This window comes from Neolamprologus brichardi, chromosome 16 (genome assembly GCF_056152115.1).
Source record: "Neolamprologus brichardi isolate AB-2024 chromosome 16, ASM5615211v1, whole genome shotgun sequence".
Classification (NCBI taxonomy): Eukaryota; Metazoa; Chordata; class Actinopteri; order Cichliformes; family Cichlidae; genus Neolamprologus; species Neolamprologus brichardi.
In genome coordinates, this window is record NC_142119.1 from 233,412 (window position 1) to 305,500 (window position 72,089).

Below are 72,089 nucleotides of genomic sequence, written 5' to 3' on the forward strand. Positions count from 1 at the left end.
TGCAGCTGATAACTACGTTCTTGAACCCTCAGAGCCTTCTCAGTGCTAACCCTGATAAAAAAAACAAGAACCCAGCATATGGTTTCTCAAAGATCAGCTTGGAGCATACTTCATGTGTTTAAGCGTGCATTAGATTCACAATCACTAACAACTATGATGCATCGGCAGAACTTGCACTCCCCCACACTGCATACTCCAGACATATGGTCCAGTACGTGTTTGTGCAGATATGTGTCTGTGCTGGTGTGGGCCGGCACCAGGAGGCTGTTGTCCACTATGCAATCAGTGACTGACTGAGAAAAGCTGCCCAAACATGAAGACAAATGGGGTGCAATAGGAAGGGGGCTGGCAGGCTGCACCGACGGCCGGGGCGCTCGATAAAATGAAAGATGAGGAGACGGCGTTCAATAAAGCCACTGCGCCTTGCCAGGCTACGATCTGCCCGCAGGGACTGCCAGAGATGAACAGAGGGAGAAAGAGAGAGAGAGCTGGGAGGTAGAGAGGTGTGAGGGGAAAGAAGGGGAGTGATCGCGAGGAGAAAACGGCTAGAGACACAGGCAGCTCAGGTAGAGAGATGGTGGTGATACCGACAACTATGACAGATTAAGTTCTTCCAGTTTCATTTTACATCTGTATGTGAGACCTGGAGGAAGGGGTTTGGTTGTGGTCGTCAGTAGCTCAAACAGAGATGATGCTAACACAAGGCTCCGTCCCCTGAGCTGTCAAACTCTGCAGTTCTGTTTTGCCCACGTAAACCTGTTATTAAATTTCGGTGGTAAGCATAAAGTTGTTTTCTTCTTCATGGTGCTTGTCAGACTCCAGGGACAGGAAATAAAAATGAAGGTGAAATAGAAGCTTCCAGGGGATTGAATGGGACTCTCCGTCGGCCGAAGGGCTCTCCTTATAAATGCTCTGTTTTGGCTCTGGTTAGCCAGGTGTAATTAGGGTTAAATCCCAAGCTGTCAGTCAGCTTGTCATTTACAGCCACTAAAGGGGCCATCTCCGGTGCCGAGGAGCGCAGGTCTGCCACTCCAATCAGCTTTACGATGCTGGGGCCTGTCAGATAAGCAGGGGCCAGGCAGAGAGAGGATGATCTCTTCTTTCAATGAGCCAATCAATGAAGGATGGAGGATGCAGTGTCGCACAGCTATGAAAACACTCAGCATTGTTAAGGGACAGAATTGACAGAGGATTTAATCCAATGTGATGGTTAATCCCTGGAATTACACATGCCAATATGAATTGGCTGTTTTTGTAGGAAGCACTTAAAATTAATTCTAGAGTCAAACTTGAAGAAATTACTTCCCTTCTACAATGACAAAATTCTTTTACTAAATTCACCCTGTATGTCTTATATCTATGTATGTCTTAAGTATGCTAGATAATCAGAGCATCAAACCAACTGTAACAAAATTCATTTTGAATATTGATACCTTCCATCATTGACGTGGTCACCCTGACGTCACCCATCCGTGATGTGAGCATTTGTGCTGCCAACAATTTGTTGTTTTGAAAGTTCAATTCAATTCAATTTTATTTATATAGCGCCAAATCACAACAAAAGTCGCCTCAAGGCGCTTCATAGATACAGAGAAAAACCCAACAATCATATGACCCCCTATGAGCAGCACTTTGGCGACAGTGGGAAGGAAAAACTCCCTTTTAACAGGAAGAAACCTCCAGCAGAACCAGGCTCAGGGAGGGGCGGCCATCTGCTGTGATTGGTTGGGGTGAGAGAAGGAAGACAGGATAAAGACATGCTGTGGAAGAGAGACAGAGGTTTCGTGACAATGTATCAAGTCGATCATTTAACAGAAATGAGCTTTATTGGTCACAATCATACAGAGTACAACATGCAGTGAAACGTGTCTTGTCCGAGCTGCGGACAGGCTGCAGACGTAGCCGCGCCATTCCAGGGCTTGGTGTTTTTGGCATAGGGGGCCTAGCCAGGACCCTTACTGGACACTGGGAGGGAATCGAACTTGCGACTTCCGCTCCAAAGGTACATTTAGTGTACATTGACCCAAATTTTCCTTTTTTGCTTAAAAATCTTTATGATGTCACACCTGCAACTTGTCGATCCTGTTGCTCATGTCTACACACTGGATATAGAGCTGAAATTAGTGACTGAGGCCATAAAGTTACAATAAAGTTAAGGTGAGAGAAGGAAGACAGGATAAAGTAAATCTTAGATTAAGAAACTGAGGTACACTGTATGATTATAAGCTAGCTACTTATCATTCACACTGTAAAGCATGCATCCTGCTTTTTTACTTTATTGGCACCTGTAATGTTCATCATCCAGAAGGATATCTGTTTTTCTTAAGAATCAAAATGATGTTGCCTTATTTTTCCCCTAATGGTTTGCACTTTATATCCATTGGTGAACAGGATCCTGACCTCTCTGAACTCTGAATGGAGGAGCTTTCAAACACAGTCACAGACATAAACAGCTGAAATAAGGTTCATCCATTCGGGCTGTCTCTGCTGGGCCTTAGAGATAGAGTGAGCACCTCAGAGTAGGTCAAAGTAGAGTTGTTGCTCCGCCGCGTCAAATTATTTAGTTCAAGAATCCTCCTACTCGTCTCCCTTTGGAGGTTTTAAACTCACGCCCAGCTAGAAGGAGACCCTACAGTACACCCAAACATCATTTGAGAGATTACAGGTCTCATGTTCACTAAGACGGTGTTAGAATCCCCCAGGAGGAACTGGAAAGGATATTTGAAATACCCACTATGACCCAACTTTTGATTAGCAGGTGGAAATGGATGGCTGGATTTGTCAATATGATGCAAAATGTCCAATTTTGCTCTATTTTGCAAAAGTAAAGAATTATTTAAAACATTCCTGGATAAAGCTTGACTCCAAAAGTAAATCACATCTATGCTAAGCCACGAATAAAATTTATAAACAAATTCAATCGTAATTTTGTAATAATGCATGTTCAGACAGCAGTGACTTGATCATTTGAAATGATCATCACATTTCATTCAGTTAGCGACTGAGACCATAAACTCATCAGGGAAGCAGTTACTGAGCTTAGAGTTCAGGTGAGTAGGAGGCTCATTTTCTAACATACTTCTATGCAATCAGACTTCTTTTCACAGCCAGAGGAGTTTCCCCTACTGGTCACTCATTGGCTTCACTTTTTTGATGTGGAACATACTTTCAAGTTTGATTTTTTTTTAAGTCGTTACTTTTATGGAATTTTTGATGCATTCCGTTCGAGGCTACACTTAAATTTCACAGCCAGCCAGTGACATTTTGATTCAAATCTTTCACTTATTGATCCCCACAGTCTGAACCAAGAGAGACACAGAACTGCAAAGAAATGTATTCTTTTCACCTGTTTTTGCCTGGTTTAACTCAGCTCTTAAGCCAAAGCAGAGGCTTTGCCCTAAGAGCTCCTCATCTCTGCACAGGTGACATAGCCCTGTCTGCCCACTTCAACAGGGGAAAAACACAGCAACCTGATAATCTTCTTCTGCCCTCGTTCTGAACCTTGTCAGATGTTCTGGCACAAGATTCAGTGCTAAAAGAACAGAGAGCAGATAAAAAAATGAGTCATAATATGACAGGCTGAGGGGAAACTAGCCAGCAGCTTCTCCTTTTAATGATGGTTTAGCAGCTGAAACATCTTCAGCGGGTCCTCGCCGTGATGGTAGAAGTCCAACTCGTCACCAGCAGCACAAGTTAATTAGGCAAATGTCATATGTTCCTCTCTTCCTGCAGACACCAGCCTGGCCCAACCATTGCAAAATAATACTGTTAACCAACCAAAATGGCTGACCTCATTAATTCTTCTAGACGTCTCCTGTCGTCGGCTCCAGGTTCTCCTTTTACTTTTTTTTTTTGCCTAATAAGGTTCAGAGGTAAAAGCAGAAAAAACATCCAGAAACTTGTGAGATGGAGCCTCTCGGTGTCACATCTAACGAAGCCCCGCTACTTTTACCCCGTCGTGACTCACCGCCTGCCAATGCGACATTTGCTGTTGTAGGTAGGTATGCACTGTCTGTGGACTATAATTAAACAATGGTAATGTGACTAAGAGTTTAACCAAGATAAAGTTTCTCCAGTCAAATTAAGGCAGACAAGAAACTACAAGATTACAAACAAGTCATCGTGTGAACTAGACTCTGGTCTCTGCATGCAGCTGGCTGTGACGCGAGTACTCAGGGTATGCAAACACCCAAACACCATAATGCATATTTAGTAATACACTAAATCTCATACTATAGTTTACTATCCAAACAATAGTATCCGCCCATTGTACACATTTTATTGAAGGACATCTAATGGAATCACTTTCTTAAATTTGGTTACAGAACTTTTAGACACATAATTATTCCTCCCAAACTGTGTGTAGTCCACCATGGATGGGTCAGATGTTATAATCAAATAGTCAGATATAAAATTGGTGCACTTTATTGATAATAAACTGATATTTATGCTCTAAGTTGGTTTGAGAAACAATCGTGCTGAAGAAAACAATGAGTTTGCCTTTTGATTGTGACATCTGGGATGGGTGTAAAATGAATATGCTTGCAGCTTTTAAACAGAGGTCAGATGTGTTCTTCCGACCTGGATGAGTTTATCACCTCTACTTATGAAGTTATGAGGGCTCGGCAATGTTAAAACACAAACAAAAGACCCTGGGTCGGATGACAACTGTCAAATCTGATTGATTTTGGAGTGAACATGTGGAACTTCCAGTGATCAACTAATTGATGCATTTTGTTTCTTTGTAATTGATTTGTTAACATTTCTTTCCTCTCTTTCATTGGTCTGATTAGACAGTTTTTAATTGTCTGTTGTGCTCTTTGTCAAAGCAAAGTTTGGTGGGGTTTTCTATGAGATCAAGCCTGTTTGTTTGATCGCTTTCTTTGAGATTTATTTTTTGACCCTTTAAATTAAAAAAACCCGTAAATTGAGTTTTGTATTTTCTGGAATAAAATAAAACCTGATAGTTTCAAAACTTAACCTGTGTTTCTCACGTCTCAGTCAGTCCCTCACAAGCACACACAGATTAATATTACTTTTTATATAAATCTATGGTTTCATTCATAGATTGCACAGAAACACAGCCTATAATACTAGTCTCTTTAGTTATTAAATGCTCCTGTATTTTTACAAGCTGTTTATTTACTTTGGTGCAGATTTATTAATTTATTGATAAGAAAAGTAAATTCCTGGAGACTGCAGAGATCTTATTTTCTGTGGGTTTGTCCCTTTTAAATCAGGGTGATTTAACTCAAACAGAAGAGATAACTACTGAGCGATGGACTTAAGAAGACTCGTGATCAGATTCTTGCCCCCCCCCCCCCCCCCCCCCCCCCCCCAAATTACTGGCTGAGATAGTCTGGCATTAAGCAGACTGTTAAATTGGCTGGACAATCACAAGGATGATTCAAGCACCTGTTTTCACACCATAGGACTGATCGTGGATGCAAGCTGCAGCAGAAATCTGAGCAGTCTGCTGATCGAGGGCTTAAGGAATCACTGAGGTGTGTAAAACTCACATTGCATAGCATCTGTCTCAATGTACAGGGCAGAGCTCATAAAGTGGATCTTGTGTCTGCCTCCCCAATGAAAAGGGCGCTGCCGTGTAAACGAGTAATGTAATTCAATCTGGACGACACAGCAGCTTTCATGTCTGGAAGTGGACAGCGACCACATCTGCAGGTTCCATCTCCGTGTAGCCTAGCCTAATTTGTTTATCATTACTGGGTTGCTTTCATCTGTGGGTTCGGAACAAGTGTTTCTGGCAGCCTCAACCTCCACAGTAATGACCTACTCAATCTTCCTCCAGACGCCGTGGGATCCAGTGACCTCCCTGTCCGGCATATGACTGTCCCCTCTGAAATCACTCTGAGACAACACACACAATGACGTTCTATGGTTTAAAACAAATAGAGACACCTTTTTGTTCAAGTCAGGGTTTTGTCAGAAAAGGAAGGTCGACTTTAGAAATGCAAGACTTGAGATTTGAATAACATCAATGAAATGTCAGTCATTTAACTAAGAAATACAGTGCAAACACATCAGAGGATTTTAGCTGTTGAAGTGTCCTCTTCTGCTAAGGCAAATGCTAAAAACCAAAGTAAAACATATCTAGAACCTGTTCACCTGCTCATCAATACAAATATCCAATCTGCCAATCACATGGCAGCAACTCATTGGGCATGTATCATTCAATCAATCTTTTATTTGTATAGCACATTTAAAAAGGACAGTGTCCATCAAAGTGCTTCACACAAGGTAGCAAAGGAGATTACAACAAAGGCAACAAAAATAGTTAAAGGCAATTAACAACAGTTATAGTTACAGTTACAAGCACAACTGCAGACCGGGTGGAAGTCCAAACTAATTTGCTTCAAAAGCTAGATGGAACAGGTGACTTTTTAAGCGTGATTTAAACGATTGAATGGAATGCGGATAGGAAGATTATTCCAGAGTTTGGGAGCGGCAATTGCAAAAGCTCGGTCCCCTCTAGTCTTTCGTCGGGGCCTTTGTTGCACTAAGAGCAGGTGGTTAGAGCAGCGGTCCCCAACCTTTTTTGCGCCACGGACCGGTTTATGCCCGACAATATTTTCATGGACCGGCCTTTAAGGTGTCGCGATAAATACAACAAAATAAAACTAGTACCGGTACCGTAAAAAAGAAAATTTATTCATAACACACGTGAAAAGACCCAGGAAAGCCGAGTAAACGATAAAAACGATAACAAAATAACGCTGAAAACTGATAAAAACCCTGAAAACTATACATTTCACACCTGAGCCTCAACTCTCGCGGCCCGGTACCAAACGACTCAAGTATACAAAAGGATTTTAAAAACAATATGGTATTTATCAGGGAGCCAGTGTAGATTGGCTAGAACTGGGATGATGTGATCATGCCTTCTGGTGCCAGTTAAACGGCGTGCTGCAGCATTTTGAACTAATTGCAAACGCTGGAGGAGAGAGAATTGGAGGCCCATGTACAGAGAATTGCAATAGTCTAGTCTTGAAGTAATTAAGGTATGGATAAGCTTTTCAAGGTCTTTATGTGGAATACAGGGCTTTGCCTTGGAGACTTGACGTAGCTGGTAAAAACTCATTTTCACAACTGAGGCAACATGTTTGTCTAACTTGAGCGAGCTGTCCAGGACCACTCCAAGATTTCTAACGGTATAAGAGAGATAGCTGGCATAGGACCCCAGTGTATTAGTTAGCTGGTCCAGGGGAGTGGGACTGTCAAAAACAATAATTTCCGTTTTATTTCCATTTAGAGTTAGAGAGTTTTGTAATAGCCAATCTTTAACTTCCCGCAGACAGTTGAACAAAGGCACTTGTGAGGACTGGACATCCTGATTCAGGGGAAAGTAGATTTGGATGTCGTCGGCATAGCAGTGAAACGAGATATTATGCTTTTTGAAAATGAGTCCCAAGGGCAGCATGTACAAAGAAAATAACGTAGGACTTAGCACTGAGCCCTGGGGCACACCGCAACGGAAAGGGGCAGAAGAGGAGTATTTCCCCATTGCTACAGAGAAAGACCTTGTAGATAAGTGTGATTTAAACCGTGAAAGGACATTACCTTTAAGTCCAACTACATGTTCCTGCCTTGCCAAGAGAATATTGTGATCAACCGTATCGAAAGCTGACGTTAAGTCTAATACAACTAGGACCACTGAGCGCCCTGAATCAGCAGGTAAAAGGAGGTGATGAAAAACTCTTAATTGTGCTGTCTCAGTACTGTGGCGTGGTTTAAACCCAGACTGGAATTTCTCACTGATTCCATTAGTCTCTAAATAGGTCAGCAATTGATGAAGGATTATTTTTCCAAGATTTTGGCCATAAAAGGAAGTTTAGAGATGGGCCTATAGTTTGAAAGAACATTAGGATCAAGGTTACTTTTCTTGATAACAGGTTGCACAACAGCATGTTTGAATGCAGCCTGATAACAGTGATGAGTTCATTAGGAGTAGGATACAGGTCCAATGATGTTCAGAGTATCCTTAATAATATGGGAAGGAAGAATGTCATGGTGGGAGTTAGAACTTTGTTTATTATTTCCTAGAAAATAGAAAACAAAGGTGGTTTAAGTGACTTTGAGTGTGGAATGGTTGTTGGTGCCAGATGGGCCAGACTGAATGTTTTACAAATCTGAGCTGCTCAGATTTTCTCATACAGCTATCTCTAGAGTTTACAGAGAATTGTATGAAAAAGAACGTGACCAGTGACCAGAGATGGGCATAACGCGTTACTGTAATCTGATTACTTTTTTCAAGTAACTTGACCAACACTGCCAGTAACCAGCAGCCTGTGGGTGAAAATGCCTTGTTCATGTCAGAGTCCAGAAGAAAATGCACAGACTGATTTGAGCCAATAAGAAGGCAACAGTAACTCATATAACCACTCATTACAACCAACCTCAAAGCAAATGGACTACAGCAGCAGAAGACCGTGCCAGGTGACACTCCTGTCAGCTAAGAACAGGAAACTGAGACTTCATATTCAAACAGTTTCACAGCTACCTTGTTGCTGACCATCTCCATCCCATTATGAACACACTGCACCCATCTTCTGATGGCTGCTTTTAGCAGGATAATGTGAGTCTCATCTTGGATGTGCAGACAACAAATCTGCAGCAACTGTTTGATACTATCATGCCAATATGGACCAAAATCTTTGAGGAACGTTTCCAGCACCTTGTTGAATCTATGCCATGAAGAATTAAAGCAGCTCTAAAGGCAAAATGGCGTTCAACCCAGCACTAGCAAGGTGTAGCTAATGAATTGGCTGGTGAGTGTAGTTCTGTCTTGCAATTTTGAATCATTTTATATGTATTTTGACTTACAAAGTCTGCCAACTTTGCATGCAAAATGTTGATTGTACTTTTGAGCTATGGTTATTATTTCTGACCCCAGGAGATTTTTAAATTTGAAAAACCTGCTGCACTCTGCTACCTTAGATTGTAATTCCCATTCCATAAAAACAAGGAAAGTGATATTAGTCTGCACATCTTCCCTGTTGGCAAGTAAAAAAAAGAGAGGCAAAATGCTCATGGACAATGTCAACTAAATGCATCGAGAAAGGAGCAGAGAATACAGCAGACGCTCATTTGGAAGTTGTTTAAGAGTCACAAATGCTGTAAGAATGAAAAAAGAATGACTAAAACCAAATGCCATACAGACCATTTTCTCCCAGGAGGAGTCCAAAGGCCCCCTGAGACTGAATCAAAAACGGTTTTAGAAATGTGAAAGACTGGAAATATTAGATGCTCTCAAGCTGGCAGGAAACAATCCATTCTGAAAGTCAACCAACGGTCACGAGCCTGGTCATGGAGAAAGTGACAACCTGCCTGCCCAGTAAGCCCAGGAGTCTGTATATTGACAGATGCAGCCACAGCAGCCAGTGTTTGAACTCATGTTTAAGAACCGTGTTTACTTAATATAGATAAAAAAGGCAAGGGGAATTATATGATGGTGGCAGATGCTAATCTGTGAAATTACTGTTCATCCCCATGCTAAGGTGATTGATCTTGATCCTGAATAAGTATAAAGTGCGTGTATCAATTAATAAGGTCCACAATAACTGAAGGACATCTCAGTGGTTTCACAAGGATAGTCAAATGCTTGTTTGTGGGAAATATGATGTGTGTGTGTCTATGGTTGTGTGTGGGTTTTATTCTCAGCTATTCAGCTGATATCTGTTGACTCATGTCTACTAACTACTCTAAGCCTCCTCATTGCTCTGTCAGTGGTATGGTTTGCATTACCTCCCTTTCACACAATAAGCAGATTCTACTTTCAACTTGCGTTCTGCATGTCTTAGATTTTTAGAAATATTATCTTCCTTCCCCTCCTTTGTGTCTAGCCAGCCCTCATTAGTTTCGGCTGCTGTGGATCACCTGTATCACATCACTAATCACGCTTGTGTGTATAGTCCACTCTTTCTATGTTTCTTTGCCAGTTTGTCTGTTTGTGGTCTGTGAGTTTTCCTGGGGTTTGCGGTTTCCTGTTTTTGGATTCCTGTGCTACTTTTTGAATTTGGTGTTGGTTGGTCTTTGCATTAATCCTTTTTTTCATTTAGACTACTTCCACATCCTGTGTTTGAAAAATCTGGAAAAGCAGACGTCTTCCATGCAGAAAGCATGGGAGCTGACATTTCTTTATTGTATTTATATATTTTTTTGTGTTTTAAGTTCCTTTTCTTACTATGCACAAATGTCTGTCCATCTGGGTATCTGATGCACTTTTCCATTTTAGTTTGTACACACATAAGCTGGTCATGAATTGGCAGGCACAGCATACTGGGTGTAAATGAACCTTGGGGCTCTGCTGGGTCTCACCTCCCACATCTTAATGATAGTTTGCTGTTCAGTATACATTACACAGAAGAATAAAAATGTATAGGCATATCAGTAACAGCCAAGAAACACACAAAAATAGTGCAAACATATATGTTAACTTAAATTTGTAATTATGTTTTCGAAATGTCGAGTAGGAATTAAGTGTTTTAACCCTTTAAGACCTACCATAGAACCAAGTCCGCCAGAGCTTATATTATATGTTTACATGCTGTGGAGCCATTTTTGGGAGCATTTCAAGTTGCTATACATCAATACAACCATTACAGCCCAAATTTTAATAATATGTCTGCATTAAGTACATAGTAATTACATAAATTGCAAAAAAGTGCAATAAACTACAAAAAAATTGAAAATCGTTTTTGTTTTTTTAACATATATTTCTAGTTAGAGAAATTTAAGAGGCTTATCCCTCAAAACTGTAAATACAAAAAAGTTGCACAAAATAGTTTCCCACCACAGGAAATTTATTTTGAGTGTCTTCATAGTTTTATTTTTGAAATTCACCAATTTTTATACACTGCAGGAAAAACAAAAATAAATATTATAATGCAAATTTGCAAAAAAGCAGCATATGCATCAAAATAAACTATTTCCAGCAGTGCAATATGAGTCCTAAGCATCCCAGAAACCACACAGAAAGTCATAAAGTCAAACATAACTTTTAAAAACACCAGTATAGGCTCATGAGGCCCTGATGGTAAAAAACTACATTTCTGCAAAAATGACGTCACTTCCAGTTTCGGGCAGGTCATGGCGGACATGCGATAGTTTGCGCTGATGGACGCAGGAAGTGTTATGAACAGCTGATCGGATCGGCAAAGTGTGTTTCTGGAATATTGTGTTTTTGTTGCTGCAAGTGCTTTTTATGCAGTTTTTGCAAAGCTATATGTGGAAGGAAACTGTGACCGAGGACAAGCTGATGGCATAAGATGTAAGTACAACTCCTCCGGTTTCATATGCAAAAACAATTATTGCGCTAGCTCACGTGGTTGCAGAGCTACCGGGATTTAAAAATAGTTACGCAAAACAGAGCGTGCTGCTCTGACCGGCTTTAAAGGGTTAAAGTCTCTGAGCTGCATAATGGGAAATGAGTGTTCACATCTGCACAAATAAACTGCACCAAGGGGGAAAGAGTTTGATTTAAACAATAATCAGTGCAGGTGTGATAACACACTTAGTTTCTATTTCTTCAATTTTGAGCTTTTTTCAATTTACCTGGTACCCAAAAGCTTTTTTACATAGGCAGTCCTGTAATATGATGTTGCTCAATTCAGTGTTTTGTATGTCAGCAGCTGAGTGAACAGTGTATTTACAGCACACTAGAGTATCAGTGTAATGCCTATTTAAGCTGACATGGACGAACCTACCAACAGCAGATGCTTGCTGTTTTTCTACATTAATGTTACTAAGTTAATGTTAACAAAAAACAAATGATCCCTCCATGATTTAGAAGTCCTGCATATATTGATAACAGGTTTCTGCTGATGGTAAAATTGCTGTTTAAACACGCAGACTTCATTAGATAAACCTGGCTTTGTTTTGGCTAATGTTGGCTAACATTAGCCTACATGGTTAAAAAAAAAGAAGTAAAATCCAAGCTAGCTGGCTAACTGTAGCTTGCAGCTTGATGTTATTCTCATTTAAATCGTCTGTGAAGCCACCTTTGTCTAATGGTTTTTAATGTGGATTCCATTTCTAAGATAGTGTTACCTTGGACCAAGCATAAGTGTTGAGTTTAAAAAAAATCTCAGATTTTAAGTTAAATCTAGACAGTAGCAACAAAAAATGTCCTATAATCCATAAAAGAAGCCCTTAGTTTAAAATCAAGTTATTTGTAGAAGGATAGCAGGCCATCTAAACACTCTGAGGCCCATGTCATCATAGTTGGCAACCCTAATCCTACATAACTATTTTTAAAAAAAGGAAAAAATGAATACAGAAAATTAATAAAACAAAAATGACATATTCTGAATGTTTAGAGCAGGGGTCGGCAACCTGCGAGCGTCTCTTTTGTCCTTATACTGCGGCTCCGCCTGGTTTGGGAAAGTAAATTAGAAGTATTTAGCTGAAGTGTATTTTATTTATGTTAGATCTTTTTTAACTTGTAGTTCTAAACTGGAAGATTATTGTGATTTTGAAATATAAAAATATAATTATATTCTATTATTTTTTCATCGCTCAAAATAAGCGTCACACTCGCAGAAGCCGGTACACCCGCCAACTTTCAACCCCAGGTAGGCCAATTATGGATCTTTGGATCCACATTATGTCAGCAGCTCCACTGTGAACTGTGAACTATGTTAAAAACAAACACGCTCACGCCTCACAGATGACAGCTTACAGTCCTGTAAAGATGAAAGTGACTTCGTACAGCCCTGATCTGCAGACGCTGTGTGCAGAGGTTCAGGAGCAGAAGTCCCATTGTAAACATATCACGGCAGACCCGACGATGTTTGCATGAACACGCTTTACAGCATCTCTTTATTGACCACTTTTCACACACGGTTGCTGTACACACACAGCTGGCTGTAGCTTTGCAGCTTACAGCCCGACACACACCAACAACAGCATAGATAGCACAGACGGCGAGGCGTGATTGTGGGTGCCGCTCACGTGCGTCTGCCTCCCCTGCAGCGGCACTGCAGACCACGCCCCGCCACACACATAACCAGTTAAAATACATATTTAGGCAGAATTTTGCAAATATCTATTTTTTTTAGCAGCATAGTGCTTTATTTCCAATTACTTTTTAAAAGTCAGGTGTAGGCTCCAAAAGTCCAAAGGACATATGGTGGCGGCTCACAGCAGTTTTTGTTTGCTGGATCATTTTAGTTCAGCTGGGTGTCTTTCCTTTTGTTATATTTCTTTAAGAGTTCAAAATGTGTTAATTACATAAATAAAATGTAATTTTCTATTTGCGGCTCCCAGAGTTTTCTTTTGCGTGGAAACTGGATCCAAACGGCTCTTTGGGTGTTAAAGGTTGCAGATCCCTAGTTTAGGGTGAGAGTTTCTCAGCTCAACGTTGCTTAATTTTAATGTTAATGTAATTTAATTGAAGACAGAGACACAGAGAGTTTCATGATGACTGTTCTACAGACAGAAATTGCCACAGTGGAAAACAGGAAGGATAAATAGAAGCTTCATATTTCCTGGAGCTGTTGCACAGAAACATAGCGAGGTCTGACAGAGTTACTATAGTAACAGATGAAGGCCCGTGATTACATTGTCTAAAGAGAAGATTATTCTGTGATAGGGATAAATTTAGAAGCTTTTAAATTAGATGGCAGACATTCAGGCAGATCAGGTTCATTAAAAAAAGGTCTGGCCTGATGTGCATGCACTTCTTCTTGAATTATATTAAACATTGTTACAATCATTTTATTTCTTTGTCCAGTCTTAAAATGATATTCCCACATCTGCTCACATCAAGGTGCATGTTTCCACTCCAGCCCTGAGACCCCTTCAAACAATTTATTGCAACATCCTGTGTTTCATTACTAGTGACAGATTTATGACCCTGGGCTCTACCTTCTACCAAATTTCAAGATACTTTCTGCATAATAGAGAGTTACTCTATCAGCTCAGTTTCTTGTCTAAGTTTTCTCTTCAAAAGCCTCCCCTGCTGTCCAGCACAACTTCTAAACCTTTGCTGCACAGTGAAGTACAAAAGTGGCTCATTTTAGACGTCCATCACTCTCCCGCAGCTCTTGGCAGTGCGGCTCGGAGGCATTCGTGGCCTGTTTTCAACCGAGCAGATTACAATTAGAGGTCCTGGCACCGTGACGGCAGTTATTTCCATATCACTTTTACTGTTTTGATTGAAGTCTAATTTATTTCTTATGAGTCTAAGTTTAGCACTTCATAAGGGGGTCTCCTACAAAAATGGATTCTTTGAACTCCGCGGGACTGACTATTCAAACTAAATTGCAAATGAAGAGTGTATATTTCATGTTCTGCTGACATAAAATGGAACCTGTTGATATTATGTTATTAGCTCGTGTTGAAAAGTAAAGACCTAATAAATGTTTGTTTTCCAAATAAGCCTCCTAAGAATGATGAAAGTGGCCTCTTTTTGTATTTTTTTTATGCAACGTAATGTTTACTTGATTCATAGTTAATATGTATAATTAGGCCACATGAGAAAAATGCACAAGTAAATCATAGGATGAACCACAGAAGTCTTATAAGCCATGGAAAATATAACCATTCACTGTTTGAGGCAATGGGAAAGTGTCCAAGCGATGAAGTGAAAGCACTTTAAAAAACAAAGCTGGAGACTGTAGCGTTAACAAAATCTTAAATAATAGGAAATAATGCATTTGTTCAGAACTGTTACTCAGTGTGTGTGTGTGAGTGTAAGAAAAAAGTTCCTTCAAAATGTTTTTATTTGTTGTTCAATTTCTTTTTTTAATCAAAAAATGAAAGAAGTAAAGATAACATCTTAAACTTTAATGTTTCCTGGTTGTAGTCCCATCCTTTTAACTTTAATCCACTTTAATTAAAGATCAAAAGCCAGTTTTAGTTTTGTTTATTTTTTATTTAAAGGCTTTTCAAAGTTAAACAAAAAGGGAGATGTAGTGTGAACAGATAAATTTGTTTAGGTAAACCTTTAAAAGTTAAACTCCTGAAATTTAAAGTCTTTTTTTGTTCAGATAGGTGGTATTAACCTAGCATGTTATTATGCCCACGTTGGCCATGTCCACTCTAATACGTTTTGGCCTTTCGTCCACACTGAGACGTCGTTTTTGGTCAAGGAAAACTGAGCTTTTTGAAAACGCTCTCCAAAGTGGATACATTTGAAAAAACTGTTTTCGGGCAGGAGTGTGGACTGCGAAAACGGAGGCTTTCGAAAACGATGACGCATTTTAGTCATATAATGCAGTCATGTGACCATATCAACTAAGATGGCGGAGGGCATTGTACAGCAGTTGTTTTGTTTGCTCTCAATTAAACAGGAAGTACACAGAGACGCAGACCAGAAGGGAAGACAACACAGACATAGCGGGCTGGGGAAAGCATGGAATAAAACACAAGGAGGAGAAACGAGGCATGGGGACACACAGATACGTGGAAGGGGCCACGAGGGGTAAAGACTAGTGATGTGCGATACCACTGATTTCCTTTCTGATCCAATACAAAGTAATATTCAGGGTGGTATCGACGATACTGATCCGATACCGATACTTTGTACAAAAACTTATTTTATTTATTGTATCTCAAATTATAGCATCATAATGATTACAGGACATCAGATTACTTGTTTCCAACAATGACGGCAGCTGCTTAGTTTTAATATTACTCTTATTTCTCTTTCTGGGTCGCAAAAAACGTTTAACATATTTTCAGGTGAGAATGTAGCTGAGTAAACTTCAAATATATGAGCCGACCGACACATCGCGGTCTTTCGCTACTCGGGTTAAACATGATATATAAGTCACTTAGATAACTTAAAATGTTATTGTTTGGCTTTTTCAGTGTTTTATTTGTTCGTGAGTAAATCAGTTTGGCTGAGATTAAAGTTATCAGATTAGATTAGATAAAATAAAACTTTATTAATCCCCCAGGTGGGTTCCTCCGGGGTTTTCACACAGCTGAATAAACGTCAAACAGAAAACTGATTAAACAGAAGTGTGAGACGGTGGAGAGTTTACGCCAGCGCCCGGTTATATTTTAGATAGCAAGGAGCAGACGGCAGAGTTTCACTCCACCGAGGGAGCTCGTGACGTATACCCGGCTTTCTTTAGACCGCGAAGGCCGGGTCCTCAGGTGGAAGCAGCCTCTGAATTTGGACACCCCCGCTGTTTCCGGACATTTAACGTATTTCATCCGATAAATAAACACTGTAAAATGTATTTATCCCCCCACCCCCAACAGCCTTTTTGAATGTCTCCCTAGTGTGGCCACAACACCTCACGTTTTTGCCACATGTATCGCAAACCACGTCTCAGTTTTTGTGGAGGTAAAATAGGTTCGCACATGACTCCAATTACGCTCAGCCATTGTTGTGAGTGCGCACGCCAAGGGGCTGCGAGACAGCCTATTTCGCACATGACTATGAAAGGCGGAAGAGGAAGTAGTTCCTTTGAATGTAGACAATCCGAATGTTATAGTTTCTTTCCACTGTGTTCCTGTTAATGATAAACTACAAATTTACTCTAAATTACTAAAACATCAATATTTTAATGTGAGAATCGATTCTAGAACATAAATGACTGGTATCAGAGGAATCGATATTTCAGGATCGATCCGCACATCACTAGTAAAGACACGAGGGGAAATCTAATAAACAAAACTGAACAACCTAGGAATCATAGAATAAATAAAGAACAAAATACAAAACACAAGAAAACTAAGAACGCTGGGTCAAAATGACCCAGGACCATGACACTACAGAGTTTTTTTTCCACAGAGTTCTTGTTTTATCTTGTAGTCATTTGGGTTAGTGTAGGGGTTCATCTATCAACTGTCACATCTCTGTTGTAGTGATGGGATTTCCGTCTCTTTTTAGAGATCCGGCTCTTTCGGTTCGGCTCACTAAAAAGAGCCGGCTCTTTCGGCTCCGAACCGGCTCTTCAGGTTGTTTTGTTGCTTTAATTAATTTATTATTAACAATAATATTAAATTATGCACAAAAGGAATTACTAACGTAAAAAAAGTGGTTTTATTTATATATGTTTATATATAAATATATGCGGTGGCCCCTAGAGACAAAACACGTACAAACTCCAAAACACATTTCTAGCGTTAACTGAACTTCCAAAGCAGAGCTACTAGATCACTTAAATTACACAATTGAAAGCATGTGTGTATTGTTTGTGTATTTATACACAGGCACTCATATATATTCAAATAATTTAAAAACAAAGTTCATTTACCTGTTACTACCACACACCAAATCCGGTCGTCGGTACTTGCTGGCTTGTGTAGCCACGAGGTAACAAAAGCTCAACACTGCGCCCAGCATCCTGGAGCACTTCTGTTGTGTTTGTACGTGTTTTGAGTTTTTACGTGCTTCGGAGTTTGTACGTGTTTTGAGTTTGTACGTGCTTCAGAGTTCGTACGTGTTTTTACGCGTTTTGGAGTTCGTACGTGTTTTGGAGTTTGTATGTGCTTTGTCTGTAGGGGCCACCATAAATATACTTTTATTTATTCACTCCACATAAAATGTAATAAATAAATCATATAATACAAAAATCAACTATTCACATTTCAACTTTTAACTATTTAAATTTTCAGCTTTTTCCTTTTACAAATTTAAAGTGAAACAACACAAAACACTGCAAACCACAACACAATTAAATATAAATTAAAATATGAAAACAACAAGAAGATGCATGTTCTCTGTCATATGGACCTGCATGAATAAACTTTCTGAATCCTTTATCATCTGCAACTGAAAATAGTTGTGGATGATTACTATACCTTTCTAATGTGACGTTGTTGTCCCTGGCTCTCTCTCTCTCTCCCTCCCGCTCTGTTCCTGTGCTACTGAGTGTAACTACTGCCCCTCCCCCCGACCCATCACTACTCTGTTGGAGAAATAATACTCACCTTCTAACAGCTTCACTCAGTCACTGGAACTGCCACAATCATTACTGTAACTGATATTCTGCTTGTAATGTGTTAGTTTTCATCATATTCCATAAATATGTGCTTGTGGCTTTGTTGTAACTTGTAAAATTCCACCTTGGGCGTATCACACACAATAAAAGAAGCCGCTATATAAATAAAACTGAAGTGAAAAGGGAATCTTTTAGAGTAACGGAACAAATCAAAACGTGGGAAATTCACTCAGTATGTGGGGCAGAAGGACAAGGAGTAAAAATGCTACATAGCCCTACATAAAGAGACCAAAATTACACCAAGAAAATATCTGAAGTGATCCACTGACAACAAGATAATTCATTACATGTTGCTTTGCGGTTTGGATTAATCACTATGAAATGTCCAAAGTGAAATCCCTTGATCATGAGGTCAAATTTTTAAAAACTCAATCTAAAGACATGCCACACATGAATAGTGCTAATAAAAAGCTGGAGAAGCCAAAAATAGAGACACTCCGACATGAAACACTATCAATTCATTTATTTTGGGTATATCATTTTCGAGCAGGAGCCTGAGATAAAAGCCTAGAATAAGCATTTAAAGTGGCTTTAGGACATAAACACAAAGACTGAAAATTATAAAAGTTAAAGATATATACAGCTGAATCCTCAAGAAACCTTTCCCTTAATGTAGCCTTCCCCACTTCACACACAAAACTTGATGTATGTTCACGCAAAACATCTTTGTTCAAACAAAAATAGTATTCACAAAATAACACACTTACCTTTTGTTTTCTCCCCCACACTGCTTTTCAAAAATAATAGCATTCTACCAACCAGCCCCAGCTGTTCCCAGCAGGTAAAAGCTTCTCAACCAGTCTGATCGTCTGCAGCCCAGCAACAACCCAGTGATTACACTTTGTGGTAAATTGTCATGCTGCTGCCCACAGTAACTCTACAGTTTTGCTTCTTAAAAGAATCAACTGCAGCCAACTTCAAATCTGTCTGAAAAGCACAAAAAGATCAGAACTCTTTCTGTATTATTTCCATCACCTCATCAAGTTTTGCTTGGAAGAGATGCCTGACATGTAGGAAAACTCATAAACTACATTAGAAAATTAATGATGGATAAACAACATCTTCTCCCTCGCTCTCTGAAGCTCTCTGCTGGCCAAGACCACAGTAAAGCAACCCTTTCATCCACTAAACGAGGCCATAATTAGATCTATTAAGCACGGGCAGAAATAACTCTGAGGTAGAGAAAAATCCCATCAGAGCTATCGACCACCCATCCTGGCTCAAAGGCCCCACTCAGAAACGGGATAAAGTATAGCTCGTCTACACACTAGAGCATAAACCTCAGTCTCATTCTGATCAGGTAATCCTGAAATCAAATAAATGCACAGTTTTTGCGGATACAAGTCATTCTTTCATTCTTCACCTCCATAAAGATTTTCTAAATAGAGCCATACAGTTTTTACCTCAGCTGTGTCAACTAAAGCCAGATATTGTTATTGCTGAAAAATACAGTGACCTCTGCCTTTCTAAGACATGCTGATTTCTGCCTTGAGTCTAATAGTGATCATATATTTGCCCACTTACACTTCCCATTTTTAGTTTACACTGACAAATATGAATACTAGAAGCATACAAGTGCTCTACTGGTCAGAAAGCCGACTGTGGAAGGCTGGACACTTCGCACCATCGATGGTCTCCATCTTCACAGGGGACCACAAGGCAGCTGTCCAAACTTGGAGCATTCGGTTAACCACAGATTTAGCATATTTTCCAGCAAATTCATTCACTTGGATTTTAATCTGTAGAAATAGCTTTTTGGTCATTTTCTAGTTTCTTCACTTGAATTTCACTCTCATAAAATCCTTTAATACTGGGTATCTTTACATTTTATGTATAGTGAAGTAAGATTTTTGTTTGGTTTTGTTTCCCCACTACATCCAAGCGAGATGTCACCCCATGGGACAATGCAGTAACTTTACTCCATTTAAGTTTGCAATTCATTAAACTACCAGGAAACGTGATACTGTGCTAAGGTTTAGCTGAAAACAAACGAGTTAAATTCATGTACATTAGAACTGCTGCTTGAATCAGGCACAGAAAGTATCTGTAACGGTGTTTGTGTGGGAAACAGTGAGTGTTCAAGAGCAGCCGAGGCCAAATGTTTGTGACTGAGACCAAATCCAAGAAGTGACACGAGTCGCCTCAGGGCTGGACTCCATACACGCTTTTAAAATATTTGTTCCTTCTGCAGCATGTTGACAGGCCACAGTGACGGAGCAAAAATAAATAAATAAGTAACATAAAATATACTGTAGATGTTTGCACTGGCCGGCCAACAATAAATAGATTTAATTTCACTGGAAACTAAAAGGCACGACACAGGGATGTTGTGATATTTTCTCTTATTGTTGGGCTGTTTGTTGGCTGGATCGGGAAACAGGGAGAAGCAGATTCATTGAACTGCCCTCATGGAAGCCTTAAAGAAATTGCTAATTTCTCAGCTGAAAAGATGCTATTATACCAATTTTAAACATTTGCTGCACATCTGGATAGATAAGCTTCCTGTTTCCTCTGGACATTAACATCATCAAGTAGTTAAATTTTCTTCTACAAAAGATGAAAATTCTCCCTACCAGAGAGCAAACAAGACTAATTAGCAGCCTAACATAACAAGCCTGATTTAAATCTCATTACTGTACCTGCTGGACCACATATGCACCACTGGGTAATTCTGAGGACTCAACTCATGTGAGACACTTGTGGTTTGGTCGTATTCCCAAGATGTAGTTTAATATAGCTGGTGGATGCGGTTAGGATGCAGGAAAAATGCACACAGCATACCAAACAAACTTTGCAAAACCAGGAACAGATTCTATCCATTCAAGAAAGACTCTGTTATGTTCTTAACTTAAAGTATAAAAAGTTGAGTTTAGACGCAAAAAGCAACTGAAAGCAGTCCTGAAAAATAAGCTAAAACTGCACTTACGCTAATGCTCACTTGAGGCTGCTCCAGCAGTTAACTCCCATGTTAAAATGTCCATATTTACAGCAGAAATAAACATGCTAAAAGTGCCAAATTCTGGCTTCAGTATTGTTGCTAATATTTAGACGGAGTGTAGCTCATCATTACCATAATTCAGATATGATGTTAATAAGAAATGTATGCCACGTAGCTGGCTGTATGTGGTAGCTAAAGCAAACTTTACCAAGCAGTGTTTTACTACAGTTCGGTAAAGTTATGAGCACTGAAAGCTTAAACCACACAGCCTGAAGTTATTTTTTAATGTTTCTAATCTGATTTGACTTGTGACCATTTAAATTAAACTTAATTTAGAAAATGCTTCAAATTTCTGCAAACACTGTTAAGTTCCTTCTAGTCAATGACAAAATGACTGCCAAGAAGTCAGACTTCCAGAAGGACTTTAGTGGTACTGCCCAACTGTTACAAGGGCATCTTGACAAACACTGATATGCTTTTGCCTTCCAACACCGCCTGTTTTTCATTCATGTCTCAGAAACATGTTAACTCTACTGAATCGCTGGTATCCTGAAGAAGTACAGAGGCTCAGATAAGAGTTTTTAGAGGTTTCTTTTCTTCTTCTAAAGGATCAGTATCTGATGTCTTTAAGCTGCGTTTAGGCAGCCGGACATCAGTCAGGGTGGAAATCAGTTGTTTGTTTTCAATCTGTGTTGACTCAGCGAGCCCTGACAGCAGGAACTGTTCTATCTGTTGGCTAAATCAAACAACAGCATTGCTGTAATCAGACTTTTTACTTTGCTATTACCATGAATCAGAACAGTCTGACTTCCACTAGTGAAAATGTTTCTTTCCAGAGGTCAAAAAACAACTTTGCCATCTGTCCTGCCCTGTGATATCTCACCGCTGTCCCACAGTTCAGGTATAAATTGGAAACAATTGCAGGAGCGCAAAAGATGAAGTGTTCTTCACTGTGCCTCTGACAGCAGTGGTTTCACGTCCTGACACTCAAGTGTCAACACAACAATTCCACGGCACAGAATCCGCTGCTGTGTGACACTGCAGTCCTGGTTTTCTTTTACTGTTGGAGATACATTCATTCATTCATTCAAGCAGAAGTCACTGGGGCATAACAAGACACAGCTGCTGAGGGGCTGTTTGGCAGGTAGGCTGCAGGAGGTGTGGATGCAAACTTCCAACAGAATTCGTACCTGATTTTAATTTGACTGATCTCCCCTTTGTGATCATCTCCAGACAGCTTCCAGCTCCTATTTTTAGATCTCTCGTTGGAAGTTCTGTTCACACCACGTTCTCTTCTCACTCAAAAAACCCCAAAACTTGTTATATTTGTTCAATGTAAATTTTCCTTTTTTCCAATAACTTGATGAAGATCTGTTTCATTCGGTGTTCTGGCCTCACTGAGCTGCTAGAGTGGCTGTTGTTGTGAGCCCTCAGCTACCTTCTCTATTCAAACTGTGTTGAGTGGACCGTAACGTTAAAGCTTTAATGCCCCCTTAATTCAGCAGTAACACTGAACCACAACACCACCGAGGCAGCAGACTGACAGTCCCAGCACACCCAAAGCAGCCACTGACACACACTGGTAATAAAATCAAACACTTTTCGTATTTTGTAGACGTGTTGTGGGTTGTGTTCTGTTGTATTATTAACTAAATAACAGTCTGTTACTGCTGAAGGAACCGGCTGAGCATGCTGTAGTGTTCAGTGCGTTGATTATTCAAACACTGAGGGTGAGTTCATGCGGTGCAGGATTTCTGGCTTTCTCGCTGCCTGTTCTTAAAAAAGGAAACCACAGAGGCTGTGAGTGAGCCAAGGGCATTTCATGCATACACACAGGACAACAACAAACTGTTATTATGCATGGCTCTTTATTCTACAACAGCAGCCCCACAGAGTTCAATACAGGAAATGCTTTGTCTGCAAACTTTGTTCTAATTTGAAACAAAACTTCTGCTGGGGCGCCTTCGCATTATAGAACTGAAATGATGAAAATCACTGATAATGGTTTGCTGTTTATTTGCTGAACATGCCAAGGTGGAATATTTTCATATTAATTTCTTACATCACAATTAGAAGCATTAATAATCAACTCTGAAGTAACTGTGAGCATAAGTAAAACATAAAATATGTGAAATTGTGAGTTTTACATTTGATTTTGACCTGCAGATCTTCCGTGTATTAAGCATATGAAGTTACGTGTTTCATTTTATGATAGAAGGTATCTGTCTGCACAGAGCTGTCCCAGATGAGTATTTCTACTTCTTTTTGGGTCTCACACCAACTTATTTTATACACAGATGAGCTCCTGCAAATGTAAGTGGAATTAAACTGTTTACAGAAGGCCTCCAGTGCTGTCATCTGTTAAAGCCTCCAACCAGTTCATTTTCAGATTTTTTTTTTATGGCACTCTTTAGTTAAAGCCTGCAGGCCTCTGAGATAGCAGTTGTACTTATTGAATGCTTTAAAATATACAGAACGCTCCTTGGCAGCCAATCTGCTGGTGATTGTGACGCTGTTTGCTTTGAATTTGTGATGTACTGATTATTATTATGGCTGCAGTGTGACATAAAGCATGTTTAAGTTTCTTTTTGAAGGTTTTCCACTGGAGGCCAAGGTGCAACTTGATGCTTTCCTGTAACCCATGCAGCATTTTTTAATCTGTGCTCTGTAGCATTCACTCTCCCCTCAGGATGCCTGTCAAATATCATTCACACAAATTTCAGACTGCAGAGTGAGCGCTCCAGACCCTCAGCTGTCAAAGAGAGACCTGTGTTTGCCTATTTTGAAATAACTGCAATCTAAAGATTTTTCATTCCATGTTTAATCATCTTAATAAAAGAGAGAGCCACAGAGGGGCAGATTCTGGGAGAGGTGGTAGGTCACGTCTAATAACCGTGTTTTGTTTGTACAATCTCCCCCTCACTTAATCTCTTTACATATTTCAGCTTGTACAGAGAGCGAGGTTATTGCATGAATGAAAAACACAAGTAAATGAAACACATTTAAAATAATGAAAAGTTTGGTGTAATGACACCGAGCGTCACAGAGGCGCCTGGAATATCACCGCTTCTGCGTGGCGGGGAATTTCAGGCTGAACTGTGAAACTGTCCATAAACCATAAACAGAGCGCCTCTCTAAACACGGGGCCGTTTTCCTGCCCCTCGCTCGCCAGCACTGCCTGGAAATTGTGATGTTTGTGGCTGGAAATTCAGAGGCCGCCATGTATCGCTTCCAGCACCGCGACCTGAGGCGTGATTAGTGTGTGTTTGGGACTTCTGGGTGACCCCAATCCTCAACTCTGATACCCCCATCTATTCAGACTGGCAACCGCTGGACAAGTGGAACTGAACTGCTCCGACACATCCAAGGCTCTATCGTGTTTCCTCATTCACAGACAATAATTCTGCTCATAAGAACAAAAAAAGAAGAGTCATGGGGGATTACTAGATATCAAGATCTGCTAGTGTAAAACCAGCCATTATTTTCAGGTTCAAGCATCATGTCTTCTTAACGTGCTTCAGTTTTTTCCCAGCAAACACTGTGGCCTTGAATAACAATCAGTCTTTTCTCCACGTTAGTTGTGGTGGAAATTCAGTTTCATTAACATAGTGGCAAATCACAACAACCATACTTCCAATTATTGGCACTTTAGATATTGTAAGGTAAAGACTCTTTAATATTAGATAGAAAACCCCAGCAGTTAGATGACCACTTGGTGCCAGTGGGAAGAAAAAGCTCCCTTTTAACAGGAGGAAACTTCCAGCACAACCAGGCTCAGGGAGGGGCCAATGGCTCCATTGAAGTTTGTGTCTAAGAATTGCTTAATGCTGTTATTTTTATCAATCTGCATGAAATTAAACAAAAATACGGAGCCCCGCAGGGGACATGGGAGAAAAAAAAAAATTAAGACGGACTTTTGCGAGATCTCGCAAAACTAACTCGGGATCTCGCAAAAGTTTTAGCCGCATTCTTCGGAAGCCGCTGGCTCGAAGCCGACTGGGAGGTCGAGGCACGATGTGCCGGGAAAGCGGTGTTCCTCCCGGCTGTAGTAGGTCTCGATCTCCCGTTAGCTTCGAGCTAGTGGGTGTCAGATCTCCGAAAACGTCGGAGCACTTTTGCAAATGTGACGTCTTATAAACCGAGCAGGTATCTGACGTTTACACAACTACATTCACGCCTCAAAATATCTTAAATGTGTATTTTGTGACCCAGAAAGAGTAATATTACAAGTAAGTAGCTGCCGCCATTGTTGGAATTCAACTTTTACAAGATCCCGAGTTTGTTTTGCGAGATCCCGAGTTTGTTTTGCGAGATCTCCCAAAAGTCCGTCTTAATTTTTTTTTCCTCCCATGTCCCCTGCGGGGCTCCGTACAAAAAAGCATTATCTTTTGAAAAGTTAGAGATACTCTTGGGTAAGGTTTAGTCCACTAAACCCTCAACAGGAACTTTACTCAGAACAGTTTAACTCTCATCCTCCAATGTGTTTATTTGAACTTCACCATAGCTCTGTGGCTATCCTCCGGGAAGCATGTCATATGTTAGCTGGCCTGACTTCACTAACCCTCCAAATTTTTACATTTTTGTTTACATTATAGATTTTTAGTAATACTTGAGTCAGACCATCTTTAAATGGAAACCAGCCAGCTAACTCCCTGCTAACTTGCAACTTGGCTAACCTAAAATTAAAATAAAGTTTACTGGCTAACAGTAAACTTTATTTTAACACCTGGGAGAACAGCAATGCATCCTTTGATTGGAGTTGGACGAATTTTGACCATTTTCAACTCTTTGTGGGCCCCGAGTTTGTTTGATTTTAGAAACTTGAGTATTTGGACCTAATGAAGTCAGGCTTATTCAAATTAGCTTATTCAAAGCCAGTTCAATTTTTTCGAGTCTGTGCTTTTTAAATGTATTTATTTTTTGTGAACTATTAAATAATACTTACTAAAACCTACAATCCTAAATATTCATACATACCTAAATACTAAAACCTGTACGTTATAACAGGAATTAAAGAACCAGACAGATGTTTTAAATTTCATTTCCACCTGTTTATATCATAATCGTCCATAATCAAGCAGAGCAGGATAAAACAGTTTTTTAAATTTTTATGTTTAATATATATTTACCATTGGGGCTTTTTGTCTTTTCATTTTATATTTTATTGACAGCTTTAACTGCTTTTCCAAAATTTGGGGAAAAGTTGGAATTTTATCTCAACACAGTGCACAAGTAGCTCTACCCTTATTCCAATTTAATATTATTAAATTTGTTTCTATGTTTTAGGAGCTCCAGTTTATTACACGATTTCTGTTTCTCAGGTGAAGAAATCAGTTTAAATCTCACTTTTTAATAAACATAAAAGTCCTTAAAATGGTTTGGGAAAAACAGGGAAATATGAACATCTATAAATTAATGAGGCTGATGAAGCTCATGCAACATAACTGAAAGCTAAATGGACCCCGGGGTGAGATTGCTTTGCCAGCTCTGTTATGATTATCACGCAGAAGTGGCAACACAGACGTTTTGTGCTCCCATTGAATTCCTTCAATTACTACCACAATTACTCTGCAAATTACATTACTGTTGCTGATAAAATCAATATGCTGCTTAATGGGCTGGATCGAGTACAGGCTGCTTATCCCGTGTGTTTGTTTATTAGATGTGTGATTATTAAATCTGACTGGATAATGCTCATAAATGTGAGTGCTGATGTGCTAAAGAAGGTAAAGTATAGCAGCCCTCACTAAATGTGCGAGGGTACAGTATGAAAATCTCTCATGCATGTTCAATAGGATAAAACGCGCTCCTATCAGATGACTTTGGGTCCACCACCAAATATGCACCTTGGCTCAGAAAATGTAATTTATTGATTCAGCGGCTCCATTTGTTACACGCTGCAGCCCACAGGCAGAGGATGACAGGAAGCGGCGATAAATAACCGACGCGCTCAAACACAGAAACGAGTCCGAGGTTTGGTTTCATTCATTTCAAGTGTTTTGTGCTTGAAACTCAGTTGTCTTTCTGACAGTTTAACACATTATTTATAAAAGAGATTTGGCAAGAAGTTTGTATTTTAGAAAATTTAGACGGGTTTCATTACTCACCGATGACTTCCAAGGATAACTTTAACATCGTAATCTCCTAATAATCTATATTTATATGGATTATACAAATGGATTTTGAAACATACACTCTATTTAGTGTTGAGGCTATGTCCAGTTCATATTGAATAAAACATTAAGTTGATTTTGTCAGCCTAAATGGACTTTCTGTAAATACAAATGAAGAGATTTGGCTGATTTAATAGTGAGAAGCACCCTTCATGGTCAGGTAAACAGTTATGTTGTAGCTCTAGCAAGTTGCATGTAACCTGTATTATCTTCACATGTCTGCACAACTAACCTCCTGCTAACTTCTCAGTAAACTAAATCTCATAAATCCTCCTTTCATGGATGCCTGGATATTTATTAGAAGACCAGGGAAAACAGCCACACTAATCATTTTCTTGGAGATGCAACAAATTTGGACTTATCTGGCCTGATGTCCTAGCACGGCCTTTTCGTTCATCTTATTTTGAGGGTGTTTAGCTGATGTTCTGCAACTCCGTGTGTCTACTTGCAATTTATTTTTCATCTATTATTTAATGTGACTCACTTTAGAGAGAGCACTTCAGTAGAAAAAGCTCCAGTTTCCTCATTAACAGCACTAAAAGCTACCAGCAGTAAAAGTAATAAGGCGGCTGACATAGACATAGCAAAAACTTTCCACTGAAACCAGAATAATCACGCATGCTAAAACGTGCTGTGTAAGCAAATGAAACCCGAGAGCGGGGCTGGAATATTATTATAACAGAGCAGCTTGGACTGAGGTAGACTTGAGCTCGCGCTGCCTCGAGCCCTGAAGCAGCCAGAAGGTGCAGGGCAATAACCAAGGCTGCCACTTTGAAATGAAAAGTGGAAAAATGTTGCTCCATTATTGAATTCTTCTCACAGCTTTCACTCAGGCTTTATATCCTTTAGGTTCTGTGCCAGAGAAAGCTCCCATCAGACCTCACTTGGGATTCATTTGGTACTGCATCCAAACCATCAACACAACCATTTCCTACCTCAGAGCATGCACAGCAGAGAATCTGTTCTGTTAGAGTCTTTTCATCTGTCGCCTTTGGTTCCTGTAACATTTGAGTCACGTTCGATATCAACACAGCATCTGAGACCACAGATCAGAATGTTCTTTTAAAACATCTGGAGTATAAAGTTGGTTTTCATGCCGGTCGTCCCCTTAACTGATTAATGAGGGGAAAAATAAAAAAATTCTACCTGACTATCTCCACCAATGACAAATATCATGTAACTGAACAAAAAAGAACAAAAATATCATATATAATATATCTTTATATAATATAAGAGGTCTTATATTTGTATCCATAAGTCACTGTCAAGTGTGAAGTGTTAAAGTAACAATAATAATAGCAACTGTAACAGGTAAAATGAAAAAATAAAATGTTTCAAAATCAAACTACCCAAAATCAAACTGAATTTTAAAAGACAATAACAGTTAAATATGAGCTGACTGCCAAACAGACGTGTTGTAAAGAATCTGGCATCTGTCAGCATCACCTAAACTAAACGTGATGTGGCTTTCTCTGATATAGCCCTCTGCAAACATGTGCCTTTCTAAATAAAGTACCGTCTTTAATTATCTTTAGATCACTTCTAAAGACTTGTTTGCACTTCCTTTCAGAGAAGTCTACAGTGCTTCATGATTTTTATCAAATCCTGTGTTTAATTAAATTAAATTTTATTTATGTAGCACCAAATCACAACAATAGCTTCCTCAAGGTGCTTTATATTGTAAGGTAAACACTCTACTATACTACAGAGAAAACCCCAACAGATCAGTCAGGTGACTGACTGTTAAGCAAGCACTTTGGGCAACAGTGGGAAGGAAAAATCCCCTTTAACAGAAAGGAACCTCCAGAAGAACCAGGGGTCAGGGAGAGGCAGCCATGTACTCAGTGGTGGGTGGGATCGTTTATATTTTGAGAAAAGCCAGCTGAGCCTGATAATACATTAAAGGCCATGTTGAGGCTGTTTTTTGTCTACATGGATGTTTAAATGACCCACAATAACTATTTTATCTGGGCTGGGCACTAAATTAATTTAAAGTCTGAAAAATCTGATGGAAACTCTGAGTAAAAGCCAGGTGGAGACTAGATATCAACCAGTGTTGGGCAAGTTACTTTAAAAAGGTAATTAATTATAGTTAGAAGTTCTTCAGAAAGGTACCTGAGTTAGTAACTGAGTTACAATATTCTAAAAGTAATTAATTACTTGAAAAGAAACTATTGTGTTACTTTAAAAAAAACATTTAACCCTTTGGGGTCCAGGGTATAATCGGCCATTTTTAACTACTTTTTGTTTCCTCCACATTTCACCTTTAAAAACTATTTACTTTGCCTTGTTTGGTATCGTCCTTTTCAGCACAACCTCACGTGTCTGAATTTACAGTTATGTTTTCATTTTGACAAACTGTATTAACACAATTGATCTAGAAATCAGACAAAAAACATAAAATCAGAGTAGAAAAAGTTATATTTTTTACTGTAACAACCACAAACATGTTTAATGATCATATTTCATAACTTTAAATGCAAATATAAATTGTCAATTTTAAATTCCTATGCACAAGTTTTGCAAACAACAAAGTTATTTGCATCCATTTACCTTTTTACCTTGATTTTTTTAAATAACCATTTAAAACTATTTACAGAACAATCAGCTGTTCTTCAATAAGATGCCACAAATTATTTGTGCCACTCCAAATATTTCTGTCCACTATAAAGGAAACATCACAGCCTGATACCTGCAGGTCTGACAGCAGCAGGTGTGTCACTGCTGTTTCTACCTGGAGACAACAGCTGCCTCATTGTTCTGACACACAACACAAAACTATCCACAACACACTAACTACACAAACAACACATTAACTACACACTAAAAACACGCTAAAAGTCACAAATCTCTCACATCTCAAAACTTGCTCTTTCCCTTTTTCTGCTCTTTCTCTCTCGCGCGCTCTCTCTCACTCCTAAAACTTCCCCTGGTTTTTTTGTTTTGTTTTGGGGTTTTTTTGGGGGTGGGGGGGTGGGGGTGGGGGTCATAAGCAGAGCGTGCTTGCTAGCGCTGTCCTTAGACAGTAAATGTGACAAAACTATTCAGGAGACAACACGCATATATATTGTTTATCATGACTCTGGTTTTACGTGGCCGATCAACACAGTTTATAAACTGGTATATGTCACCTTGTTGCTTTGTCTTTAAGTGGTCATGTGATTGGCTTACCACGACTACTTTATTCTTCCTCAGTCAAACAGCAGCACTCATGCAATTGTTTTGCCCCCTTAGCTCCAGGTGTTGTGTTAGAAAGTGATCGTGATCGCCGTCCGCGGGAGCGAGCGCAGCTGCTTAAAGCTGTAGCGCCCAGATTACAGCTTACAGCTACCTCCGTGCAACTGATATAAGATGCGGTAAACTGAGCACAGCTTCAACCGTCTGTTTGTTGAAAAATAGTAACACCCTGCGTTTTCTAGTTAATAACTGTAACGGCGTTGTAACGATAGGAATAGTAATTAGTTAGATTACTCGTTACTGAAAAAAGTAACGCCGTCACTTGTAACGCCGTTATTCCCATCACTGATATCAACAAATAAAACTGTTTTGAGTTTTCCAGTTAGGGTGGACCAGGCTAAGCATCAGGTTTAAAATGAAATTACACTCTGCCTGGGTTTTAATTAACTGATAAGCTGGTGTGGGAGATTGCTTCCATATCCATACTCTTTGGTGCAGTTGGGAACGACTTTGTTCTTTCTTTGTGACTTTTAAAGAGGGTTTTTTTTTCTTTACTGATTTTTGGCTTGTTTTGTTGGATCTGGGAGCAGACACAGTCTCTTAGGGCATGGAAGTGTACAAGTCTGCTCTTTTAATTTGTTGTTTCAATTTTTAGATTTCATTAATTCTTAATTAAGACATTGTTTTAAAACTTAATTTCAAGGTTTTTCCATTTTTTTTAAAGTTATTATAATGTAACGTGATCCTTGTTTTGGAGTCTTCGTATGTTAATAAATTTTCTTTGACTAGAATGCACTTTTGTTTGACTCCTGTTGTTTTAAATATGCTGTATAAATGAAACTGATTTGTTTGTTGTTGTTCTGCATTGTAAGCTGCTGATTCTCAAGACATCTCTGTGACATCTGATGTGGGATCTTTAAGTGTGTTCTAATGCATTTCTCCTGTTTTTCCTCTGCTTTTCAAAAGCCACACTTGCTAATTTCATGAGTTTTTGTTGAGTGTCATGCACGTTCATGCCCTGAACTGTGTGTGCATGCATGTGTGCAGCTCAGACATATTGTGCTCGCAGGTCACCAAAAAGTCACATCACTTCCACTCCGGCACCTGTAGATCAGTGAGGACATTGTGTAGTGGTATCACATGACTGCCCTCCCGTCATCTTTGGCCCACCTTCTTCCTTGGCCTTCTCCTTTCTTTCTTTTTCTTTTTAAAGCACCAGCCCCTCCCATCACTGTTACTGGGTGGAGTGGGAATGAGCTGATGGATGAGGAGCAACAGCATGTGACCCAAAACTCTCCTCTTTGATGTGAAGCTGTTCCACCAGTGGGGCCTTCTTCCCATCAGTCCCTGCAGTAGTAGCAATGAATCACAACTTCCATCTGCACACTGGCCCGGTCATGTGACTCAGCAACTTTATACTGCCCTCCACTGGCTACCTGTACATTTTAGGATTGTTTTTAAAATTCTCTTAATGGCCTGCCCCCCCCCCCACCTCTCGGAGCTACTACAATCATATACACCTGCCCGTTCCCTTAGGTCCGCCAATCAGCAGCTCCTTAAGGTACCGAAAACTAAGTATAAATTTAAAGGTGATCGTGCTTTTGCTGTAGTTGCTCCCAAGTTGTGGAATGATCTACCTTTGCATGTTAGGCCTCTACTCTTTCTGAATTTAAAAGTCTTCTTAAAACATATTTATTCGCTGAAGCCTTTGGCATTGATTAGAGGGGTTGACTCTATTTGTTTTAACATGTTTCAATTTATTTTAGTTTTTTAGTTATTTATTTTATCTTATCTCATTTTAATTTTTATTTACCTATGCTATTAGCATGTACAGCACTTTGTGAACTCTGGTTTTATGTTAAAGTGCTTTATAAATAAAGGTGGTATGGTATGCCCTAAGCAGAATGCTGTTAATATTAAAATTAATATTAATATGGCATCCAACCACAACCAATAATGCTCCTGAATTAACTGAAAGGAAAATGAATTCAACCTGCTTTCTATTATTTGACTTTATATTTATTAACAGAAACATTATAAAGTCTGATTTTAAGCATCACCATGTTAACAAACATGTTTTCACACAATTCCATTGTTTCATTTTTTCTTAACCCAAAATTATGAGACTGAATGTAAGTTATAGCCTTACCCGACTTGCATTTTTAGCAGTTATCTCACCTGCTGTAGCTGCAAGCTTCTAAATTTAACTGCCATCACTGCTAGTCTCTTACTGTACGAAGGCCTCTTTAACCCACTTGGAACAAGGTCCAATTTTCCTGCAGTGTAGCTTCTGGTGATTCAGACATAAACTTCCTGTTTTGTGCATCTGTTGTCTATAAATTCAGATGAATCTCAAAAACACACTGAAAAAAAGGGATTGGCCAGCTCTTGGATTTACGTAAGCATCTTGCGTGTATTTAACACAATTGCCTCATGCTTTAAAGTTAGGTGTAACAATATAGTGTAGAAACTACATGATATGCAGAGAGGGTAGATTAAATTGTTCATATCATGTTCAAGTGAAGTAAGTCAATAATATAGCAATGTTAAATCCCGCGACACTGCATGGGTTTCAGTCTCGCACTCTTTTTTGGTATACCAAAAAAAGTAAATTGGGTGGTTGTTACATTAAAAAAGTCTACCTTGTAATTTGAACACAATAATTTCATGTTTCTATGAACGTAATTAAATCATGTAGGATTTGCATGGAATTCAAAAACTTAATTTGTTCTTGTTGAGATGACAGGATACAATCTAGTAAGAGTGGTTAGTTGCTGAACTCATGAAATTCACAAGATCGCACAAGATTTCAAACTGCAGGAAAATCAGTGGAGTTATAAGAGGCAGAGAACTACACACACACCACATGCATGCTATTGCTATTTATTGTGGATTAACCTGTCAAGGATAAAAACAAAAAAATTCTGCATCAAACACAGGAAATCATAGCTTTCCTGTGTTTCCTAGATTGTTGGCATGGTGGTTAGTGCTGTTGCTTCACAGTAAGAAGGTCCTGGGTTCAAATCCACATTCTGGCTAGTTTGCAGTGGTTTCTCTCTGGGTATTCTGGTTTCCTCCCACAGTTAAAAGTCATGCAGCTATTAGAGCTAGGTTAATTGATGATTCTAAATTATCCGTGAATGTAAGTGTAAATGGTTGTTTGTTTCTATGTGATAGACTGGTGAGCTGTCCAGGGTGTACCCTGCCTCGTAACCTATCACTTCAGGGTTATTTCCCAGCTCTCCTGCAACCCAGAGGATGGTAGTCATTGTAAATCCATTCAATTTTTATGGTAACCAGGATCTAGACTTTGTTGAACATTATGTAATATGAAGACAACATGTAGTATTTAAGTGACCAAGTAGTACTGGGGTAAAAGTTATTGAATAGTGTTGAAATAAAATGACAAAATTGTGAAAGATTAAAATATTCCAAGAGCTCAACTTACTTCATCTAAACATGTTTCAATCGCGTTTTAGAAACACAAAATGCACAGGTTTATTGAATATGAAAAAGTTGTGTTGATTTAACTCAGTTGTTTAAGTTTCTGCCAAAGCAAAACATTTGTGTGCAACAAATGTCCACTATTGAATCAAGTAAATCTAACATGGCCTTTTTTTCAGTGCAGACACATGCTTGTTTAAAACAGACTGCCAAAGACTGTCCAGGCATGATTATTAGAGCTTAGACTAACAGACCTCAAACATAACGAGAAAGCTTCCTATGTCCCCTGCCTCACAGGCTCTTCATATACAGACAAATACCTTTGCAGAGATAAATAAACATATCAACAATGAATTCAAGCTCTGTAATTTCAGAAATCTTTAAAAAACATATTTTACTTTATATAGCAGACATTAAAAACTGAGAAATTCCCCCAAGACTTCACTTTGGCCTTCAGAAAATTAGAGTGAAATCTAAAGCATGCTAATGCTCTGGCAAAGTGCTCATCATGCCACAGATAGTTTCTGCTTTGTTGCCTTTTACCATCACAAATATGTTAAAGCAGACTAAATATCATTAAAGCAGAAATATTCTCCTCATCAACTATATGTATAAAGTATATATGAACCTTAGTAAAGTAACTGTCCCTAAGGTTATACATGTGTACATTTACAGCTCCTATTAATCACTTAGGAATTTTTTGTATTTCAATGTAAGAAAAGCTGTATTCATATCTCCGCCTACATTTGTAAATCAGTTCAAAATCTTAGGAGTCAAATATGAGCCTGGACTCCTAAACTGCTCCGTCACGTGTTAGTCTTTTTAACATGCTTCAGTTTTTTGTTTTTTATAAGTAACACGTCTTTAGTTTTTAAAAACTTATGGTGTGACTACAGCCCACACTGTAAAAAAAATCCGTAAAAATACTGTACAATCTACCGTTTTTCTATGAAGGAATTTTCCGTTTTGATTTTTCACAGGTTTTTTTCCGTATTTCTTTAATTACGCATTGCATTCTGGGAGCAAGAATCGACAAGAAGCGGGAAAATTTACAATCAAGGCAGCCATCTTCATGAGCAGGGATTTGGAGACAATTTTGCACCTTTCTCAGGTAAATATCAAATATGTATTTCACATTTTAAAATGTATATCTTAAAAGACTTCATTTTATGTGCTTTTTGTTGAAAATTGTCCTAATAATGGTCAGTTCGTGTCTGCCACATCGAAGAATTTGCTGAAGTAAGGATAATTTATATTTAATTCTATTGGTATTTGGCGCTTGTTTGGCTGTTAGGCAGAGTTTCGCTATATAACCACCAGGTTTTATTTGACAGATATTCGTATAAATAAATGCTTATGGTATGAGTAAGTTTATTCCCTGTATCGTATGGTTTATGCTTTGCTAAATGTAGGCCTTCTAGCTAACTAATGAGTTAATGGGAGTTTGATATACTTTGTTAGTTGGAGATTACAGTTGGTGCAAACAATTGGCCCAAAATGAGGAATGGGCTCATGGGCTGACTTACATTTCAGTGTGGAGATCACCCTGAGGATCAACGTATTCATAGTGAGCAACCCAAACCACGCAGCAACATATTAATGACTCACCTGTTGTGGATGGATCATCTCAGACGTTCTCTTAGCTGAAGTTTGGTTTGTGTGGTTTGTTATATGATGGGATTTGTCTCTGCCCGTTGGGAAACACCAACACCTACTTTCACTGATACAAATTTTACTCTCATTCTCCTTTTACTCATGTTTGTATATTAGCTTGACTACAGCTCTGAAGCTAGCCACCAGATAGTACTTAGCATGTGTGTATTAGCCCAACTTTACTTGCTGCTATTTAATAATCTTTGTTTACAAGAACTTTTTCAGTATTTAGGAATACTTCAGTCAGAATATGGTATATCAGCTTTAGATGGAAACTAACTAGCTAACTAGCTAAATCTTCTTTTTAATGGACAACTGGATATGAATCTTTATTGGAACACCTGGTAAAGCCTAAATATTTTGCTAGAGATGAAAGAATCTGCAACATTTTTAAGCCTTTGCTTGATTCAGAAACTCAGGAAGCAATAGACTTAACGGCCTTGACAGCTTCACTCCGAGCCTACCACTTGTTCAGGTAAGGAAGGATTGCTATACAACATAAATAACCCAAATATAAACTAATATAAGAATAAAACAAATCCTGCTGACATAAACTTTAGATATGGGCACATGTAATGTATTATGTTGTTATTTTGTCCACTTGCATGTAAAGGCAGTTTATTTTACTAATGTACTTATTTACATCTAAATGTATATACTACCTCACTACAATGATTTTGTCTTGTAACAGTGCACTGACTACAGGAAACCACGCGCTTTTGCCCCCCTTACTGCTCCCAATCGCTCACCAGTCAGAAGCTAATCAATGATTAACATTCCCAGCAAACCCAGAAGTCTGTACTACGCAGCAGCATACTGAGGTATCTTCTTCTAACTCATAATCCTGAAAAGTCAGAGCAGGTTCCATAACCGTCATAACTTCTGCTACATACCTAACCTGTACATTGGTTTTAATACTTTACTTTCACTCTCTCTCTCTCACACACACACACACACATGATGCCACATGCTGCTGTGTTGCTGGTAATCTCTTCATATTGCACTAACACCATAGTTTTATCTTCCTTTGTAAAATCATATGAAAATACTTCTAGATGTTCCAATAATTCACTGGGTTCACTTATAAGCATTAATGTGACTCCTTATCCTGGTTCCTGATGTAAGGAAAATGATAGATATCCTTGATATGTTATAGTACAAGCTCTAGGTGAGCTCCCTGATTGACGTAGGAAAAAAAAAAACGATAAAGTTTGGCTATAGTGAAAAGCGGGCCTGTGGTAATTCTGTCTTAAACTGCTGACTTTTAAAAGTTTGAAAATGAAAATTACAAATTAGAATCTGAATTTAATGTCAGAACAGGAATGCTGACCAGACTTCATTTATAAGGAGCCCTTGCTTTAATTTTTATTGCCCACTCAAAGTGCTTCACGAGTACAGAACACAAGACCTTCAAAAGGCCTTTTGGTGTTTAAAGGTAAGCATGGCTGGCATTAGGATGAGCAGATCTCATCTCCTGTTTAACATCTCTAACACAGAGTTTTATGTTTCCTCTCTCCTACTTTAATAAATCATCAACAGTCACTTCGGCAAAGTCAAATCAATATGACGTCCCACCAAAGTCAAGAATATTGTGTTTTTCCTTCTCTTCTGCTCCTAAATATATCAAATGCATGTTTACTGCGTGCAGTATAAATACAATTCAGCCTAAGTGGTTGTGCCAGGTCATGGATGCTGGCACACTCGTTTGGCCTCGGATGGCCTTAATTCCTTCTGTCAGGCAGTAATCAGGTCTGTTTCACATAACGGGCCATTAGTTTAAAGAGCAAATCTGCTTTCGGCGCTGCTCACAATGGACCGAGTATATGTGTCTCTGTGTGTGTGCGTGGGCTATGGGAGGAGGAGGGAGGTGGCCTCTGTGTGCCAACCCCGGCCTGGCAGGGTTAGAGGAAAGGATGGAGATGTGGAAACAGAGGAAAGAGAAAGAGTGATGGCATCGCGGCACGCCATCGGATCCGCTCAAGAAAAATAAGGCTGACAGGTCAGCGAGTGCCCTGAAGATGTTTCCATTTTAGCTCCATTCATATCTCTAATCGCTGCCCTCTGCGTGAACCTGTTCCTTTAAAAAAAACCTTAAAAAGGAAGTGGCTTGTATCCGCCTTGCCCCATGTGACTAGACTTTAACCCGCCCCCTGCATCCCCTTGGCTTCAAGAGACCTGTTCTCTTCAAAATAAAAGCACGCTAAAAGAAACAAGTGCTGATAGGAAGATGACAACCTTGTGCCGTCATCCAGCGGTGCCCTGGAGATATGTCGCTGTCTCGTTAGATCATCGCTCGCTGCTACAGTGCAGCGTGCGGATAATTGGAAAAATGGCAAAAAGTCATACAAATACCTAGCGTTGCACTTTCACAGAGCCAGAGTGAAAGTTAATTCTCTCAAGTGGGAGAAGGGCAAATCTGTGGCAGCGGGGCAGTATTTTCTACCCGTCCATGTCTGGCATGGCGGCGGGACGAGGGGGAGGCGAGCCAAACGCTGCTTCTTACCCTAATAGCTTAAGACAGAGCCAGCATTTGCTTTCATCTCTCAGGGGGAGCACTGACACAAATGATTTTCATTCCTTTCTGCCTCCCCTCCTCCGTTTGTCATATCCACACATGTGCACTTCAACTTTTGATTATTGTTCTCCAGCAGAAGAGGTGAAAAGTGAAAGTAAAAAAAATCCTAATGAGGGAGCTCAGGGCTGTTAAAACAACACTAAACAGTATTTGATCAGGAAACATCAGAATTTTAACTCAAAGTTCCTACACTGTATAAAAAAGATGGACGTAGACACTCTGACAACATGGTTCATTGGCTGGTGAAGTCGTGTTATGAAGCCACAAGCTCAGGAAAGGACACGACACAATGATTGAGACCATAAACACATCAGAGGAGAGTTTCCTTAGGTCACAGATCAAGTGGGCTTCTTTTCTCATAGACTTATATTGAGCTTTCATATGAGACGTCTTGAGCCATTGCTCAGAGTTGTCCACCATAATGGATGTGATCCACCCACTGGTTGCTAGGGAAACATGCATTCCCTGCCTGGCTGGAAGTGGCTCCTGCAGGTTGGTGGCTCTGATTGGATAAAATCGTCTCCTAGTGTTTGCTTTGGTTCATCACAGATTGCTTCTTGTTTTTCATCTTTTTTTTGTCTGCAAACACTTGCTAACTACTAGCCCAGTGGAAGTGACACTCTAAAAAATGCAACACACAGGATTTGCAAATGGAGGATTTGCCTTCAAAGTAAAAGCTTCAGTGCTACAGCCGACATATTTCAAAACACATAACCTTAACTTTGAAGGGAGACCTTCTTCCTTTCCAGTTTCTGCTGCACGGAGAGTAGCTGTCTGTAGACAAGTGCATGACATCCATTCAGCTATGACCAGTGTTGGTCAAGTTACTTGAAAAAAGTAATCAGTAACTAATTACTGATTACTTCCCCCAAAAAGTAATCCCGTTACTTTACTGATTACTTATTTTCAAAAGTAATTAATACTTAGTTACTTTTTAAAAACACGATTTACAACCTGAATAGGTGATAAAGTGATAGATCTTTCAGCTCAATTCTACTTTTTCTGCATAATCATCATACAAAATGTAATCAAATGGAAAAGTCTCTTTTTAAAACTTGTTTTATTAGTTTTAATCTTTTAACTTTATTCATCAAGTAAAATTTAATTATCTGCAACATTCTCTGACTGGAAGAAATTAGTTTAATATTTAAACCTATTGTCTGCACATTCCAGCACATAAAATAAAATATTTTGTGTGTTTACACTCAGTCTTTCAAATAGATGCAAGTAAAACACAGCAGAAAATAAATAAAGTCAAAGACTAGCGGTCCTGTTGCTCTATTTTCACCTGTAAAGCAGGAGTGGGGTAGGCGGAGGGTTACCCTGGTGCAGGTGTGCAGCGGTCAGTGGAAGAATCCGCGAGTTTCTCTGTGAGTTTCCCATTACGTCGTAGCTACTCGGTGCTTGTTTGGACGTTTAGGGTTTTTTCGCTGTAAAAAGAAGTTTTCTTCCCACGCACAACGGACACTAATGTTTTTGTCACTTTTTATGGAATCAAACTCAAAGTAAGGTCAGTACTTCCACGCTTTAAACGCTGCACGCTCATACTCTCTCTGCACTCGATATATGATCCATTGTTGATCTGCACACAGCTGTTGTCACGAACGTCGCACTCGCTTACGTCACTGTCATGAGACATTCTCGCAAAAAATCACGGTTTTAGTAACGCAGTAACGCAGCGTTCCTACGGGAAAGTAACGGTAATCTAATTACCGTTTTTGCGATAGTAATCCCTTACTTTACTCGTTACCTGAAAAAAGTAATCAGATTACAGTAACGCGTTACAAGTAACGCGTTACTGCCCATCTCTGACTATGACCATAGCAATATGCTAGCAACCAGAGAAATCAAATGGACGTTTTTACCAGTGTTAGAAATACACATTTTGTCCTCAGCGAAAGGTGGTTTCTATGGGTTCATTCATTGATTGGTGCCTTATTATTTTCATCCTACATTGTCACCACAATTGTTTAACATCTGAAATAGCAGACAAGTTATATGGTCAGTGGACACATTTCTCAAAGACCTCAATGCACAAGAGTAACCCCTTGTTGGCTAGATCCATGTTTTTGTGCTTCTTTTTTCATATTTTGCTGTTCAGTGTTTCTGCAGAAAATCGTTCGCATATCTAAAGATGTTTTCAAACAGAAGCATGGAGGTAACAGCAGATGACAAACAGTGTAGTTTTGATGACTTGACTAAAATGTTGATAAAACTATAATGTCAGCAGATCATCTAGAATGATAAACCTTTCCTGTGAGTTCAGACTGATTTGCTCTGATTTATACAGTTAGGTCATTTATTTGGTGTTTTGTACATTATCAGCAGGTGTGAGATCAGCTAAAAATTTAAGGCATTAAGGCGCAATTTAATAAAGTTAATTATATTAGTCTTTTGCAGACTGTCTAAATGATCTTTTAATAAAAACCAGTGTGTTTTATTTTAATGAGGTATCGCTTCCTTATTTCAGGTGAATTGGTGAATTTTCCCTGTGCAGTTTCAAGAGTGCAATTTCCTGCTGATGACATCAGCACCTGCGAGTTGATCGAACATCTTCATACCTTCAGGGCCTGAAACGACCTGTATCTGCTCTCAGTGATCCACATTTTAACATCCACAGACACACAAACACCTCCAGGTGAACTGCACTTTTCAGAAGCTCTTTTTATTTCCTCCTCGTCCCGCCCTCCCGTCCTCCTTCACCCCATCGGGCGCTATCAGGCCGCCACTCCTCCTCCTCCCCCTCGACCAGCGACATGGCATTTGCACTGCTGAGGAGAATGTGAGCTAATGAAAGTGTAAAGCCTGTGTTCACTAGAGTATAAAATTCACATTTGGCTACGACCGGCTGTGCAATCTGATATTATGAGCCCCGCCGCAGAGAGAGCGAGGGCTCCAAGTAGCACTCCAAAAAGACAGGGGATGGACACAGAGCCAAAGTGCTTTTAGGCAAAACGATTTTTAGATGAGCAGGACGAGGTGTTCGCTCGTTTTATTGTAGTCTGTGTAGCGTGCTGTAACGCCACGGAGTTCACGTAAAACGCGCTGGCACAAGTTGGCCAAAAAAACCTCATCAAGGGGGCTCAATCTAAAAGAAAGAAGAGGTGCCAGAGATGAGCGACAAGCTAAGGTACCGTACGCCGCCATCTTGCTATTTGTGCACACAGAGCAGCCCTGTTAAATTTGCTGTGGACAGAAATGAGGTCAGAGGCGGCGTGACGCAAACCCACCTCAGAGCCTCTTTCTGCTGCAGATGGAGAGATTTCTGAACAATTAAAACAATAAAAGACGTTTAATTAAACCGCACCTAAGCCACAGTAAAGAACTAATTATCTGCTCCTCGTTCATTCATCTTTTATCACCGACACGCTCAGCGGAGGCTCGCTACGCCACTGCTGCCGCCACCGCCGCCACCGCCGCCTGCTTTTTAAACCTCAGGAGTCGCAAAATTAAAGCAAAGCAGTAACAGTCTCCTCAATCTGTGAGGTGAAAAAACAGTAGTTTAGCAAATTAGATGAGGAACGGCGAAGCTTTTGTTGAAACAGTAGCTCCACTTATTCCAGGTCAAAAGTTCAGGCACATTAAAGACGGCTGACCTATTTTCTCCACTGAAACTTGGGAATCCATCTTTCTTCAGCGTGTCCTCTAGCCTCTGTCCGCTCGCATTAGTCACCAACATTTTCTTCCCATTCACTGAAACACTGCAGCCTTTCATCGACGTCAGACGCTCACTGACTCACTTACAGCTGATTATCACTGATATAATGATGACTTGTAATAACATTCTCATAAACAACTGAATGCTAATTGTTCCTCATATTTGTTACAGTTTCTACTTATACTACCACTGATGCTGCTGTTTCAGAACTCTTTTATTAACATTTAACACTTCGTTACTTCTAGAAACGTCTTTTGTGCTCTTACTCTATTAGCAACTGGATTTTTTTTTCAGTTTTAGAAGACTACCTATCTTTAAATAATTACTGAATCTGTCTTGCTAATTTTTATTTGCTCCCGTGCCCTTTTCTCACTGCTAACTTCTCACCTCACCCTTTTATTGCTATACAAACTGTTCCAGTACCTATCATGTTTCATTTTTACCACCAAGTTCGGTCCATTTAATAAATATAAATGCATCTTTTTCATTTTATTGAAAAGGTTTTAATGTCTTTAATTTTGTAATAATCATTTTTATGTCAAAACACAAACTGTACGAGCAAAATTACATTTATCTTGGCAATCCTCGTTTGTCCGTTTTTATAAAGCGATCTCGTCTACCTATTATAGTGTGCTAGAATTATTTCCACAGCAAAGTACAGATAAATTTGTTGCTCCGTAACTCTTTGATCAACAACAACTTGCAGTGAAGTCATCATAGCGAGTTTCACCTTTTGTTGTTTCCACGCTTCAGTTTTAAAATAAACATGGTTTGGTAATAAAATAATTTGCGCAGAAACACTTAAAATAAAGACTTAAAATATCATAATTTAGGAACTATGAAAAGTCAGGGGAAGAAGTTGACTGAAAGATTCACGGTATGAAACATTTTTATTAAAAACAAAAATGAGAAATGTGTGGCTACCACATCATTTAAAGGTTAACAGGCAGGGTAACATCTGTCAAGACAACAGATGTTAAACATTTGCTGTAAAAACAAGGTTTCTGGCAAACCCAAGGTCCTCTGGGACTATATTTGTTCCTGCTAGGTGCCAAAAAAGCTACTCGTGTGCAGCTACTGTTGCTAACATATAAATGTAAAGTATAAATAACGTATCCAAAGACATGTTTACAGGAAACATTCTTCAAATGTGCCATTAGAAAAAAATGCTTAACTAGTGGATACAATTTTAAAAATGCTCATGAATATAATTAAGGTAACAGAAATAAATTACAGGACTGTATAAATAAATGTAAATGGTAATCATCACTTTTCACTTTAAAAAAGTAGCCTGGCCTGTTATGATTTTGCTGGCATTTAAAACGACAACAACATTGCCATAAACACGTCGACTAATGACACAGACTAATGACACAGACTAATGACACAGACTAATGAACAGCGTTTTAAACACTTAACTGGTCGATATGCTAGTCACATGGGAATACTTTTTTCTTTTTGACTGACATAACTATGGAGGCTATAGCAGAAAATCTGAAAGGACCGGTTTAGAAAGCATGAGTACATAAAATATGTATGTTTTTACATTTGTATATATAAAGTTTATGCAGTATACATACATGATATATAGACTTTTATAACCACACATTTCGCAAGGTTAAATTTGACACCTCTGCCCTGCTATTCATTTAACACAGGTATTTTAAATTAAACTGCCAGGTTAGTTAATCTTACACTAATACATGCACATGTAGCCAATAGTATATATATTAAATATAAATATATATATATATATATATATATATATATATATATATAGGGCGAGATATATATATATATATATATACATATATATATATATATATATATATATATATATATATACATATATATATATATATATATATATATATATATATACACATATATATATACACATATATATATATATTTATATATATATTTATATATATATATATATATAAAGCAGTAATGTAGCCTGTATATAACAATATACTGACAGCCATTGACATTACATGACATAATTATATACATATATTTTTTGCTATATTTATTTGTATTAAATAGCTTATTTAAAATTCTGTTTACCTGCATAAAAAATGCAGGTAAACTTCTTATCTTATTTCATAGACAAATAATTAACCAAGCTTAGAACACACAAACACATTTATATATTAACTTTTAGCTTCCATTTGCAGTCGCTTAGAAGTTAAACAGAATTTGAAGTAAGCAATAATACATACTAAACACAAGTAAAATAAACATACAGAGACAGCCTAAAAAGCCGACTGCACTATACAAGTGTACACTCGATCCTCAATCGAAACCAAACTACCCTAAATCACACTACACGATTCCAGACTACAAGTGGTACCACAGCTAGTGTGTTTTTATTTTGATTAAAGTTTATAGATATCAAATATGAAATGCATGAGCTTTTGTTAATTTCAGCTTCCGTTTTTACTGCATCTGCCTCTGCTACAGTTAGCGTTATCACTCTCAGGTCATTTTAAATGTGTTTGGCTTTATTATGACTATTATTAAATCAAACATTCACCTGTGGTATGGTTGCACTTGCACATGAATGTCATCACTCATGATTCATCATTAGTCACATCATCAGGGTATCATCAGAGGACAGTCGCTGTTAAAAGGTCGGGTCAGAAGGTGCTTTCCCTTTTTCTTTCTCTGCAGCAGAACAGGATGTGAGCTCAGGGTGAGCCAGCAGAGCATCCTGAAGAGCCAAGCAGGCAATTATCATCAGGCAGGGCCAGAAATTACAGCCATACCTATATGATTGCACGCTATCGCGTTTCAGCAGCGCCGTGCTCAGATACAAACTCCAGCGGGCCTCAGTCTGGAGGCAGCCGCACAGCTCACGGTGTATTATGTTCTACTTAAACTCACTCAGCCGAACGCAGCGCACACAGAGGACAGGAGGGTCTGAAAAGCAGCACTTTTTCCTTTTTTTTATAGAGTTCACTCAGGGTATATGTAGGCCAGCATGTGCCACAGAGCACAGTGGCCCTTCAGCTATAGGCCAGCATTATTATGTGGATCTGTCCTCTCACATTTCTCTGTCTATGCTACGCTCCCCCAGCCTTTATATAATCAGGTAAAGCTGTGCTTGTGAGTGCTGTTCACATCTCAGGTGGACACTCACTCCGGGGATTCGCCTTGTTTATGCAGGGCTCAGCTCACATTAGCATGAGGTGCGCTCGGCTAAAAAGAGGAGAGAACATGATATAAGATATACATTGTAATCAGATATATTTAAACGCGGATATGAGGATCATTTTTTGGCAAACTGCATCTACTTCTTCATTAGAAAGTTTTAAGTTCTGGCAAAACATCAACATTTCTTTTCAGGCTCATTACATATTTATCACCTGTGTTGCATTTCTGAAATGAAAGTGGGTTAAAAACAGATTTTATCGCCCATCAGATGTGATTTAATGGATGTGTAATTTTGCTATATTTTTACATTTTATAAAATATAAATAAAATATAAATATATATATATATATATTTATATTTTATTTATATTTTCAGGAGACAAAACGAAACAAATGCGACGGTAACTGAGTGCAGACACGATAAAGACGACTATTTCAAATCTTGACTGTTGCTTCAATAAAGTCAATGCCTTAAATAATTTTATGAGGATCGGCTTATTTAACGGCACCATTTATTACCAATAATTTCACTCATACAACCTTATTTTGTATATAAAATGATGTTGCATATAAGTGTTAAAAAGAGTTCGATTATTAGACCATTAATCCTATTTTTATTTTATTTTGCCTCCTTCTATTCACACGCAATGACCTTTTGACCTCAACGCTTCACTGTCACTTTATTAAAGAAAAAATCCTGCAATTTTATTTTTAAAATCAACATTTAAACAGTGCTGGCGAATAAGGTTTATTTGAAATTGTTGGGAACATTAAGTTTAATTATATGTTCCTATTTTAATTTCCTCCTGTGTGTGCTGATTACAGTCTGCCGTATTTTTTCAGCTACAATCGTATAAGTAATTTCAATTAGTATAAAAGTAGCCATCTTACTGTCAAATATTACTTTGATCTCATATTGAACTTTCCTTGTACATTCGTTATTATGATTAGCTAACCAGACTATAGCATGAAGTCTTTTCTAAAGTTGTTATGCAAAAACCTCATATCGAATTGCGACTGTTGACTCTGTTATTATAATCAGCTTTTTTCTCTGCGCTGGTTTCCAGTATTTGTTACACATTTCTAAATGTTGAAAACTTTTAATTTGAATACAAAACTTATATTTCAGTTACAGTTTTACAGTTACAGCATGGCTTTAATATAATTAATCCAGTAGTTGTTAATGCTGCGTGCAGTATCAAACTCCAGTGGTCAGTTTTATTTTAATAATATTTATTTAAATGTTAATATATAATACTGATTTCTAGCATTTTGTAAAGTTTGAATTTTTGACAGTTTCGCTCAGCCAAAGGTTTTGTTGCAGTTGTTTGTACAAAGAACTAAATTAGAACAGAACTGACATGTAAATTTTAGCATTCATATGTAAATATAAATCTTGACTCTTGCTTCCAGTTTTATTATTCTAAACTTATTAGATTAATCAGCAACTATGTAAAGAGTATACATATATTTCTATGTATATGGAAAATATATATATAAATCTTATAAAGTTTGTATCTGTCTTGTGTGAAACTTGGATGAAAAGCACACAAGAGTGAAAACAGATACACGATCCCTAGAAAAATTATATAAATGAACCTTGTATGTTTTGGATACTTCCTAAAACAATATATGAAAGTGGCCACTTTCATGAGTAAATCATATAAGCCTGATATGATTCACTATATGAAGTAGGCCACATCTGATGCAAGTCTTTTATACATTATATTTCTTTTCCATATGGGAACAGTTACAGCATATTATGATATATGATCTGATATTTATATTAATAATCCTATGCTTATTTGATTATTATTATTAATGCCGTCTAGATCTGTTGTTTTTTCTTACGTTTTCCCATCGTTATGCTCTTTAACACACACATAAAGTTTTAAAGAGCATACGGCACATAATAATAATAATAATAATAATACATTTTATTTTAGGGCGCCTTTCAGAAACCCAAGGTCACCTTACAAAAAACACAATTAATAAAAGGAACAATAGTCATAAAATACATAAAATAAGTTAAAATTACAAAACAGAGCGTGACAACAGATAAAATCAGCATTAAAGCGAATAAGCCAGTCGCATGACATATATTTTTTTATAGTTTCAAGAATATGTTTTCATTCATGACCTATATAGACATAAAAGCCTAGAATAAATGCAATTTGTTGTGTTTCTGTATTCAAAAAGTCCACAAATAATTCCAAATAGTTCAAAAGTGTTTTATTTATAAATGTCGTTATTGACCTTTGACCTCATATTCACCCCATTTTGAAACATGACTCGCTTCTCACTTAATATTAGCTTATTGGACTATTGATTTAAGGATATATCATATTCTTAAATTAATACATTTTTGCAACAATTAATAAAATAATATTTAAATGTTTAGAAACATTTGTTTTTTTATATCATTCGTCTCTATTTAAATTTTTGCCTGTTGTCGCTGCTGTGACACTGAAAAGCAGTGACGGTGTTTTTGCAAACCAAAAGACTAAATAACTACAAAAAGGTTAAAAAGTCTCTCACTGCTGATGTTGCTGACCTCTTGTCAGTCAGTAATTTGTTTACGTGCTTTGCACTTGAACATCACCTCGCATGGAACATTCATCTCCGAAAAACATTTTGAAATAAAAAAAAACAAAGTTGACATATTTTTGCTTTCTGCTCCCTGAGTGGAGGTGCTGTCGGAGCGTCGTGTCCTTCGACGTTTGAGTGGGCGAGAGTGGCTGGTCACTGCGAGGTCACTGCTCAACCAGAGAGAGAAGACAAAAAGAGAGAAGTTGTGTTCAACCGAAACTGCAGGGAGGAAGTGGAAATCACACTCAGATGCAGACAAGTCAGACTCACCTCTGATGTATTTTGGTAACAGTGCAGCCTTTGAAAAGGCTTGAAAGGGATGTGTGGAAAAAGGTAACGCACTTTCAGAGCAGTATTTCAACTGGCAATGGCCAGAGAACCGCTCTGCCGTTTTCCATCACAGCCCCGGTCCATGCTTCAGTTATATCATATTTTCTCCAAAAGTATGAAGGCAAGTTCACACTTTATATGAATGACAGCCTCGGGTTTTTAACCCTGTTCACAGGAGACAAGAATTCAACAGGTGAACACCTTTAATTCTCCTCTGGGATTCATTTTGCAGCCGTCACACCTGTGCAGCGAGCAAAGTGTGACAGTATTGATCCTAAATCGTGTGGAGCGTGTTGTGAAAGAGGCGCCAGCAGCTACACTCACTGTTCAATATTCAGTGATTTGTTACAGGCCGTCACTACAGAACTACACTGACCCCTTTAAAATGCAGATTTAGTGCACATTAGTTTAATTTTTAACCCAGTTCAAACTGTCCAAAACACACAAGCATTTCATAAAATAGATATCATTGTTTTCTTGATTATTGTGTTTCAGCCAGAGAATAATAATGCAACTATTGACATAGTAATACGGTGACAACAAACCATTTCTATGACACAAAAGAAGATTTCCATCAATATGAGCAAACCTGTAAGTTCAAGATGAAGACATCAGAAACAGAGTTAACTCTTCTGTAATTACAGTCAAAATAACGTTTTATTATATTAACCAAATAAGTACCAGATTTTAAATTCATACATTTAAGATAACTAAAATTATGATGTAATTCAAAATAGGAGAAATGTCACAAAAATTGTGAATAAATATAAAAGTATATTATTAATTCACATGACACATATTTTTTAAAATGTTTATTAAATAATACATATTCAAATAATATATTGAAATTATTGTTATTGTTTCATGAAATAGCTTATGTTTATTTTTGAATTATTGTTAATAGTATATTAATAGTAAAATTTCACATATATATTTTAAATATTGATTATATGCTCTATAAGATATGTTGTACTTTAAGTGTGTGTGTGGGTATATAGTACATACATAAATAATGTAGATGATAAACAAAAATTGTTTGTAGAATTTGTTAAAATAAAATTATACCTATACACTTACTCCTTTTTAATTATTAATGTATTGTTACATACCTAAAACTTTTAACTTAAAGATTTTCTAGTTGTGTTAAGATACATTTAAATAAGATACATAAATTTAAAATTACATTTTTTACAGAAGACCAATTACAATGACATGAAATTAAATTTTCTTTCTTAATTCTATTTGAAAATATATAAAATGACATTCAGTTTCTCTGTGTGACTTCTACAAACTGCGTCTCCATTGTGAACTTGAACTCAGCCACTTTGACAGCAGTTACCAGATGATTTGTTACTGTACATAAACATGTGGCCTAGATTCATAAGTGTGCATTATTCATGCGTTTTAGGAAAACATGTCAGAGTTTGGGGTGTTTTGTGGGACCCTCGCCATTCAAACATGGGATTAATGATGACGGGGTCTTTCCGTTGCACTAATATCTACATGTAGGAAGGAATGACTGGCTGCGTACACTCACTGGAGGTATTCGCGGGTTCAGCTAGTGTTTTTTTTCCCCGTCGGCGCCCGCTTCGTACGGTAGACGGCACACTCACTCCACATTAGATCAGCATGGTCCTAATGGTCGCTTCTGGGTGCGACACGACCGTGGCAGTGTGTGTGGGCTGTGCAGACAGGCTGACCGAGCACTCACCTCTCTCTCTAAACACTTTTATTTATTTATTTCTGCTTTTGGATTAAGGCGCTTTTGTGGAGCTAACCTACATAACAGCTTGGTGCTGCGTGGAGCTTGGACTCCTTGATACAGATATGATGAGGGGGCTGCTCACGAGGGAACACAATGGCTCCTCAGATCATTACTGAAATATCACACAGGCCCTTGATTGAGCCGTATTGAGTTTAGCCACTGAAGCACATCATGCCATGCTGAATAAGTTGGTGGCGTAGTCAGAGCTAAATTATTTTTGTATCATAAGTCGGGACTGCCAGACAGTCGGAGTCATCATTTTTCTTTTGTTTTTGATGAGCGGTCTGTTTCGGAGTGGCTATCTGCTACTGAGTGCACTTTATATGCATCTCTGTACATCAGTGCTAGGTTTGCACTGTTACTGCACACAGCTGTGCAGGTATAAATGCTTTAGAGTCATGTACAAATAAAGAAGGTAGTAATGCTGTCAAATAAACGATGACCTACTCAGACGGTTAAAAGAAACATTTAAAGGGCAAAATATGCAGCAAACATACAGGAAACACAGGAGACAACGCTGGTAAAAGCTTCAAGGGGTTCAGTTTTATTTTGAAATTTCAACTTTGGTGATATTTTAGTCACCCCGGGAAAATAAATGGATTGTAAATATAACCCCTAACCCAACACTCGTGTGTGTGTGTGTGAGGAAATGTTTATGTGCACTATGCTATACATACACTTTATTAAATTATTGCGTATTTTACATACTGTTTGCATTTATTAGAAATCACTTTTTATTTCTGTGCATTAACATCAGAGAACATTTATTTATCCTATTTTTTAAAAAGATGTATCAGAAGTCAGCAATCAATGTTTTGTTATTGTTGTTGTTTGTTTTTGTGTTTTTTGTTTTTTAATTACTTGCATTAGTTAATAGTTTCGATATTTGATCAATTTAAAAAAAAAACTTTGGATTTGAGTACCATATTACCTCATATGAAAAAAGTAGAACAAATATGATGTCCACATTAAACATAAAATTTTGTATATATGTATCATATAAAACATACATGGCTCATATTAAAATTTTAGAGTGCAGTAATATATTAGCAGGCCAGGAAAATAAATGGGCCGGTACCGTGTGTGTTCGAGTGAATGTATATTTTCATGTGGAGAGGTGATACACAAAAATATCAGTTAGTTCTTTCTGTTCTGAAGAAATGTTTCTCCCACTGAAAACGTCCAAATGAACAGAATCAACTTTTTTTCTGTTTATTTTCATTTGTTCCAGCTGTCGTTCTTAACATATTCCATCAGCATCGGCTCATATTTGTTTGCATTAGATTTTTTTTTAATGAATATAATGGATAAATTGCTTCATTAAACTGTTCATTAAACATTAAACTGGATTATAGGTTAGGACTGTAAATCTTGTATGTATTACAAAAAATATAAGCTTCATAAGACAGATGTCTCATGATGTGGTTTATTCATAAAATATATATGTTATCTCAGATATGAACAAATCTCCATGCTGTAGTAGACAAAACATTTAACTCAATCTGTAACAGTGTAACTTATTTTAAAGTTGCATATTTCAATATAATATACTATCAAACAAAATAGCTCAGTACTGGAAAATTAACCAAAAAAAGGACATCAGATGAATGGAAAAAGTATGAAATAAAATAAGGGTCACTAAACATAAATAAATAATGAATTGTCATGTAAAACCCACTAGGCACTTGTATCATGGTCATAAATGTGTTTTATGTTATGATGTTGAAAGTTTTTCTGTTTTTCTTTTATGTCACAACGTCAGGCAAACTTTCATGAGTAAATCACAGTTCGGCCTCATAATTTTACTTTATTGGAGATTTTTCTTTCTGTGTTTTAAAAAAAATGTATGTATACTATTCAGATTGTTATTGTATTGATGATGGTAAAAATAAGTATGTTCGGGTTTTAATAACACCCAGAGTCATACATAAAGTTTAATTTGCAGCGATGTGAGGGCGTTTCAGGAAAGCAACATGTGCTTTTGTGTTTTGTTACGGTTGGGTTTGGGCTTTTGTTTTCTCACTGAGGAATCTTTGTTCAAAAAAGTAGTTTTGGTTGCTTTTAAATTACCTAAATCACTGAGCTGGCAGCCATCATAAAAAAATATATATATGAAACTTTTCTGTCTTTGAAAAGGAATTTCTGAAAAGCTTTTTTTTCTCCTTTGGGTCCAAATGAGAGGCCGTCTTGCTCAAATAATAATTTGTCTTTTCTTTTAAGTCACTTGATTGTGAACCAACACAGTTGCTAGACTCCTTTTAATTATGATTAAATATACCCTGTGTAAATGTAGAGACTTTAGTCTCTCAGGTTATGTGTATTCAACTCAAGTTTTAGGCAAATGGGGGCAATCAAAATTCCTCCTTAATTTCATTTGATGGCCCATGATGGTCACAGCCTGGTTTACTTACCTGTTGACAACACGGAGGGGTGAAAGGTCTGTTTCAGTATTGGGCGGGTTTAGTTCAGGAGGTATTGCGACCTTATTGCTCTTGGGGGAGCTGGAGATGTGGCAATGACAGATGTGGGAGGGGGGATTTTGAGTTTTCACACGAGGACAAACATTCTTCATCTATGCTGTCACTTCACATGTTCCTGCATCACAAGGAGGTCGACTATGAGCTGGGTTGGGGGGGATGTAAAACAGTGTCTTGTTGGGAATATGTGGCGTTGTGAGCGATGGGCGTGATGTGACACGCAGGACTCACTCGGCGCCCTGCTGATGGCAACAACGTCCCGGCAGAGGCAAAAAGCAGGACAAACACAGATTACTCCATTAGGGATTTCAGTGTTATATGTTGGCACAGGGCGTGGAAAAGTATTTTTATGAGATCACTAAACTGTAGGAATGTGCAGCCGGAGCATGAGTGGAGAAATACAACCGCCACCAAAGGGAAACAGAAAGTATGTCAAAAACTGGCGATTTGAAAGCCTAACACCACCCCCATCTCTACAGGTGCTGTGAGAGGCTGCGGGCACGGTTCGCTATGTCCCGACGTTGTGGCTTCTTCACGCTCAACAGAGCCGCCGCCATGGCGGCCATGATGAACTCCGAATGAACCCGCCTGTATCTGTGGGAGCTGAGCAGATCAGGGCATGCGATTGAACAAGGCCAGTGCTCCATATTTAGAAGATTACTAAAGCTGCGTTTAGGCTACCATGTGTGAATAACCAAATCACTCCACAGGCTTTTTAATCATCTCATAATACCTGATGCGTGTCGCAGCTGAAAGCTATCGAAATCTGTTACTGCGATCCATCTGTGAAGATAAGAAAGTAAAAGAAGTGAAGCTGTTCTTCTGATTTCTTATTGTACGATAAATAACTAAACGCATAATCTGTGAATAGAGTAGTTTGGAAATTACATGAGATATTTGCTTAGAGAAGTGCAATATAATAAAATTATAAATTAAACGAATGAGATTTTTATGTTTGAAGAAAAATAAAATAGAATAAATGACTCGTGAATGTCTCCTGTATTCTTTACAAAAACAGAAATGTGATACACATGTATTTCTTAGTAATATAAAATTGTTGTCAAAATATATATAATGTAACACATATTTTAAATATTTGAGTTATTACTGCAATTATAAATAAATATGTCGTAATATCATTTTGAATAAAATATTTTTATATTCTCGTTAGCTTTAATGTATATTCGTAAATAGCATATTGGATTAGAATTGTTTCTATTTTTTTTTTATAATTATGTATGCATTATATTAAAGACGTTATAAATATATTTTACTATTACTTTAAAACCAAAAATGCAATAATATAATTGTTGATGTTAATATGCTTAAAATAACAACATATATAACTTTGCTCATATTTTTACGTTCTAATGGCTCTTATGTGGATAATACATTTAAAAACATTTAAACAATGTTTACAGCGTTTGATTGCGCATGTTATCTCAGGTCAGCCTCCGATTCACCCTCATTCTTTTTTTGGTGGTCGTGAGGGGATTAAAACGTAACCAGTTTATCGCAAAAAGCTCATGACCCGGTAGCCAAATGAACCAACTCGTCAGGGTTCACAGAGAGTTGAGTGGTGTCTGTGCAGATTTCCGTGATAGCTCTGGCGGCAATGATGATGATGATGATGCTGGTGATGATGATGGAGGTGGCACAGTTGTGGTAGGAGTAGCAGCGGCTCCCTCCTCTTGTCACACTAACCTCTGACTGAACTCGGGATGTGTCTGTCCCACGGGCTTTTTGCTCACCCCTGAACTGTCACATGCTTTCTGATCGCCACTCCTACCGAGCTTCCGCCCCCACTACCAAGTGGCTGTCCAACCTCCGCGAGCAGTGGTTGTTTGAAAATTGATGGCTCATTCATTCCCCACTACTTTCACCATTTTCCCTTCAAAACCTTAAACAAAAACTACGGGGTCTTTCAGCAGATCGTGTCATCCCCACAAGAACTTGATATCCACATCATCAGAAAGACCTGTGCCAAATCAACTTTGATGTCCATCTTAGCAGCATAAAAGTACAATGAGCTTCATAAACTTGACATTTTTTATTGAAAATTGAAATGAAAATTGTAGTGGTTCATAAAAATTTGAAGCCCCCATATGCCATTAACCCTTTAAGACCTACCATAGAACCAAGTCCGCCAGAGCTTATATTATATGTTTACATGCTGTGGAGCCATTTTTGGGAGCATTTCAAGTTGCTATACATCAATACAACCATTACAGCCCAAATTTTAATAATATATCTGCATTAAGTGCATAGTAATTACATAAATTGCAAAAAAGTGCAATAAACTACAAAAAAAATTGAAAATTGTTTTTGTTTTTTTAACATATATTTCTAGTTAGAGAAATTTAAGAGGCTTATCCCTCAAAACTGTAAATACAAAAAAGTTGCACAAAATAGTTTCCCACTACAGGAAATTTATTTTGAGTGTCTTCATAGTTTTATTTTTGAAATACAACAATTTTTATACACTGTAGGAAAAACAAAAATAAATATTATAATGCAAATCTGCAAAAAAGCAGCATATGCATCAAAATAAACTATTTCCAGCAGTGCAATATGAGTCCTAAGCATCCCAGAAACCACACAGAAAGTCATAAAGTCAAACATAACTTTTAAAAACACCAGTATAGGCTCATGAGGTCCTGATGGTAAAAAACTACATTTCCGCGAAAATGACGTCACTTCCGGTTTCGGGCAGGTCATGGCGGACATGCGATAGTTCGCGCTGACGTCTATTCCAACATAGGAAGTGTTATGAACAGCTGATCGGATGGCAAAGTGTGTTTCTGGAATATTATGTTTTTGTTGCTGCAAGCGCTTTTTATGCAGTTTTTGCAAAACTATATGTGGAAGGAAACTGTGACCGAGGACAAGCTGATGGCATAAGATGTAAGTACAACTCCTCCGGTTTCATATGCAAAAACAATTATTGCGCCAGCTCACGTGGTTGCAGAGCTACCGGGATTTAAAAATAGTTACGCTAAACAGAGTGTGTCTGCTCTGACCGGCTTTAAAGGGTTAAAACAACTTCAAGACTTCTTTTAATTCAGTTAATTTCTTGCAAACTACATTCTTAAATTAAGGGTTTAGAGGTTTTACATCCCCAAACACATATAAAAGGGACAAATTCATTGAAAAATCAACTTGATGTATTTAACTAGAGTTTGAGAGTATCACATGCCATAACAAGAGGTTGAGTGCATCTTTTGTTTCGTCAGTGGCTTTATGCCTCTAAAATCTAAATGTGTCTCCTCCTTGAATGACAACAAGCATCTTAAATATCCCAAAAACATTTACAACACGCTTCCTAAGAACAAAAAGAAAAAGTTGAGTCAGGGGAAATGAATCTGTGCTTAGACTGCGTCCACTGTGCAATAGGTCAGTGATTTGTTTCCCAGAGCCTCCCTCGTTGCACTGTCACATCCTGGCCAGAGCTGGTGGTGGCGCAGTAGCCTCATGGTGGAGCCAAACTCTTCATTGGGCCTTTTAGGTCTGTTTCTCTTAAGCTGGGCTTAGCGCGAGGCAACAGCTGGCACAAGTTTATGGATGAAAGCCATTGGTGAGAAGGGAGGAGAGGGAGGTGCAGGCAGTTCTACCCCTTCATTTTTATTTTTTCCCCCCTGTCGCTTTCTTCGATAATCCCGACACTCTGACCCTTGAACGAAGCCTCCAGGCACAGTTGTGGCTGACGGCGGGGATTGAGAAGAAGAAATTATAGCAGCGGAGAGGGATGAAGGTTTCTAAAGCTCCACAACTCGACTACAGCGGGGCCTGTCTGGGATTGGTGCTGAAAATGTTCCTTAAAACTTTCACGTGGATCTATCGTGCAACTGTCTTTTTTTTAGTTTCAGATTTAATTTTATTATTATTATCATTCTTGACAGTAAAAGTTTTTGTTTGGTTTTTGGAAAACAACATATACTTATGATCAAAACTTTTTTTCAGTTAATATTTATTCTTACATTTAAAGAAATTTTACTAATCAATGAAATAAATGCTACACATGTGCCATACCCACAGAAATAAAAAATAATTATATGCAAAATAATATATAGTATAATTTTTTTGCTCAACAGAGCAAAGAACACTTTGCAGTTGTTCTTACTGGACTAGAAATGTCTTAAAGCACATTTTAAAGAACAAAGAAAACAAAGAGAATATATTAAAAATACTTAAATACTGCCCAGAGAGTGAGCAGAGTGCTTCTTATATAGTTATGGTTTCATGTGGCATATGTGAAATATTTTGTTTTCTATTTGAACTTATAATTAATTCAATTAGTAATATTTTGAAGCTTATATGATTTGTAAAACATTTGCTTCACATTCCAAGAGAAAGTTTGATTTAAGGGATAATTGATACCAATTTAAATGTATTTACAGTCAATAGATCACGTTTATGTTCCATCAACAGTTTTAAACCCCTGTAATGTTACTGTCAGTTTGATAAATGACACCTCTGTTGTTTTACGCCAGAGACAAATTTGAGTTGGTGGGAACACTGGACTCTGGGCACGATATACGAAACATGAGAAACAGCAGACTGCACGTATAATAATCGACATAAATGCTTCGAGATCAGGCTTCATATGCCTGAAGGCTTTATGATTCACTGTGTGAGACCTACAGGAGCTCTAATCACAAGGAAGGAACCTTTGGATGGAGAGTGAAGGGAAAGAAAATAAACTTGAGAAACCTGTGGGTTTTTGAAGTTTATAATTTTATCCTAGGGTCCTCCAAGCAGTGTTGCCAACTTAGCGACTTTGTCGCTATATTTAGCGAGTTTTCAGACCCCCTAGCGACTTTTTTTTAGAAAAAAAGTCGCTAAAAAAAGACGTGAAAGCGCATATCGCTTTTACTCTCAACAAGCAGCGGGTGCTGTAACGCAGTCAGTTCTTCTTTTACTGTGATGCTGTTTTGTGGATCAGGTTTAAAACTACTTATAAACACACACACACAAAGTAACTCCACCAGAGAGCCTATTTCGGGTCACTTTTGCCGGTCCAAGCCCGGATAAAGGAGCAGGGTTGGAATTGTGACATTAAAAAAACAATAATTGCTAAAATAAATTTAATTTGTAGTTCTAAATAAATTCAAACTGCATTTAGGAGGTTTTTTACTCACTTTATGTCTCTTCCACGATGTTATTTCTCTCTCCAACAGCGTAGGTTACAATTACATTAGCATGAACAATTATGCAAATTAGGTGATGACGTCATTTAGCGACTTCTAGAGACTTTTAGGACAACCAATAGCGATTTTCCTTACTGAGGAGTTGGCAACACTGCCTCCAAGTATTCAATACTAAATAAAGGCATGCACAATTATGAAATAAATTATATAAATACACTGGGGAATATAATAACTTAGGTGATTATCAGTAAAATTGCTTATTAATAGTAAATGTATTTTTTCAAATGTTAAAAAGGTTTATTTTGGTGAATGCTAAATTATTCTGATAGAGAAATGCCAGAAAGTTCATTCTGTTAATCCGGGTGTTTCTCCCGCTAAAAAGGCAACATCCAGATGAACTGAATCAGCTATTTGGGCTTAGAAAGGTTTCCCCTTTTTATGTCATTTTCACATTGTTAACTTAATTATCATAACCTAGTAAAGCTAACAAATGTTGAGAGTATTTTTGCAAATTAGCATAATGCTAGTGATTTTGAGCCAACAACAAATCAGTTTCTATGTAAATACGGTACAGATAGGAAGAAGCTCACTAACTAAAGTGAAAAAGTGTTTGATAATAAACACATAGCCTATTAGCTCACGATTTTGAGTCAGCTACAACATGCCTTTATTTGAATGCGGCGCAGTCAGACATCAGTCAGCCAAATAAACACAGCAGCTAACACTCCCATTTTTAAAAACACAGAAAAAGAAAATCAAGACTTTTTGACACAAGTTCAGCTGTATAAAGGGAGTAATTGTTGGAGCCCATATGACTTCATGGTCTGAATGTAACTGTCTGTGACACCAGCTTGCAGAGACCATGTGCAAAATGCAGCACAGGAAAAACTGAGATATAGAATGGCATCGGGCCAGTATTGGTGTTGAAAATCAAAACATTTATGTAAATCACATTAGCCATTATGTACTTAACAGCAATGCATTACACTATTTAATTACTTCCTGAATAAAGTAATTTGTTGCACTATTACAATACACACACTTCCACTTACTTTGTTATATGTCCTAAGATGCGTGTTCAGAAAGCAGTCAGCCTCTATATCATTTTGGGTTCTTTGCTAATGTTGTGTTAGCAGATGGCTTTGCAGATGCTTGCCAAACCACATGCTGATCTCACACTGCCTTTGCACACTGTTGCTGTATAAACACAGTAAACTGATGGAATGACAAGACCGAGCTAATGACATCATTCAGGTGCTACCAGATTAAGCCAGTTTTTAGCCAGGTAGCATGAGTCAGCGTGTATTTTTGTAGTTTTGGGTCATCTATGTAACTGCTGGCATCTGAACACAACACAGTCAGACCTGACTAATTATGATAACAGGATTTCCTCGATTTCTTACAAATGCTCTTAGTATGTATATATATATATATATATATATATATATATATATTTCTACTTAATAACTTTTTTAAAGAAAAATAAATATTTTCTCTTCCTGTTACTTTTTTCACATGTTCATAGGCCCCATTTGCACTGCTGCAAAGGCTTTTTTTCTGACATTGACAATCCAAATATGTCCCTGCTGCATCCACTAATATTTTCCCTGCTCGCATTTGTCCTTGAAATGAATAATAGATAAATGCAATCAGACAAATGGAACATTTCTTTTTAGTCCATTTCTACAACTGTATTTTTAGCTGGCTTTTACTCCTACAGATTTACTCCATAGCTGTGTGCAGCTATTACAGAAATGTACACGGCACCGAATGCTTTAAAATCACATCTGTGCACCTTCCATTTCCAACATGTGATTCTCAGTACATCAAAAATGCTTTTTCCCTGTCAGTGTTGTGTATTTTTCCATCTGTTTCTTTTATTTCAGGTCTTTGGTCAAAGCCAGTCGCACAGCAGATGGGGGCATCACAACAGACTCCTGATTAATACTTAATACGCTCGGGCATCCTTTTAAACGGTTCAAAAGACACTAAAATGGAATGATTTCATTTTGTTTGTACTTTGAACCCACAAATAGAAGGTTTCTGTCCACATACAACGAGATGTGTTCTCTGAGCGTTACACATGCTCTGTTGAGCTCCATTGCATTTCTTGGTTTTTAGTTTCTGTCGAGCGCAAATCAAAGAAGGGAGCATTTGTATAAATTGCCGAGGGATTCAAAACTAGAAGACAGCCTAAAATAGCAAAAAAGCCAAATCAATGTCTGCAATGGAAAATTATCAAAGTATCTCTGTGGCCTCGTGTCTAGTCTTGTCAATCAATCTGTGAATAAACACAAGGAGCTCGAGTTGACTGGAGTAACTGGGACACATCACTTTAACCCAGTAGTTGTTGTATCATGGGGATGGTAGCTCTGTGGAAACTGTACCAGAAAAAAATCCATCTTTGATCGTCTACAGCGCTCAGCTCTGGGAATGACCAGTAGGGATGCTGTTCACTGCCAAATCCAGCACACCGAGTAGCCTTAATCTCTTCTTACTCTTATCCAGTCGGCTCCAATTAGGTATGAGGCTGAAAAACAGCTCAGAGGGAGACAAACCACATTCCTGTGGGGCCTCGCCTCTCTTAAGCACTCTGAAAACTCATCTTTTTAGCCTCTCTCTCCCTCCAGTCCCAGTTCCATAATGCCACATCAATACCACAGTAGGGAAGAGGCTCCACGCTAATGTAAACACACAGGTCGACCTCGCTTTGCTCTCCACGGCCGACGCCGGAGAAGAAAATGGTGCACAAAGAAGGGATGAGAAAGGTGAGACGTGTCATCTCGATTAGATTTAATAAAGGAGATGGAGAAAAAAATGGAGAGAGCAAAGCAAAGGCAGTTTAAAGAGGATTGCTGTGCAGATGTCACTAAAATGGAATCACGGGCATAAGTCAGGCATTAAAAACGGCCACCAACTGAATGGCTGCTGTATGTTGGGTCCTGAGAGCGCCGGAGAGGACCAGCGGGTAGCCTGGTGTGCCTCTCGGACCTTAATCCTCCACAGTCTGAGTGGGGAAGGCAGGAGGAATTGAATTTTTCACAGTTGTTACTGTGGCGGTGGGAACCTGCTGCTGCTCTTTCTGCGAGTCATAAAGTATTCAGTCAGTGCTCCTTTGCTGGTTGACACTTTGTTTTTGCTCTCCCCTCCCCATGCTCTCAAAGACTCGCCATTTTTCCACTGGGCACAGCAAAACCTAACTCTCCTGCTGCGAGACACTAACCCCTGTCAAATGTACGGTACAGTAACGTTGGACCAATAAAACGAAAGAGATACTGGTGAACAGAGATGGGCAGTAACGCGTTACTTGTAATCTGATTACTTTTTTCAGGTAACTTGACCAACACTGCTGGTGAATCAGTGAAACTTTAGATGACTTGGTTGTATTTACGTCAGGGTCATTCTGTTAATAGTAAATCAACGCTTTCAATATTATCCCCTCAGAATCAGCTGATGTTTTTGTTATAATAGCTTTATTATAAATAATGAACTTTACCTTCATGCAATGTGGAGTTTCAAAGGTACAAGCCCTCAAAGTACATAAGGATGCTCATCACAGTTTGCAGCAGTATAAACAACCAAGCAATACATGCATGGGCATGTACTACTCAAAGTAATGTGTTAAAACATCAGTGTAGAAAAGAAAATTGGTGTTTTTGTCAGTGGATTCCACCGGCGTTAACAAGACAGACACAACAGCTCTGGTAATGTGTCGGAAAATCCACTAAATATAGCCTACGAATAATCAAGCTAACACTTGTTCGTTCTCCCATCATCTGTTGCTTTATGTGCATCAGTGCAGCTGAACTCAGCTGGCTTTCAGTTAGCTGTTTACATCTGTTTGTTTCTCTCCTACTAGCTGTACACACTTATGGGATTTTAATGCAGTCAAATTCACAATAAATGTGTTCTCATAGATCTTTTTTTCTCCCTTTGTTGCCAGACAACAGAATGGCAATGAAATATTGACTTTAATGCAGACCATTAGCTACAGGCTCACAGGAAAAGTAAGACGCCATAGAGTGTCTTATTCAGGAGTCCATCAACGTCAGCTAAACGTGTTGCACTGCTCATCCACTGGCTGCTTCTCTCTCTCACTTACAAACTTCTCTGTGAAAGGCATAGTACTAACAAACAAGGGATGATCAGTGTGGCACACAGGCTGACGAGGTGAGAACATCACAATCTCCGCCACCGACCTCACAGCTACACAATCCATAAATCTAATGCTGCCTTCCAGATTAAGTCGGAAGTCTGAATTTTCATCTGGGAAAAAACAAACAAAAACGTCTCACCTCAGATTTCCCACTTGGGAAGCTGAAGCAACCCCATGAACCCAAAGTTAACAATCCAAGATGGCGGCAGTGAATGTAAACACTAGTAAAACTATAACAGTTTTAATCTGTCCTGCCACTGTGGAGTATTTGTGACTCTTTAAACCAGGGGTTGGCAACCCTGGGCACGCGTGCCAGCTGTGGCTAACTGATGGCACAACCATAGCTGGACTGGCCATCGGGCATACCGAGCATTTGCCCGATGGCCGCTGGCGATTTTTTGTTTTTATGGGCCGATGATTTCTTTTTTTTTTTTGTAACAGTATAAACAATGAAAGGTGGTGGATTGGCCAGATGCTGGCAGATGTGTAAAAATAACTCAGTTATTTGGTGGTGGAGCTTCCACAGAGGCCAGCAGGTGGATGAGGGAAAGGTGAGGCAGGGGGAGGAGAGACCCCAGGCGGCCGCCTGAACTTTAAGTAAGAAGTTATGTTTATCTGGGTCAGATATAAACCAAGTTTAGGTGGAGTTTTGTTGTGCTAACTTTTTACAGTCAGTTACAATAACTCGTACTGCGTACTAGCTAGCATGATTGAGTTTCTATACAGCTGGGTGGGTGCTATGATGTTACTGATGTTGAACTTTATTTAATTCATAAGGTTAGTTAGTAGAGTTGCCAACCGTCCCGTAAAAAACAGAATCGTCTCGTATTCAGAGAAATTATTGCGCGTTTCGTGTTGAAGTGAAAAGGAACACAGTTTGTCCCAGACTTCAGCTACAATGGAAAAAGACAAAGCTGGAGTTATTCTGTGTCTTTACGCTGCAGCTGCCTCTTCTCCTCTCATTCTCCCCCCTCCCTCTCCTGTTTCTACTTCAATCATGAAACTGATCAATGATCAGCTGATCGGCTTTTCTCTCTTGTTTGTTTATCGCCCACTTTCTTCCAGAAAGAGATAACCAGCGGATGTCGTGCTAAACAACAGCAGCACGTTTAAGCTTGATCAGCTGTTGTTAGAATTTATTTAATATTAATTTCTAGTATCAGCTGATGTTTGCTGGAGCCACAGCTGTAAAGCTGCTGGTCATGATGGTTTGGATATGTGGTGAGAGGGAAACATGAAGATGAAACCAGGAGATGTCCTTACTGAATCATCAGAGCTGAACAGCTGATGGAGAAACAGGTTTACCTTTTAGGTGACATGAATGAGTTGAAGTTATGAACTGTTTCTGAGAGACAAATAACGCCAGGATCCTTTTCTAAGTAGCTGACAGCTGGTAACTGTGCAGGGGCGGATCTAGCAAAGTGTTGCCAGGGGGGCAGGTAGGGCATTAACAGGGAGAGGGGGGCACAAAGAAACTCTCATTTAAAATGTCTGGCTGTTATTAAATAATTATCTGAATCCTACAACCAAAGTTTTTATCTGATGTAAGGTGTATAGAAATCATACATATACCAACAAGACTGTGCATCACTGTCACAACAGTGTTTGTTTTCATTCAAAGGCTTTATGGCTTTAATATCTGGTGGGCCGGTGTTCTGACAAACCATCCTACTTTGGCAAAACGTCCTACCGTAAGTAGTTTATGCACATTTCTGCTCTCACAGAGTAATTCCAGCACAAATTAAGTAGGTATGAGGGATTGCCACTTAACTTTGCCCATCAGAGTATGCCTGTAGCTCATAATTATAAAGGCAGGACAGTTTGCCACTTCATTTTACCCGTTAAAGTATGCTTGTAGGTAACATTCACAAAGGTAGCATGGTTTGGCACATAATTTTACCCATCAGAGTGTGTTTCTAGCTCATATTCACAAAGGTAGGTCGATTTGCCACTAAATTTTACCCGTTAAAGTATTTTTCTGGCTAATATTCACAAAGGTAGGATGGTTTGGCACTTAATTTTACCCGGCAGAGTATTTTTCTAGCTCATATTCACAAAGGTAGTATGGTTCGCCACTTACTTTCTTGTTGTGCGCATGCGCAGAAACAACAAGTAGGATGGTTTGTCAGGTAGGTTGGATTTCCAGAACACCGGTCTCTAGTCAAAATGCCTGGGCTGATTTTGTGCCCCAGTCCAACCCTGGGCACAACACGCAGTGAATCAATCTGAGCAGGTGCATTAAAAATAAATGGCCAGGCCAGCGGTGCACATCGTAAATCCGCTCGCATAGACACATTAGTTGTGTTGCTTCTTAATGACGGTATCTTAGCTAACAACCCCAACTACCAGATTCAACTTGTAATTGGCTAAAAATAACTACACCTACCGGTGAGAGTGACGTTGTTAGCTGGCAGCTTTATCAAGAGATGTTGAAATTTCCACATTCCAACACTTCAAATGCTTCAGGAGCTGTCCGCTCAGCGCAGCATCAGCACCACGGAAATACACGGATACATCCGTACTCGAGACAGAATTCACAAAGTGTTTTTGGGACTTTCAGGTGTTTGGACCAATGTTTTCTTTTCTGATCAAACCAGAAGCTTTAATGAGCAGCTGGATTTGTCTCGCATTAACTGGCTGGACACAGAGGACATTAAAATGCAGCTGATTGAACTGAAAAGCTCGACTCTGTGGGGTCAACGTTTGCAGAACTACAGACACAGCTGGAATCCACAGCTGTGCGTGTTCATGGAGCTGCATGTTCACCTGCTGGACGTCACTACCTGACAGGTTTAACTGTCTTCAGAACATTGCAGAGACCTTATTGACAGTGTTTGGCTCTACATGTCTGTGTGAGCAGATTTTCTCTCTCACATGAGTCCTCAGGTAGCGTCTGAATGCTGGACACTGGGAGACCAGAGATCACACTAACATGTGTGTCTCTGTATTAACCCTTTAAAACCGGTCAGAGCAGCACGCTCCATTTTGCGTAACTATTTTTAAATCCCGGTAGCTCTGCAACCACGTAAGCTAGCACAATAATTTTTTTGCATATGAAACCGGAGGAGTTGTACTTACATCTTATGCCATCAGCTTGTCCTCGGTCACAGTTTCCTTCCACATATAGTTTTGCAAAAACTGCATAAAAAGCGCTTGCAGCAACAAAAACATAATATTCCAGAAACACGCTTTGCTGATCCGATCAGCTGTTTGAAACACTTCCTACGTCCATCAGGTGAACTATCGCATGTCCGCCATGTCCTGCCAGAAACCGGAAGTGACATCATTTTGCGGAAATGCAGTTTTTTTTACCATCAAGGCCTCATGAGCCTATACTGGTGTTTTTAAAAGTTATGTTTGACTTTATGACTTTCTGTGTGGTTTCTGGGATGCTTAGGACTCATATTGCACTGCTGGAAATAGTTTATTTTGATGCATATGCTGCTTTTTTGCAAATTTGCATTATAATATTTATTTTCGTTTTTCCTGCAGTATATAAAAATTGGTGTATTTCAAAAATAAAACTATGAAGACACTCAAAATAAATTTCCTGTGGTGGGAAACTATTTTGTGCAACTTTTTTGTATTTACAGTTTTGAGGGATAAGCCTCTTAAATTTCTCTAACTAGAAATATATGTTAAAAAAACAAAAACAATTTTACATTTTTTTGGTAGTTTATTGCACTTTTTTGCAATTTATGTAATTACTATGCACTTAATGCAGACATATTATTAAAATCTAGGCTATAATGGTTGTATTGATGTATATCAACTTGAAATGCTCCCAAAAATGGCTCCACAACATGTAAACATATAATATAAGCTCTGGCAGACTTGGTTCTATGGTAGGTCTTAAAGGGTTAACAAACATGCCATATTGGCCCAGCTTATTTTTCTTATCATTGTTGTGAGGAGACCATAAATAGCATTTGTATTTTCTGTTGTTCATTTCATTTGATGTTATGGATAAAAAGTCTTTTTTATTACTAAATAGCTGATAACTATTCGCTGATAGCTGCAAACATCTGTGAACAAATATAATCTATAAAGTCGTTCTATATAGTGAGTAACTGTTAATATAGAGTGTTATTAAATTTATTACTAATGCAATCATATGGCACACTGACCTCTGAGGAAATTTTAGATGCACTCACCATCAGAAAGGTTGCCGACCCCTGCTTTAGATAAACCATATTCAAAGCATTTACCACTCTATCAATACATGTGCTGCAGCTGTGTTTTTAGGCACATAAGAAGCACTGTGCTTGGTTTTAGTCACATTCTGCTTCCTGTCAATCACCCATGAGACAAAACAAAGGACACTGTGAGAGAACGCAAACGTTACATCCAGGTCTGTAATCTGTTTCTCTTTCACACAATCATTCACCATGATCTGCATGAACCATGGAGGAAACCAAAGCATAGAGGAAATTCATAACTGAACTGAGTTTTAATGGAGCTTATTTACTGTTTTATTTGTCCCCTGAGTCAAATTTAGAGGCCAAGTGATGGTATCATTTAGACTAATTACCACTGCAATCAAACACACTGTGAAAGCCATTTCCCCCCCATGTCCGGTGTGTTTTGAAGTATGTGGAGCATCCCTTGGGAGTTATTAGACTTACAGAGGAGACAGAAACAAAAAGAAGGGGTGTTCCTCCTCATCCTCACCCGCTGGCCTTGGTGTCTAGACATCATGTTGGGGGCTAATTGAAGAGATCAAACAGATTTAGCACTTTGCTAATACACATCAAAGACCTACTAGGCCACATTTGGCATGGGCAGGATAGAGAGAAATTTAATTGGGAACCCAAAGTGGCCAAGCAAAGACTAAAGAACTGACAGTTCGTCGTTTGTTTGTGTTGTTGTCTGCACGCTGATTCCTGAGTAGCGATGAAGCGGGTATTGAAACAGTCTTTATGCCAGTGTATTTGAATGTATGTGTGTGTGTTTATGTGTTGGTGGCTGAACCCCGAGCCTTTAATGCCAATCAAGATGTCCAGACAGCCTGAACTCCGTCATCATCATCATCATCATCATCAGCCTTCACTGCTCCTGCAATCAACGGGCAAATCAGAGGATGTAAAAGGAGCAATAACCAATCAATGTAGCGCATGTCAGTGTGTGCGTGAGCAGCAGCTAAACTCCTGTTTTCAGTGGGAGGTGAAATTTAACATAATCATCAGATATTTGAATGTTCTTAGCTCCGTTTGTGAAATGAAATGGAAACAGTGATGCTATATTTTTTATCAAAGACCTAATAAAAGGAACATATGGACATTCGGTTCTAAAAAGTGAAGCTGAAAAAGAAATGTCTTGAGCCTACATTCTTTCTAATGACCTGCAAGCACAATGTCCCTCAGCTCCTTCCCTCGTGACCTCAGTTGCTAGTTTCAGGTCAAATTGAATGAGCTCATTCAACAGGAAACTGTTTACGAAGTGTTTATTTTGTGAATTACAGTATTTATTGGAATCACAAATTTCTGAGTGTGCAATTTCTGGTCGTTACTTCAATCCAACAAAAAATTATAAAAGAAGTTATAAAGTTATAAAAATAAGAAGAATGGCTCCTGCCACTGAGAGACGTGCCAATATATGTGGGTGTAGCTTCTAGCTGTCTGCTCACCACTCATTTAAATCACTGAACTTGACCTCTAGACTGTGATTTCCTGCATTTCCAGCCAGGACGAAACCTCGGGTCAGCCCCAGCACACACTGGCTTGGAAACACCTCGGCATTCTTCTGAAAGTGCTCGAGGAGATGGATAGTGATGTTTATGCATCTCTGCTTGGTCTGCTGCCCTCACAACCTGAACTTGAATAAGTGAAAATTGATGGATGTATGGTTGTATGGAAACCCCAAATGTCTAAGGAGCTTGGACTTATTTAAGTTGCTTGAAGATGTTTCACCTTCATCCGAGAAGCTTCTTCAGTTCTAAGGTCAAATGGTGGAGAGTCCCAGATTTAAACCTAGTGGGAGTTTCCCCCCACAGAGGGACAAAAGGACCCCCTGATGATCCTCTAATCGCCTGAGCCAAGGTGTGAAACTGGGTGTGGGTCACAATCAGCCAGAGTTTCGGGTGAGCTCATTGTGAAACCTGGCCCCACCTTATCATGTGAAACCCCAAATATAACATTTCCTTCCAGCATAGTTACTCGTTTCTTACGATCTGGACCAGAAGACAAAAAAACATAAAAACTAATAAGTATAATACTATTAAAGTTTTTTTAAAGTAGTAAAACATGCATGTATTACATCATTCCAATTCCTTCTCTTACTGCACTCTGCCTGTTTGCTCATGTGTCTGACACCAGTCTTTAAATGATCCAATCATTGAAACATTTCCACTATTAGGACCACAGTCAGACAGCTCTTCCCCCTTGTGCTCACACTCCCTCCACCTCCAATCCACTTCTCCACATCTGCTAAGAAAGAAAACGGACCAGACAAGGCCCACCGCCCTGAAGAAACTTGGGCTGATACTGGAATTTCACTCAGTCAGATAAAATAAACCTGGGCGGCCTTAGATGCTGGATAAATAAGCAGCACACTTGGCTCGGCTTGGGGGCAAACCGGGACTCTGCATTCAGTGATGTAACTGATTGTTCCTTTTCCCCGCTGATTAAAAGGAGGTTAAAATACACAAGGGCTATTACATACTACCGGAAAAATATCCCTAATCCCTGGAAAATAATCAGAGAAAGGATTTTGATTGGCTGAGTCCCACGCAAAAAGGGACAAATTTGAGAGGCTCTGCATTTTTAGGTGTTGAAAAAAGTGTTTCTGAGGCAGTGAAACTAGGAAAAAACACTTAATAATTTATTGGATGATAGCCCTATTTATATGGAAATATGTATGGACAAAGTGAGCTGTAATTAAGAGTCCAGTAAGGGCCATCGTCTATGTAACTCATCCAGAGAAAATTAATGAAATCATCAACTGCAAACTGCAAATGCGAACAGTGGCGGTCGACGGTAACCAGTTCACAGCTTACACATTGAAATCTGTGGTTTGGGCTTCTTAAACAGAGACCTTGATAGTGGCTGTAAAGCAGAAGAGTGATTAAATTTGCATGATGAATACATCAGCTCAGAACGTTCCAGAGCTTCTTCCCAGAATACCAAATAGAGTAAAAAGAAGCAGTGATAAAGGTTATATATGTGGAATCCCTCAGGTAAATGTACACATGTCAACATGGACATCAATGCAAGCTGGCTTGACTTTTAGCCTTGACTGTTGTGTGGTTGGACCATCAAGGCATCAACTCCAATGGACACCTTTGGTAATACTGGTAGGGGGCAAAACACTTACTGGAAAGGCCAAACAAATGAATACATTTTAATTTGAGTTGTTTTGCATCTGGGACTTGTGTTTCCAAGGTTCTCTGTGCAGAACCAGTTCTCCAGCTTACCTAGAGAATGGAGCTTTCAGGCATGTGGTTTTAACCAGAATTATGCCTGATGCGATTAAACATCAATCAAGTTAAGGTTTTCTAAGTAGAAGCATACAGCTTTATGAGTGAATACTACTGGAAAACAAATGAAGCTTTGCAGTATTGCAGGATGCATATAAATGTAACTTTGCTCATCAGTTTTATAGAAAAACAAGTTTTACATTTCTCTCTATTCATTTAAAAGGAGAAAGGACCCAGCTGAAACTAACAATCCACAGGAGATAAAAACTATTTAACCGATGGTGAAAAAGGCAGAAGGTGTAATAATAATTTTTCTGCAAAAAAAAAAAAAAATTGCCTTAGTCTCTTTCAATTTTTGGTTTTAAGTGGCACCAACAAAAAGTTGTTTGTGGTGTCTGGGACGAAAAAAACATCAACAGAGACACACAAAAGAAATATTGTGTTCATGTCCAGCTCACAGCCAGTGCCTCCTTTCATCTTCCCCACAGTGCGATGAAGAGTGGAAGAGATGAGAAGGAGCGAGAGATGAAAAGAGCTGCACCAAAAAAGCACTAAGTGGTATTCTTTCTCAGAGTTCATCTGTTTGAGGGGGGGGGGAGCTGTTTTATACTTCTGTTGCTTGACCCCTCCTACACTACCAAAGAAGAAAAAGAAGTCCAAAACTTAATGCTAGGCCACAGACTGTACATTAAAGATGAACACGGCTTCCATGTACAGCAGGGGGCGTCTCGTCTGGTTGTAAAAAGACCTGTTTGGAGACAAAGTTGGAGAAGCTAGGCTGAGATTGTCCAATATAGTCACTGTCCCTTCTTTCAATATATGTCCAAACAAATGATTCTGAATATGGAGCTGCCAGGAAGGAGGAAAACCACAGAGGAGAATCATGGATGTAATGGAGGATATGTGGTGGAGGCAGACTGTATGTATTTGTGAAGAGTGGACCCAAAATGCAGACATGTAGGAACTTGGACCAAAGCTTGAGTATTAACAAAAAGCGAGCCGTTTAATATGGCTGGTAACAAAAGGTACAACCAAAGGGCAAAGTGAAGTAAAACTAACATTAACCTAAACTGGGAGAACTAAACAAACAAGAAAAATCTAGACGTGAAACTTGGAAACATGGCGTGGACAACAGACGACCTGACAATGACACACTGAAAACAGAGGACTTAAATACACAGGAGGTGATTCGGGGAAGTGGGGACACATGGAGGAACAGCTGACTGACATGAGCCTAATGACAGGACAAGGGAAGTGAAACTAAATACAATGAACAAAGAACACACGACTCCTTCAAAATAAAACAGGAACCATGAGACAGACATGATAATACAAACTTGATAACATAAGACACGCAGCATGAAACACATAAAGGGCAAAAGGAGACTAAAACACAGGGGTAGAAGACACAAGGGGAATCTAAATAAACAAATGAGCTTAGATAACCCAATGAACTAAAAAATAAACCATAAACATCAAAATAAACGAAAACTCAAAACGCTGGGTCAACAGGAACGTGACAGGATATGCAGAGGGTTGGTGTGACAGAGGAGGCTGTTAGCGATAGGGTGAGATGGAGACACATGATCTGCTATTGCAACCCTTAAAGGGAGCAACCAAAAGAAGAGGATTGCATAAACCTATGAGCAAATGTTTTGCTCATGAGTTCATGGTGTCTATACTGCATTAGTTTAGGGCCATGCATTCTCAATTTTCTTTCTTTTTACCTTTGCAACAGTGACCACAACTTCCAGACTGCTGCAGGAGGATTATTTCCTGTCTGTAGTATAATTTTGAGACTTTTTAGGCTATGTTATGTTGTAATCAAGAAGACAGGAAAAAGGGGAAAAGTGGAAGTTTATCTCTGTGCCATGATGTTTCCTTGAATTTGGATGCCTCCACCATCAGCTTGTGAAATGTTCATAATGACTTTGCAGTGCTAAAGCAAATTAGGTGAAGCTATTAGTATCACTAGTGAGTGCTGTGTGTGGCTATCTGCATTCTGCCACCTACTGAGTCTTCCTGCTTTTAGCTTTGAGTGACACTGACAGTGATTTCAGCTGGACTCAGTACAAATAGTCCATCTGTGCTGAGTCTAATAAACCTACTTTGGAAGCCGAAGGCAGCCTCATGACACACTGCTTGTGTGTGTGTGGATATAATGTGTGTGCTCCAGACTTATGTGACCTGTTTCTCAATCTGTTCATGATTTGTGTGTGTGTGAGAGAGACAGTGTGTTCCTCCCATCTTTTTCTGGGTGCACACACTCTACTGTACATGTTGGTGAATACACAAACCAGCTCTGGGGACAAACCAGCATGTCTGGCTAACAAGCTCTGTCCTCGGCCAGAGCTTCTGTCTTGAGCTTTCCTCACAGGCCCTTCTTATTGGATGATCATGCTGGATAACAGAGGCATCATATGGTCTGGCCCCATCCTACAGCCTCAAAAATCAGGCTACAGTAAAAGATAATGATTGCACCTTTAAAGCTAGGTACTAGAGATTCTCCAAGATGTGTTAATGAAACGGAAAAAGCTTGTTTACCTGCTAATGCTAGCTCTGTTTCCACACAACACACAAACTGAAAGATCCAGCGGTAGTGTTAAAAGATTTTGAATTTTATTAATATTCAACTGTGATAATCGCTTATGTTTAGCTTTATTTGAATTTCACAGAAATGCCTGTACATAACGTGACAGCAAATTCTTTAACTGGAACAAAGTGACCACATGAAGAAGTTGCTCAAGTTTAGAGAACACCCACTACAAGATCGTTAATCAACTTGTCCACCCTGTGCAGCCTCGTATGCAATCACCAGATAAGAAGTTGTTTTTTCCTGAACTTGTACTCCACCCATGAGTAAGACAGTATATAATAAAGTCTAAGCAGATGCCTGGCGCGCATTTCCTGCACGATCGTGCTCAGAAATCACCCATGTACATGAATTAACTCTGGGCCCGTGATTCTTTGCTTTCCTGAGGTTTTTCTCCTAACAGGTAGCTTGTCCGGTATGCTGATCTTCTACCAGTTTCAAGTCAAAACGCAAAAGTAAATCTACTATGAACAGAAATAGCAAAAGAGGTGCTGGCCTCACAGCTTGACAAGCTCAAGCCATTGTTTAACCATTTGTTTTAACTGATGTCTATTTTTAGATTTCACTGGGCAAGCAGTACTTCTCTTGCTTGCCCAGATGAAACACCACTGCAACCACTCATTTGCTATATTCGAGTACTGCTGAACAGTGCTGGTTAGTATAGTGTCATCTGCCTTACTTTCCATCTCACTTGTTGCGATTTTTCTATTACAGCCAGAGAGGCGCTGCCAGATAGCTCTGTAACTTTCTATCACTGAGTTTATTGGTCCTTTTTGTCCCCACTTGTAATTAGACATCAAGGTAAAGGGACATCCAATCAGGAAAAGGCTTACAATTCAGTTATGAAAACCAAAAACGTCCTAA